At 36.8% G+C, this 72089-nt stretch overlaps 4 protein-coding genes, 1 long non-coding RNA gene and 1 pseudogene across 6 annotated transcripts; 3 read left to right on the top strand and 3 right to left on the bottom strand.

Annotated features, from left to right (window-relative positions):
* Positions 1-3768: 3768 nt before the first annotated feature.
* On the bottom strand, positions 3769-4191 carry LOC138897113 (uncharacterized). The gene has a single exon (XM_070183070.1). It carries the CDS (start codon positions 4189-4191, stop codon positions 3769-3771), a length of 423 nt encoding a protein of 140 aa, XP_070039171.1.
* Positions 4192-19965: 15774 nt separating this feature from the next.
* LOC104101538 (equilibrative nucleotide transporter 3-like) lies at positions 19966-24274 on the top strand. Of its 2 annotated transcripts, none has more exons than XM_070182122.1 (9): positions 19966-20359; positions 20468-20488; positions 21741-21896; positions 21984-22127; positions 22227-22332; positions 22442-22617; positions 22699-22902; positions 23586-23844; positions 23956-24274. In XM_070182122.1, exons 1-8 carry the CDS (start codon positions 20312-20314, stop codon positions 23739-23741), a joined length of 1011 nt encoding a protein of 336 aa, XP_070038223.1. In that variant the 5' UTR covers positions 19966-20311; the 3' UTR covers positions 23742-23844; positions 23956-24274. The 2 variants fall into 2 exon arrangements, with proteins under 2 accessions (XP_070038223.1, XP_070038222.1); XM_070182121.1 differs by having other exon boundaries at positions 19967-20359; positions 20468-20572.
* A 227-nt stretch (positions 24275-24501) lies between these two features.
* Positions 24502-39044, bottom strand: LOC104101539 (cytochrome P450 716A75-like; annotated as a pseudogene).
* Positions 39045-39411: 367 nt separating this feature from the next.
* LOC138897112 (B3 domain-containing protein At5g26805-like) lies at positions 39412-39891 on the top strand. The gene has a single exon (XM_070183069.1). The coding sequence runs from the start codon at positions 39412-39414 to the stop codon at positions 39889-39891; it is 480 nt and encodes a 159-aa protein (XP_070039170.1).
* Positions 39892-46398: 6507 nt separating this feature from the next.
* Positions 46399-48972, top strand: LOC104121601 (uncharacterized). The gene is made up of 3 exons (XR_691976.4): positions 46399-46616; positions 46724-46794; positions 48619-48972. It is a non-coding gene; the product is annotated as an uncharacterized lncRNA (long non-coding RNA).
* A 3701-nt stretch (positions 48973-52673) lies between these two features.
* Positions 52674-53975, bottom strand: LOC138897111 (uncharacterized). Its single transcript, XM_070183068.1, has 2 exons — positions 53214-53975; positions 52674-52724 (listed from the first exon to the last, which is right to left on the bottom strand). The coding sequence occupies exons 1-2, from the start codon at positions 53973-53975 to the stop codon at positions 52674-52676; spliced, it is 813 nt and encodes a 270-aa protein (XP_070039169.1).
* Positions 53976-72089: the final 18114 nt, after the last annotated feature.

Raw genomic sequence — 72089 nt, 5'->3', positions numbered from 1 at the left:
GAGCGCACAACTTTAATTTTTAGTAATTTTCTTAATGATTCCAGAGTTGTTTCAAAGGGGAGTGGGGAGGGATTTATATAGTGGAGAAATCGAACACATAAACATGGAAAAACATCAGCCCTACACTTAGAAAGGAAAGCAATCGAAATCAGTAAGGAAAAGAGAAAATTGCAAAACTCTAATTTTAGGTAAAGTACACAAAGCGGCAGAAATCTAAAATAAATAAAAGGTAAAAATCACATGTTGCATAGAATAAGATGAACATAGACAGAAATACCTTTTAAAATCAAAGAATCGAACCTGATTTGGTTCGATTTAAAAGAATCTGAAACCCTAATTTTAGGGTGAGTAGGAATCACAGAAATACACAGAGATTTATACCATAAAAGAACAAGAATGAACATAGACGGAAATAGCGCTTAAAATCAAAGAATCGAACCCGATTTGGTTCGATCTAAAAGAGATCTGAAACCCTAATTCTAGGGTAAATAAGAATCACAGAGGTTCATAGAGATTCATACCACAAAAGAACAAGCACGAACATAGACGGAAAAGGTCAAGGAACTGAACAAGGTTTGGTTCGAAGTTGATGAGATCCGCTTGCCATGTTTAGGCAAGCGATATATAGAAGGTTCCAGTACCAGGGGGAAGTAGAATATGGCAAGAAACAGCTATGTAATCCTATGTCCGGTGGGATTAGGAGAGAAAATTGGGGGAGACGGCTAGGGTTTGGGCAGAGAGATGAGAGAATCCAAAGGAGGCGGATGGTGGAGAAAAGTTTAGGGTTTAGGGAAGTTTGGTTAATTAAAAGGGTAGGAGTAATATGGGCCGTTGATCTCAAAGATCAACGGCCCCGATTAGTTGGGGGTTCTTGGTCGGGTTAGTTTAATTGGTTGGGCTGGGGGGTTATTTGGTTTGGGCTCAGGTGTTAATGGGCTGGGGCTGGGTAATTTAGGCCCGAAATTAAGGTGAATTTGGGGCCAGATTTTAAATACCCAATGTTTAACAAATAAATAATTTTATAAAAGTAATTAATAAATAAAAAAATATCATTTGTGCATAAAAATTATTAAAAATAATTACTTAACATTATAAAAATATAAAAAGTCATTTTCTGCATAAATAATGTAATTATATATGCATATGGGCTATTATTGAAAAAATATGCAATTTAGCCTTAAAAATACAAATGTAATTATAAGAAATGCACTAGAAATATTTAAAAACTTATATTGGTATAAATGGTAAATTTATATGATTAAATCATCACAAAAAATAATTTGTAGGGTAATTATTGGATATTTATATAATAAAAATACAAAAATAAATTGATTTAAAGTCTTTAAAAATTATGAAAAATACTCGTGTATGCTTGTAAATCAAATGATGATGCATATGCGCTATTTTGAAGGTATATATATATATATATATATATATATATATATATATATATATATATATATATATATATATATGTGGAAAATATGAGGAAACAATTGGGTATCAACAGATGCCCCTCTTTACTCGGGAAGGATGAAAGAGTTGTCGGGTAAAGAAATGATGATCAATTTTGACTGAACGGGGTGATTTTGAAAAATATAAGTTGGACCCTAGTTTCTGAACTGCCTACATATCCCTGGTTTTACAGGAATCAAGCCAAGTGTAGTTCTGGATCCAACAGTGGAATAAACCGATGGAGTTATTGTAAGAACAGACAAGATATTCTAGATATGACAATATCAGGATTGTAAATGGATGTATCTGGGAATGGTTATGGATATTTGAATGATTATCAGATGGAAATGGGTAACAGACGGTAGTTGGTTACGTTTGAAATAATTGTTGGACATGAACGTTGAATGGAAACCGGAGCGAAGATTGCTCCAGTTAAGAGAACTGTTACTTCTTGGATCACCTGCAAACTCAAAATACGATGCATACAAATACATATAGATTATTGCATAAGTTTAATCATGATGCAAATTTCCTCTGGACTATGGAGATCGTCTTTGGACGGTGAGGATGATGTCCTTAGACCGTGATGTCCCGGGCCATGAATTGTGAGATAGGGGATTCGCAGGCCATGAAATGATGTTCTCACGCTATGAAGATGGTGCCTCCGAACTATGATGCCTTTGAATAATGATGTGCAATATTGAGAGATCCTCAGGCCATGGTATGGTGTCTTCCAGCTAAGAGGATGATGCCTTCGGACTATGACGCCTTCGGAAAATTTGGCTATGCTTCAGCCCATGAGATGCAAAGACATAATGCTTGAGATGAAACAAGACAGAGCTTAGTCTTGTATAGAACCGGGGGCAGAGCTTAGCCCCGAGAGAAGAGAATAATGCAAGGTTTTGAACAGCGCAACATTTGTATTTATGCAAGGAGAGACAATGCTTAGTCTTGTGCAAGATTGGAGACAATGATTAGTCTTGTGCAAGGTTGGAAACAATGCTTAGTCTCATGTAGGATTCGAGACAATGCTTAGTCTCATGCATTGCGAAGGCAGAGCTTAGCTTTATGCAATTGAGGAGGCATGGCTTAGCATCATGCAAAATGGAGACAATGCATAGTCTCGTGCAATAGGAAAGGCAGGGCTTAGTCTTATGTAATTAAGGAGGTAGGGCTTAGCCTCATGCAAAATAGAGACAATGCTTAGTCTCGTGCATTGGGAAGGTAGAGCTTAGCTTTATGCAATTGAGGAGGCATGGCTTAGCCTCATGTAAAATGCAGACAATGCTTAGTCTCGTGCAATAAGAAAGGCAGAGCTTAGCCTTATGTAATTAAGGAGGCAGGGCTTAGCCTCATGTAAAATGGAGACAATGCTTAGTCTCGTGCAATAGGAAAGGCAGAGCTTAGACTTATGCAATTATGGAGGCAGGGCTTAGCCTCATGCAAGATGGGAAACAATGCTTAGTCTCATGCAATAGGAAAGGAAGAGCTTAGCCTTGTGCAATTGAGGAGGCATGGCTTAGCCTCATGCAAGATGGAGACAATGCTTAGTCTCGTGCAATAGGAAAGGCAGAGCTTAGCCTTATGCAATTAAGGAGGCAGGGCTTAGCCTCATGCAAGATGGGAGACAATGCTTAGTCTCATTCAATAGGAAAGGCAGAGCTTAGCCTTGTGCAATTAAGGAGGCAGAGCTTAGCATCATGCAAAATGGAGACAATGTTTAGTCTTATGCAATGAATAGATAATAAGTGATAGCAGAGTATTTCTTACCTGGAGATATGTTTGCGTTCGGTAGCTTTGTTATTATGATGATAGTGATTCTAAGGTGTGCACGTACTCACGGCTATTCCTTGTTCCTGTATCCAAAGGAAAATTATAAGTTTTACGGGGAGGTCGGTTTGTGCCTCCGCCTGCTTGCTTTGCTTTGCTTTGCATTGAAATCCTACTCGAGTTACCATGGGTAGCATCTGGCTAAAAATAAAGCTTTCCGAAAAATATGTGTGCATAGTTATTTAAAACACTGTAATATTAAATAAATTAGATGAACCAGTAACTGGGACAATATCAAAGACATTGCGACCTTTTTGCCCAGTTTCTGATTGTGGGGAAAATGAGAATTTTATTAAATTTTGACCGAACCCACAAGGCTGCCTACGTATCCCCTCTTAAGCGGGAATCAGGTCAAGCGTAGTTCAATTACATCAGATGAAGAAATGTGAACATTCTAAACATAATATCTTTTGACTGCATCTGAATTGATAGGCTTTGGCCAAACCTCTCCGTCCATTTATGCGAGTATGAGTGCTCCTCCTGTTAGTACTCGGTGAACCATGTAGGGCCCTTGCCAATTGGGTGAAATTTCCCTTTGGTTTCATCTTGATGCGGGAAGATCCGCTTCAGTACCAGCTGCCCCGGTGCAAACTGTCTAGGTTTGACCCTTTTGTTGAAAGCTTTGGACATCCTATTCTGATAGAGTTGACCATGACACACTGCATTCATTATTTTCCTGTCAATGAGAGCTAATTGTTCATAGCGGCTTATTATCCATTTTGCATCACTGAGTTCAGCTTCTTGTATAATTCTTAAAGAAGGAATTTCAACCTCATCAGGAATGAGAACTTTGGTATCGTAGACCAGCAAATAGGGAGTTGCCCCAATTGATGTGCGGACTGTAGTCTGGTACCCCAATAAGGCAAATGGTAACCTCTCGTGCCATTGCTTGTGGTTGTCTACCATCTTCCTCAGTATTTTCTTGATATTCTTGTTTGCGACCTCCACGACTCCATTCATTTGAGGCATGTATGCTGTGGAATTCTTGTGCTTGATTTTGAAGGTCTCGCACATAGATTTCATTAGGTCACTGTTGAGATTGGCGGCGTTGTCGGTGATAATGGACTCTGGAACCCCGAATCGGCAAACAATATGATCTCTAACATAATCTGCGATGACTTTCTTGGTTACAGCTTTGTAGGATGCAACTTCGACCCATTTTGTGATGTAGTCTATGGCCACTAAAATGAACATGTGCCCATTTAAAGCGACGGGCTCGATTGGTCCAATGACGTCCATTCCCCAAGCGGCAAAAGGCTAAGGTGCACTCGTTGCATTGAGTTCATTTGGCGGCACACATATCATATCAGCGTGTATTTGGAACTGATGACATTTTTGGACATACCTGATGCAGTCTGTTTCCATAGTCATCCAAAAATAACCTGCCCTCAGTATCTTTTTGGCTAAAACGAAACCATTCATGTGTGGTCCGCAAGTTCCAGAGTGTATCTCTTCGAGCAGTTTGGAAGCTTCCTTGGCGTCAACACACCGTAATAATCCTAAGTCTAGAGTCCTTCTGTACATGATTCCTCCACTTTGGAAGAAATGGTTGGACAATCTTCGGAGCGTGCATTTTTTAGTATGATTTGCATGCTCCGGGTACTCTCCTTTTGCCAAGTACTCCTTGATATCATGGAACCATGGATTCCCATCTTCTTCTTCTTCTTTAACATGAGTGCAGTAAGCTGGCTGATTATGAATCCTTACCGGAGCGGGGTCGATAAAATTCTTGTCCAGATGCTGTATCTTGGAGGACAAAGTGGCCAATGCATCTGTGAACTCATTCTGGATTCTCGGGACATGTCTAAACTCTATCTTCGTGAACCTCATCATTATCTCTTGCACATGATATAGATATGGTAATATCTTGGTATTCTTTGTAGCCCATTCTCCCTACACCTGATGTACCAGAAGATCTGAATCACCGATTACTAGTAATTCCTAGATATTCATGTCAATGGCCAAATTGAGCCCCCATATGCAAGCCTCATATTCTGCCATATTATTGGTGTACGAAAATTTGAGTTTTGCGGATACCGGATAATGTTGACCTATTTCTGACACCAAAATGGCTCCAATACCCACTCCTTTAAAGTTTGCGGCTCCATCGAAAAACATTCTCCATCCGTCGTAGGCTTCGGCGATATCTTCTCCTACGAATGATACTTCTTTATCAGGAAAATGCATTTTTAATGGTTTGTATTCTCCTCCTACAGGATTTTCCGCAAGATGATCCGCTAATGCTTGTCCCTTAACCGCCTTCTGAGTCGCATAGACGATGTCGAATTCACTCAACAATATCTGCCATTTTGCCAGCTTCCCGGTAGGCATGGGTTTCTGGAAGATGTACTTCAGAGGATCCATCCTTAATATGGGATATGTGGTATAGGCACAGATGTAGTACCTCAGTTTCTGGGCTATCCAGGTCAAAGCACAGCAGGTGCGTTCCAGCAATGAATACCATGCTTCGTAGGGTGTGAACTTTTACTCAGATAGTATATGGAATGTTCTTTCCTTCCCGTCTCGTCGTGTTGTCCCAAGACACAACCGAAAGCCCCATCTAATATGGAGAGATATAGTAGCAGTGGTCTACCAGGTTCTGGCGGGACCAGGACTGGCGGTGTGGATAAATATTCTTTGATTCTTTCAAAAGCGTTTTGGCAGTCTTTAGTCCAATTGGTTGTGACATCCTTCCTTAACATTTTGAAAATCGGCTTATATATCACGGTTGATTGTGCTATGAAGCGGCTGATGTAATTAAGACGTCCCAAGAAGCTCATCACGTCTTTCTTGTTCTTTGGAGGTGGAAAATCCTAGATAGCCTTGACCTTTGATGGGTCTAGCTCAATTCCTCGGTGGCTGACAATGAATCCTAATAATTTTCCTGCGGGGACCCCGAACGCACATTTTGAGGGATTTAATTTCAAATTGTACCTCCGAAGCCGATCAAAGAATTTCCTCAAGTCTGTTATGCGATCTGTACTTTTCTTGGATTTGATGATGATGTCATCCACATATACCTATATCTCCTTGTGTATCATGACGTGGAAAATAGTTGTCATGGCCCTCATATAAGTGGCCCCAACATTCTTCAGACCAAACGACGTCATTTTATAGCAGTACACCCCCCATGGTGTGATAAAAGCTGTCTTTTCGGCATCCTCTTCATCCATCCATATTTGATGATATCCCGCGAAGCAATCCAAAAAGGATTGGAGTTCATACTTGGTGCAGTTGTCGATCAGTATGTGTATGTTGGGTAACGGGAAATCATCTTTGGGACTTGCTTTGTTTAGGTCCCGATAATCTACGCATACTCTGACTTTCCCATCATTTTTCGGAACTGGCACGATGTTAGCCAACCAAGTTGGATATTCAACCACTCTGAGAACCTTAGTTTTGATCTGCTTGGTGACTTCTTCTTTGATTTTCAAACTCATATCTGGCTTGAACTTTCTGAGTTTCTCCTTTACCGGTGGACACATTGGGTTGGTAGGTAGTTTATGAGCCACTATAGACGTGCTCAAACCGGTCATATCATCATAGGACCATGCAAAGATATCCTCATATTCCTTTAGGAAACGAGTGTATTCTTCTTTCTCTGATGGTGACGGGCGAATGCTTACACGTGTTTCTTTGATTGTTTCGGAGTCTCCTAGATTAACTGTTTCAGTCTCATCCAAATTGAACTTAGGCTTATTTTTAAAGTTTTTCACTTCTCTGACAATTTCCTCGGGTATTATATCCTATTTTAGATCTTCTGAATCATTATCCTTATGTTGCGTTGTCTCATTACATGTCACAGTCGTAGGTTCATCGGGATAGGTAATAATAATGATGTAGAGAAAAAACGTAAAGAATAATAATAAATACTAAAAGAACAATGAACTTAGATAAATCTTGAAAATGTCAAACAGGTACGGCTCGATGACCCGAGCAATTATTTCAAAACAAAACATGCTTAAAATAAAATACTGAAAATGTCTTAAATGCTCATAAAAATTGCTTTTAAAATGAATGATGCTAATGGCTAGGCTACCCAGGAACTCGATGGGCCCTTGATGGTGCACCAGTCCAGTTCTTGAGAACAGATCCCTTCTTAAACGGTCAGAATAATGAGGCCTTCCTCCTTCTCCTCAACTATCGCATTGCAATCCATGTCTTCATCATCCAGAAACAGATTCCTTATACCGGCTAGAACTTCATCTTCTTCGGACTCCCACATCATGTCAGCTTGATGAAATAAGTGGCTCAAATGTGGTACTGGTTGCTCTAGAGGGTAATAAGGACCACGCTATGGTGTCGACTAATTCTGATACTCGTGCCAGGTGTATTCATACCCAAGCCCAAAAGTTGTGCCGTGACGCTTTAGCTGTATTGGTTTGGTGATCCCCTGGAGATTCTTACCAAGACCTTTTCCAGGCTCATACCATGTCCATGCCAATATGCATTCTTTCTTACTGCCCCACCATTTGTCTTTTTCAATTGCGTTGATGCGCTTGATGCGATGGTATATTTCTCCACCCAACTTCCTTCTATTCTCGATGACCGGAACAATTTGACTGGTGTAAATGGGATTACTTTTGTCCCCATGGATGATCACTTCCTGATGGTTCCACTCAAACTTCACAACCTGATGTAGAGTAGAAGCTACGGCCTCAGCGGCATGTATCCAAGGTCATCCCAACAATAGGTTGTAGGTAGCAGATATGTCCAACACTTGAAACTCAACATCAAACTAGGTTGGGCCCATCTGTAGGCTGAGGTTGGTTTCCCCAATTGTGGCCCTTTGAGACCCATCAAATGCTTTCACATTCATACTTCCTTCTCGTATCTCGTGCAGGCCTTTATCCAATCTTTTCAAAGTAGTTAGTGGACATATACTAAGACTCGAACCCCCATCTATCAGGACTCTGGCGAAGAACTTATCCTTAAACTGCACTGTGATATGCAGTGCCCTGTTGTGACTTAGTCCTTATGGTTGTAGCTCGTCTTCATGAAAAGTGATCTTGTGGCTTTTCAACACTTGTCCTATCATATTGGCCATCTCTCCACTGCTAATGTTATTGGATACATAAGCCTTATTCAACACTTTCATCAACGCATTCTTGTGTGCCTCAGAATTCTGCAGTAGTGATAGAATGGATATCTGAGCAGGGGTTTTGTTCAAATGATCAACCATATAATACTCCCTTGCTTGCACCTTTCTCCAAAGATCATCCGAGCCGATTTCAATGATGGTCTACCTGGAAGCGACTTCTTTACTTGTTCCCCCCAAATGCTCGGGCATGTAAACCCTACCAATTCTGGTCATACCTTGTGTTGCACCAGTTTCTTCCATTTTCCCCTTTCCTTTCCTTCTTGCTTCCGCAACATAATCCCATGGTATAGCATTAGACTTATAAGACGGTGTAGGTGTTACCATCACGGTGAAGGGTGTTGTTACTTCAACCTCAAATGGAGTTGGTGCAGCTACCTCAACTTCAATTGGTGACTGAGTTTGTACCATGATAGGTGTGAGAGTGAATGGAGATGTTTCAGGATTATCCCTTTCTCGAATGAGTCCAATTGTCCCCTCTGAGTCTCATTCTTCATCGGTCTCTATCATGTTTACCCCTCCGCCCCTATGATCCGGGAGATGATTGTTACAGACATTAGGTGAAACCTCCTTTGCCAGTATGACTTTGGTGTCAATTAGTGTCTAAATCATATCCTTCAAAGTACGACACTCATCAATAGTATGACCTTTCATGCCTGAGTTATAGGCACATGTCTTATTTGGATTGACCCATTGAGAGGAATTTTCCATGGAGACAACGAGAATGGGAGTGATATAACTAGCAACCTTCAATCTCTCGTATAGTTGGTCTATAGGTTCAACAATTAGGGTGTATTGTCTGGGTGGTCTGCGGTCGAAATTTGGTCTAGGTTTTTGGTAGTTTTGGCAGGCTGGTGGTGAGTGGTAGTATGTGGGTTGGGTGTTATAGGTATGGTAAGTGGCAGCAGGTTATTGGTATCTGGGAGGTGAAGGTTGATATGTGGGTGGAGGTGTTTGGTATGTGAGAGGATATTTCGGACCTTGGGCTACCATTACTGCACCTACTTCTTTCTTCTTGGAGATACCTCCTGACTGCAGGGCCTTATTTGTGGCATGGAGTGCTTCAAAATTTGTCACCATTCCGCTTTTGATCCCTTTTTCTATTCTCTCTCCCAACTTGATGATATCAGAAAATTTATGGTTTTCAATAATCATCAATCTTTCGTAGTATTGCGGATTCTAAGCTCTGACGAAGAACTTATTCATTTGTTCTTCTTCCAGCGCTGGCCTCCCTTTTGCAGCTTCGGACCTCCACCGAGTAGCATACTCGCGGAAAGTTTCTGTTGGCTTCTTCTTGAGATTTTGAATGTAGAAAACGTCTGGTGTGTTTTCTGTGTTAAACCTGAACCGATCCATGAAATCTGATGCTATGCTTACCCAATTAACCCATTTCTTTGGGTTCTGACTGATGTACCAAGACAGGGCATCTCCAGTGAGGCTTCTCATGAACAGCTTCATGCGAATTCTTTCATCCCTGCCAACTCCTACAAGCTTGTCACAATATATTCTCAAGTGCACCTTCGGATCACCAGTTCCGTCGAACATTTCGAATTTAGGAGGTTTGTAACCCTCTGGCAATTCTACATCTGGCTGAATACACAAATCTTCATAATTCAAACCCTCAATGCCTTTGCCCCCTTTGACATTTTGAATCCTGTCGGTAAGTTTCTTGAGTTCCTCTGTTATGTTCTTGATGAGCAGGTCCTTCTTAACAGATTTGGGTATGTATAGGGTCTGTTGTGGGGTGTGGGGTAAGGTTTCCACATATATGGGATTGCTTTGGTGGACTCCGGGAATCTGGGCGTAATGGTGGTCATTGGTTGAGTTTTGCGGGTCAGGGGTAGGCTGTGGTGCATTCTGATAAGTGTGGTATGTGGTAGTTTGTGGGTATTGGGTCGGATGATGATGATGCTGTGAAGGAGTTGGTGCTGGTGGAGGATTAGGATTTTGGGGAGGCATGGCGTATTGATGAGGTGTGGGAGGATTTTGCGGGTGTTGGTTTTGTGTGTTTTGAGGAGGTGTTGAGTTTTGGGCGTTTTGTTGGTTGATGTCGGGAACAGTCAGGGTAAGGGAAAGGTTTGCCAAGTTACAGACCTGCTCAAGTTCCCCTTGTACCTCCAGTATCTTTTTCTCTAATCGCAAAACCAAGTCGTTCTGTGCCGGAGTACTCCGACCATCCGAAGTCTCAACATTCTCTGCATGTGTAGCGTTGTCTTTCCTGATACCGCTCAGATCATCCATCTTAGCCTTTCCTTTGTTCTTAGGATCACTTGGAGGAGGAGGAGGTGGAGGACCTCTAGATCTGGTATGATATGCCGATGATGCTAGTATGCACAAACCAACCTTAGGGGATAGGAATAAACAAAGAAAAGAAGAAAAACAAAAGGTAAACAAGTCAATAAAGAGTATTAAAATGATATTTACGATATTTAAACACGTATTGCGGAATTCGCGTCCTAATTTGGGGACCTCATCGTGCCCGAGGTAGGCCTAGCAACATATATCTTTGGAGAAAACTCAATACTAATAACTGCATCATTTCATTAATATGATAAATAGACCAAATATCTACTAAAACGACAATAATTATAAAGAGTCACTAGTGGTATTTGCCTTACTACAATCAAATTCTAAAACAAATCTAGAAAACATCACCCATAATCTATTTGGTCCCAAAGGGACCTTCTCCAAGCTTGGCCTTCTTAGCCCCGTCAATCAGATTCCCCAGGTCGCGCATGCCCAATAGCAGATACGCCCTTGCTAGATGTCCTCCTTTATTGCCCTCTGCATTCTGACAATCCGAGACACTTTTCCTCATTTTTTCCTCAAGTTCCATCAAACTCTGTGCCAAATACTCCAACCTTTCTGTTGATTTAGTAGTGATTCCCCTCCATTCATTGATTGCTTCCATGTCCACTTTATGCTGTTCCAAATGCCTGGACTCAGATTCAAATACCCTTTTGTGCAACCTCATGTATTTGACTTGTGCTTCAGCAGCGTCGTCTATGACCCTATTTCTCAAATCAACCCATGTCTTGACCTCTCCTGTTGTGTCATCAACCAACCATGATGGGTAGAAGTACATATGGCCGGCATGATACCTGTCTGGCTCGATGGTATCTTTCTCCACAATAATCTTTTGATGCCACATGTGTTGTGCCTAGAAGTTGAATGGAATGACATTCCCTTGAAAATCTGCTTTGTAATGAACCATTTTGGAAACTCGTGGTATAACCTGTTTTCTCCCAACTTGCCTCATGACTCTGATAGGAGCATAAGGATAGATTCCCCTTAATCCGATTAGCACTAGATGAGGAACATCTCTCGACCTGATGATGAATTCACTGCTAGGGAACCACTCGAACATCCAATGTATCTTGTCATCACTCAAATTGCTAAAGAAATGTACCCACCTCACAGCGTTTCCCGGTTGTGCAAACCTGTCTGGGATACAAGTCATTCTCTTCGGATGGTGATAAGCTATGTGGTCATTCCATGGTCGTCGCGAAAATTCTTGACGGTATTGTCCTCTCTGAAGGTGTTCCAACAACCACATTTGCAGCAACATATTGCAACCCTCGAAATGCCTATATCCTTTTTTACAACGGTCTAGGGTTCGGTACATCTCAGCCACGATCATTGGGATAATAGTGTAAGTTTGCCCCTCAATTCCTTCCATTAGGGTCTTAGTGACCATAGCTAGGTGAGTGTGGATCTTTTATCCTTGTATCGGGAATATCTGCATCCCCAGAAAACAGACAATGAATACAAAAATCCGGCAGTGAGTCCAACCCAAAGAAGTGATGGCAAATTCATCATGGTAAAGGTGATATGACTTGCTGTGACCATAACGCTCGTAAAGGAAGTCGAATGGTATGTAAGATTTCTTCAGACAGACTAACTCATCATTTTTTCTGAAACCCATCATTTTTAGGAAACCTCGAGAAGCACGGTTTTTCGGTACCAACAAGCCAGGGCTATCCCATGGGAGCCCAGCGAAGCCTCCTATTTCCTCTAGAAGAGGAGTCATTTCTATATCACCAAAACGGAAGACGACCCTCTTCTCATCCCAGAATATGGTGGCAGCCTCAATTAACACATTGTTCGGCTGAATATCTAACAAAGAAGGTAAATTCCCGAGAACTCTTTTCACATGGTTTTTGTCGCTCGGCGAGAGATTTTCCCACCAATCTAGCAACAAAGGTGGGATACTTCGAACCATGCCGAACCTGGGGACTTCGTACTTCATTTCTGCAAAACAATTAAAGCTAGCCTTTTTCCCCTCCAGATTCGACTATTTACATATTAATGATTAGCATATCGGCACGTTTTCTCCAAATAATGCACATATCATGATTGTACCCATTGGGATTTAAGAAAATCCCGACGGGCTTTGGACAAGGCTTGCCTTAGAGAGTTATTACGCGAACAGCGTTCTAACCCATACTAGATTTAGACATGATGCATGCACAGTTAATATTAGAGTGGGGATTTCTAGAAGAGTCTAGACCAGTACCCTCAAGTGGACAACTTGAGAGGGGAAGGCACAGAACCGTCGATTGCACCGCTGATCGACTAGTTTTACCGCAAATAAGCCTTTCCAAATTTAAAAGGGTGATTTAGGAAGAGCGTGGAATCGATAAGGTTTGCCTACGTATCTCACATCCGTTGAGAATCAGACTCGCGTAGTTCGTTTAAATCAGGAATAAAGTAAATAAACTAACTCTTATTTTTTTACTCATATACAAATAATCCCATAAAAGCTCCTAACAAGGAAAATATTTTGGATTTGTTTTTTGTTTTTTGGAATCTTCGAAAGAAAGACTTTTTAAAGAAGAAAGAAAATATTTTGGATTTTCATTTTTTTGTAAATTTAAAAGGACGGAAAATATTTTTGAATTTTGATTTGTTTTTCTTTTTAATTTTGGGAGAAAGACTTTTTTTTTTAAAAAAGGAAGAAAATATTTTGGATTTGACGTCTCAAAGAAAGACTTCTAAATAAGGAATTAAAGAATTTGTTTTTTGGATTTTTAAAAATTGTGGGCCGGAACTGATGAGGTTTGCCTACATATCTCATATCCGGTGAGAATCAGACCCGCATAGTTCGCTATGATTAGGAATAAAGTAAATAAACTAACCCTTTCTTTTGAATTTTTTATTTTATTTTTTAATTTTCGAAAAAAAGACTTTTAAAAAAGAAAGAAAATATTTTTTATTTTCGATTTTCTTTCTTTTTAGAATTTTTGAAAAGAGAATCATTTTTTATATTTTTTTTGAATTTTGATTTTTTTGGAGAAAGACTTCTAAAAAAACACATTTTTGAATTTTGATATGATTTTCTTTTCAAATGAAAGACTTATAAAAAGAAAGAAAATATTTTGTTTTAATTTTTTTTTATTTGGGATTTTCTAAGGTAAGACTTCTAAAGAAGGAATTAAAAGACAATATTTTTGGATTTTTAAAAATTGGGGCCTACGTAGTTCGGTACAAAACTGGTGGCATGATTTTTTTTATTTTTTTTTCAATTCTGCTCAACTAATTTTCTAAATCCAGTCAACAATGCAAGCAAGCCTTCCAAATGATGCAACAAGTAGCACATAAGTGAATATGATGGTCTCAAAAAGAATACTTGTTTTATACGGACCCGGCCCTTGTATCGAGTTTCGCTACGTCAAATGCACATGATGTAACAAAGTGATCCTACTAGGGATAAACAGACATGCAGCTTGTTCTTCTAGGTTTAAAAAATCCTAAAGGAGATGATAGCTAGACCTGGCTTACCCGGGCGGACAACCCGAGCCGAGGAGCGTCAAGTGTCACCAGTAATAGAACAGCACTGGCTAGCTAACGGCTCTCCCGCCTAAACATGTGTGACTAAATCCTTCACCAGAAGCTGGTAGGCTAACTGGCTTTATCTCAAGACAGAATTTTGATGATGCTGGTAGGCAAACATAACATAACTAACTATCAGAAGACTCAAAGGGTGCGAGAGAGGCTACAATTTATATGTACAATTCAACAATATCAAAGCGGTAAAAACTGGACAAGTAGCACATTAGGCCCAAATAATCACAATATATACAAAAATTAATAAAGCCAAATAAAGTCAATGTACAAGCTCGAATTCTTGAGAGTTCCCCAGCAGAGTCGCCAGAGATGTCACACCCCTTTTTACCCCACAAAAGATAAGTATCATAGATTGTTGTGGGTTAAAGAGTTTTTCCAATTAAAGTGACTTTTTGAAGAAGAGATTATTTTATTATTCAGAGTCGCCACTTGGAATTTGATTTTTGGGTGTTCCATGTCACCTTTTATTTGAATCATTATTCAAAGGAAGATTTGACTCTTTTATTATTGGTCTGCGAAAATAAAGTTGGGGTAAGGAATTCTGTTGACCAGGGAGAAGGTGTAGGGCATTCCTCGAGTCCCGTGGTTCTAGCACGGTCGCTTTATTGACTACAACTTGGCTTGAATTAATTTTGGATAAATTATGATTTATTTTTTTCCATATTTTATCTATCCACTTTTAATTATTAAAATATTAAATTATCTTTTAAACGAATCACATGTGTGAATTTATTTTTTTATTGTACTAAAATCATATCACGCGTACGTATACACAATTAATAGTATTTTATTATATTAAGATTGTTTTGGCCAAAGTTGCGCGAACACATACTTCGATTTTAATTTTAAAAATTACAATTATGCCACGCAGACGTATATATAATCGTGACAAACTAATTAAAAGCACGCCTAAAACACTCTATCAGTGTTCATTATTCTTCCTAAACTTTGAGATTATTGTGAGGCCATTGATTATGGAAGTTATTGTGAAAGGGATAAAGTAGATTAATTATGGAAAGATAAACTAGCTTATTGAGGGATAAAAAGGCGTGCCTCATACTGTTAAAACTGGGCCAACAATGTTTATTGGCCCCGATTGGATTTTTTTGATGCCACCCCCACGACCCAAGACGTGAAAGAGATCGTTACCCACATAATCTCCAAAACCAAAAAACTTTTCCACCCAATTTCTCTCAATTCCAAACAAATAAAATACCACTGCTTGTTTCTTTCAGGTGTCTATACGCCTATTTTATACCAAGACATCAACTGATGTTTACCAACAATTCATTCTAATCACTTTGTTTAACAACCTAAATTCATGCATCAAGCAATTGATAATTAGTTTAAGAACAAAATATTTGCACCACTAACGCATTAATTATTCACATGAAGAGCTAAATGATCAAAATAAGTTTATACCTAATCTCAAGCCCCAACTATTTCCTTACTCGACCAAAATACCTTTTCAGTACATTAACTATTTAAATCAAGTGAAACCCAAAACTTTTGATTCTAGTTAAACACAAAACTCACTAGTGTGCTAGGTTCGAAACAAAATTAATTCACAAAGAAGCATTCAAAGGAAATTTCATCAAGGATCTTATACTCATGGCTTGACAGAAACCAAGTAAAACACATGGACATAAATTCATGAACAAACAAAATTTAAAAAATAAAAAGAAGAAAACGACTAAGAAACTTGAAGGCGAGAATGAACCTTTATACTCAAATAAGCTTCTTCAAAAGAGCAAATATGTAGCTCCATTATCATCATACAAGGAAAACTGGCGACTACAAACCGAATAAAGAAACTCGAACGAGACCCACGGCAGGAGTACTCAAATGACGACCTTCACGATTTTGATAAAAGAAAGGAAACATGGTTCTATTCAGGTGATTTCTTGTTGTAACTAGTGATTGAGAAGTGAAATAATCATAAAAACACTCTTAAAAACTCACCTTAAGTGTGTATTAGAAGCCTTAGCCGGATGGGTGATGGAGAGAAAAGCCCTAGTCTTGAAATCATTTTCTTCTTCTTTCTCCCCGCTTATGTATTAATATGCCCATGTACAGTATTTTTTCACTAGTGATATCCCTGTACTATAAGGCTTTAGCTCACTGGTTTGATAAAATCGGGTATAATATTTTTTCACTGATGCTATCCCTGTGCTATAAGGTTTTAGCTCACTAATTTGCTAAAATCGGGTACAGTATTTTTTCACTGGTGCTATCCCTGTGCTATAAGGCTTTAGCTCACTGGTTTGCTAAAATCGGATACAATATTTTTCCATTGGTACTATCCCTGTGCTATAAGGCTTTAGCTCGCTAGTTTGCTAAAGTTTTCAGCTTCCCTCTTGTACTATAGCTGCGCTTTGGGGAGATAGCTCACTGTATTTTCTTTAGTCTTATTGCTTTGAAATTAACATCCAAGGGAGAAAGTTCTATAACCTTTGTACTAATTGATCTACCTCGGCACCACAAAACCTTAATTTCCTTAGCAAAAATTCTCCGGGGTCGTTACACATAATTCAACATCTGGTCAACCTTTTCAATTTAAGTTCTAAACCTTGGAACTAAGTATTCCAAATCAATCCAAAACCTCACCGGACCCAAACTAATCACCCTGGAGAGTCACATAACATGCGTAAAGCATAAATCAAGCAGTAAGTGTGGAAAGATGGTTGTAATACTCAAAACGAACGGTCGGGTCATTACAAATTACTTTTATGTATCTTATATGTCTGGCATGACATAAAAACTTGATGTAAATTTTAAGTCTATTTATATGGATTATTTGACTATACTTATATGACAATCCACGAACGATTTAAAATGTTGATAGCATATATAATTCTTGGAGAATTTCTTTGTCCTAAATTACCACATCCTAAGTGTAATTTGTGCACATATGTATCTTTCTATAATTATAAGCATGATAATACGATAGTAAGGGTCTTTACCCCTATGTGAAGATATTGAAATGACGATTCCAACAAGATCATATGAGGGCAACACATCTCTATCAGGAATGATGATTTCAAGGTGCAACATATTCGTTCAAGTTAATATGGCTGATTTATTTGTCAAATCTATACCAATAATGTTTTGAAGATGGTGCACAAAATTGGAATGCAAAGACTCAAATATTTGAATTGATGTTCTCATTAGGGGGAGTTTATACGCATTATACTCTTTTTTTCTTACAAGTTTTTGTCCCAGTGAGTTTTTCTTGCAATGTTTTTAACGAGGCAACTAAAGGGCATATTTCTAATATGTGTACTCTTTTTTCTTCTCTAGAATTTTTTCCCGCTGGATTTTATTTTAGTCAAGGTTTTAACGAGTCACATTATCTGTTGACATTCAAGGGGGAGTGTTATAAATAAAATTGTATTTAAGGTGAATGTCTATATTATAGAGATTTTAGGATTTGTTACTTGATGACTAAGTCATTTTTCCCCTTTAAATAGAGGGGTTCTATTTCATTGTAATTCATCCCAAATCAACAAGAATTCTCTTTCTACTTTTCTCTGCAATACTCTTTTTCTTCTTTTATTGTTTTATAACAACTCTTTATTGAATCAACAAATAAATTGATTGATAAATACGTTTTTAGTAATAAAATAAATCAAGAAAAATTAATAATCAACAAAAAGGGCATGAATAGTGTGGGAAGGGAGCGAGCCGAACTACTAGTAGAATAAGCCCTTCCTACGTGTCAAGTTGAATATGAATAAAAAATATTTATTTATTAGATTCTTACTCAGTATCTGATACACATATTAGGGGCGGACTAAATTCGGATTCATAAAAAAATTATTTTTATGTCCAACACTTACGTAATCTAAAGCAAGTTATAGATTGTGCGGGTATAAATCATTTCATAAAGGTAAAATAAGAAGTCTTAATTTAAGTTGTTAGGAGATATAGAAAGATATTATTCTTTTGTGAATTGAGACTAATTAAAAAGGAAAGAGTATGGCACAAATTGAAGCAAATGAAATATATTTAACTTATATGCATTAGTAGTGTAAAATTAATTCTAATTTTTATTTAACTTAATATGTTATTACAAAATTCTTTTGTTAATACAAACTACTAATTTTACTTATTGCGAATGATGATTTTTTATTATCTTTAAATGTTAAACTCGTACGACTAAAGCTGTGCTCCATTGGATCCAATTTGAATTCATAAGAGCCACGATGGCAATAAATATTACTTAGCTGATATCACATTTTTTAATATTTAAATCAACCAAATATAAAAAAAAATTAAAGTAAAAGTTAATTTAAAAAAAATATTACTCCCTCCGTTTCAATTTAGATGAAGTGGTTTGACTTGGCACGAAATTTAAGAAAAAGGAAGAAGACTTTTGAAATTTATGGTATTAAAAATTTAAGGGATAAAAGTTTTGTAGGACCATGATATTTGTAAGGTTATAAAAATTTCTCATTAAAGGTAAAATGAGTAAAATAAAGAGTTTAAAGTTAAATTATTTTTAAATTTAAAAATATATTATTTATTTTAGAAGAAACTAAAAAATAAAAGTATCTCCTCTAATTTTACAGAGAGGACACGACATCACATCGTCTAATATTTGTCTCATTGGATCCTCTGGTCAAAAGCTTTACACTAATGATTAAGATCTTTAACCAACTCATGTACTATGTCGCTATCTGATTTACAAATAAGGAAAGTTGGCTTCTTTTCCCTTTAAAAGTTAAAACCACCTTTTACTATTAAATTCTATATTTGTCCTTTATTTCAAGTAAGATACTGATCACTTTCTTGCCCTCTCTATATCAATAGTTGAAATTATTAACGGTTTTGACTTTCATGAAAATAAATTATTACTAACACTCTTGGTATAACATCCACCGTAGCCTCCTAATTTAGTCTTTTCTGTAATAAAAGAAATTAAAATTACAAATAGTTTCATCTCATATTCTAAAATTAGTACTTCTAAAGTACTAATCTAAAATGTTAAAATAACCCTTTAATATTTTTGTCCAGATTAAGAGGAAGTCCTAACTGTCAACTGATAGCCATTTAACTATTAACACTTTTAAGTAATTTGACAATTTGACTCGACGAAAGGAGTTTTTGTTTTTTTAAAAAAAGAAGTACACTCAGTAATCTGAACATAACACCATGAATTAAGAGAGATGAGCTTCTAATTGTGTAGAAAAATTTTAATAATCAATATGCAATGTGATTTAAAAAAAAGAAATTATATACATGTTAGCCTCAACTATCTTCATATATTATATTAAATCTATTATACTGACATTTTCAAAATAATGCCACACATTATGCATACTCTGTCCTTTTGATTGTTTGACTTTTTATTGTTTGTCTGGACATAATTGTTTTTAAAAAAAAAGAGACAGTCCATTAAAACTTGTGCATTTACACAAATTATGGCTATAAATCATATATATATATATATATATATGATATTAAGGATAAAATTAAATATCTAAAATTTATTTTAAATATAAAAAAAATGATTTTTTAATAGATTAGAAAAATAAAAAGTGTCTGGGACCAACCACTTTTGCCGTTTTATAAGGTTTTGATATCTCCGCTATAATCATTAATGATTGACCCAAAAAAAACATTAAGAAAATTCACAAAAGATTACTAACTAAACTGCACTTCGCATTCTTTTAATACTTAGCTGTCAACACCAGTGTTCACACTCTCCTAATCTTTCTTAAATCCTGGCAGTTGATAAGTCCACTGTACAATAATAATGCAATCTCATAGTTTTTCACATTAGATTCTTTATTGTATATTCACATATTTTACAACTCCAACCTCCTCCTCCTCTTCCTCCTTATTCTTCTGAATTTCAGTTTAATGCCTTTTACATTCCCATTTGTATTGAGAAAATATCTTTTGGATATAAACAAGAGTATCTTTTTAGTTTCATTCCCATTAAGCTGTAGATGATTTCTTGATATTTTGTGTATAACAGTTCTAGTAATTCTGCTCACCAAAGCTTAGACGGAAAGAAATAAATTAGTGGTTTTTTGTCTTTGTTGGAATTGTTGTTATAAAATACTTTGTTCAGCCATGACTATTGCTGATTCAAGCAGAATTTCAAGTCCAACAAGGCTAGAGGTTTATTTCAGACTCTCAATTTCTGTTACTCTTATTACTTTTAATCCCATTAATGGAATTGCAATTTAAATTGCTGTTATTGACTGAGATATGTATCTGAATTTTCAGGGGAAATATAGTGGAATGGTGGTATGTTGGATTCTTGGACTTAGATCACTTGTTGCTTGGAATAGTATGCTAACAATTGGAGATTACTATTATACACTGTTTCCAGTGAGTGTCCCTTTAATCATCTTTTCCTTTTATCTATTCCTCCAATAGAGTTTTAATTTGTACACATTTGGGTCTATCAGAAACATATCTCTACCTTTAAGAGTAAGGTCTGCGTACACATTAACCTTCCATATCCCACTTGTGGAATTATATTGGGTTTGTTGTTGTTTTTGTAACTTGAATATGTACAAAGAAGAGAGAAGGGCAAAAATCTTCGTTGAATCCTTCAATACATTTTTAAAAAAAATCTTTTATTACATTTAGGGTCAAGAATTAAGGTAGTAGGCTAGGTAACTGAGCAGTTTCTTTGCTTGTTCCAGTAGTTTTAATGCATCCCTTAGTGTTAGTTTTGTATCTTCTTATTTTTAGATTTCTGTTATTGCTTACTGTTTCCCTTGCTTCGGTTTTTATTTTTGGTTTGTTGGTGTTGCTGCTTGGTGTTACTCTTTCCTCTCTACCTTTATGAGCAGAGTGTCTTCCGAAAGCAACCTCTCTACCTTCTTCGGGTAGGAGTAAGGTCTACGTACATCCTATCTTCCCCAAACTACACTAGTGGGATTACACTTGGTTGTTATTGTTTTATTATATTTAGGGAAGGGGGAAGAAGGACAATGAGAATTGAACACACACCTATTGTATGAGAGACTACCACCATCTTAGGTGGAGCTAGGTTATGGACAAGGGATTCGATTATTCGCGAAATATGATGCTGCATAATATGGCTAAAAACAATTTTTTTTGGTTATATATACACTATTAAGGGAAGATTCTATAGGGTGGCAAAAGGGTTACTTTTGCGTTGCGGGTTCATATCCTAAATGTTTTAGTATATTTTTGAATTACGTTGTATAAACTCCTGGCTCTGCCACTGCCCACCGGTACCACTTGACTGTAAGCTGTTGGAATTGATTCTGTTAATTGACTTTCATTGGGAGAGTTAGGCCCTTTTTGTATGAATAAAAGTTGAGACCAGGGTTTCTGCGAGCCTATGACCTGCAAAGAGTGAAATTTTTGTAGTTAGATGGGTTAGTAATATCTACTTTACAGTATAATAATCATAGAAAAGTTGAAATGATGCAATCCCAAATGGCTTCTTAGTTCTTCAAAGAAAACGGGCTCAAATTTCAGCTATCTGCTAACTAGTTTTATTTTGTCATGTACAATGAAGAAATACCATCCTTCAAGGGTTCTTACCCTCGTTTATCAGCCGTTTGCGCTGGCAACAATGGCAATTCTTGCATATAATGAGGCAAGAATTGATACAAGAAAGCGCAACCTAGCCGGATTTACTCTTTTCTTCTTAACCACATTCGCGCTCCTAGTGGTATGTTCTAATGATTTTCCTAGTCACTTCTTTTCTTTTCTAATTTTTGTTTATCCAGGCTTGACTTTACTTTTCACATCTTGCAAGTTGGATTTGGCCACATCAGGAAAGGGTGGTCTTGGAAATTATATCGGTATATGTGCTATAATCGCTGCTTTTGGAGTTGCAGATGCTTTTGTTGAAGGTGGGATGGTAGGAGATTTATCCTTCATGTGCCCTGAATTTATCCAAGTAAGATTCAAAGTTCTATTTTTTTTTCTAGTAAGTTACTATTATACTTCTTGAATCACATTTGCGAAATGTTGTATTGCGATTGTTATGAATTTGCAGTCGTACTTAGCTGGTTTGGTTGCCTCTGGGGCTCTCACCTCTGCTTTAAGGCTAGTGACTAAAGCAGCTTTTGAAAAGTCTAGTAACGGTCTTCACAAAGGAGTTAGTACGTGATTTGAAATCCTGTTGTTAGATGGAAAAAAAAGAACACTATGTAGTTTCTATTTGATAATCTTTTTTTCTAAGTCAGAATCTTGTGGTTGTTGATTTTCCAGTGTTATTCCTGGCTATCTCCACATTCTTTGAATTTCTATGCATTCTTCTGTATGCATTCATCTTTCCTAAGCTACCAATCGTTAAGTACTACCGCACAAAGGCAGCAGCAGAGGGATCAAAAACGGTTGCAGCGGACCTAGCTGCAGCAGGCATCCAGACTGAAGCAACCAAAAGAGTACATAACTTATCCTTAACTAAAAACTTTGTTACTGATTTCTTGACCTTAATGTTCGATATGCTCTTGTCAACTGAACAGGCTGTTAATAGTGCTATACAATTGGAGCGCCTGAGCAACAAACAATTGTTCTTTCAGAACATTGATTACTTATTGGATTTGTTCTTGATTTATGTCCTGACTTTGTCAATCTTCCCTGGATTTGTTCTTGATTTATGTCCTGACTTTGTCAATCTTCCCTGGATTCTTGTACGAGAATACTGGTACCCACAAATTAGGCTCATGGTAAGTTTGCTTGTCTCTTCTCAGCTGGCGAGTTTGCTATGTCCTGCATTCAGTTCTTGCTAAATTTTTTGCTACACTTTTCAGTTTCTCGCTCGAACTGTTTCCTTTCATAAAAGAGTAGGCTTTTTAAGCTAATGTACAGAGAGAGTACAAAAAACACATACACACAACTATTTCGATCTGAAGTAGTATTCTTGTGTAAGTACATTGGAATAACATGCTTTAAACTTGAAATCTTATATAGCACACCATTTCATGCAGGGGCGGAGCCAAAGTTTGACGTACGGGTTCAGAAGAACCCTATAGCTTTTGTTTAGACCCTCTATTTGTATTAGAAAATCCATTAAATATGTAAAAATATTTAATTGCGAACCCATTAACTAAGAAGAGCTTTGTGTTAGGCTGTAAATTCAGAATCCATAAATTTTGAACACGTGCAGAGTCAACTAGGTTCCTTGGAGTCTCACCAAAAATAGAAAATACCGGTGTTCGAGTTAAACTTAAGTTGGTTTAACTACAACTTGAGTAACAAAAGGAGTACTAGAAGACGACGCTTTAAGGAAACTACTATTACTTTGTATAGAACTCATGCATGCAAGAAACATTCAATTACATAGAGTATATGAACGGGTTGATCTGCTAAATGAATAATGTTAGTAAAAGGAAAGGTTTTTTTGTTTCAGGTATGCTTTAGTCCTAATAGCAGTTTACAACATGTTAGATCTGATAGCAAGATACATTCCACTGATCGAGAAAATCAAGCTAAAATCACGAAAGGGCCTAATGATCGCAACACTATCTCGTTTCTTGTTCATTCCTTGTTTTTACTTCACTGCTAAGTATGGTGATCAGGGATGGATGATAATTCTCGTATCCGTCCTAGGATTGACCAACGGTTATCTCACTGTTTGTGTCCTCACAGTTGCTCCTCAGGGATACAAGGTTGGTAAAATTTACTTCGAAAGTCTATACAAAACACAAACAAAAACATTAATTTCTTCATTAGTTAGTCTTTGCTTAAAGTTTTGAACTTACTGGATTCTGTTTCAACAGGGGCCTGAGCAAAATGCATTGGGCAACTTGCTGGTGTTATGCCTACTGGCTGGAATATTGTGTGGTGTTGCACTGGATTAGTTATGGATTATTGGTAATGGGACATTTTAAAAGACCAGTTTTTTTAAAATTTGATAGAATCATATGGCAAGCTGCATAGTGGTATGTATATATATAGATATTGATAACAACGTCATACACAGTAGGTGTGCGTCCCCTTACCTAATCCCCTATATAATAGATTTTATTTTCAAGAAAAAAGAATATGAGGTCATCTCTGATAAGTTAAACCACACAAGGGATCGTGAACGTTATCTCACATGTTGTTAGTGTCCTTGTGGGTGCGACACGTGTTTGAGCTGAGGATTGATGATATCTGCCTAAGTTTCAACTGGCGTGACACGCATAGGCAATCACCATACTGTCTTGCAACAACACACTCAAGACCAACACGCGAAGCATCATAATAAACTGCATACAATCCCGATCCTGAAGGCAATACCAAAACTGGAAGTCTTGAGCCTAACAATCAACTGGTTGGCTGTATAAGAAAAACTAATTCATGCATAATTTTATTCAGTGTTTGGTTGTCAGCGTTAACTAGGATACATCCTTTTGCATAATTTTAAAAAAAAACTCACACAGTAGAAAGGGTAACAGGATATCCAGCTGTGGGGATGGTTACTAGGAAATAAGGCCACAATATCTTTTCTGAAGGATCCTTAGCTTCCCACTGAAAGTTTTTCAGTACATTATGAAGGAAAACAAGAATTAATATTCTTGCAAATTCTCTTCCTGGACATATTTTGTGTCCTCCACCAAATGGAGCTGATGTATAAGGAACTAACTGTCCATTTCCTTCAAATCTACAAGGATCAAACTTTGTAGGGTTTGGAAAATATTCACCATTTTTCTGTGTAGCTCCAAAACTCAAATATATCTGCAAATTTTGATAGCATACTTAGAAGCAAAGAATGCTAAGAAAGTCAATAGCAAAAAAAGAAGAGTTACTGAAATGGGATTATTAAAACTTTAAGGTGTTGTTTGTTACGATGATAAGCAAAAATAATCATGGGATAAAAAGTTAGTACCGCCTTATCCCTTGTTTGGTTACTAATCTTGGAATAAGTAATAATAGTACCGGGATAACTTATACATGTCAGAGGGTGGAATAATAATCCAGGATAAATTATCCCAAGATATAACAGTAAAATTGACAATCTAAGGATCAATACGACATACCAAACAGTTAATAAGAAATAATACCAATATAACTAATTCAAGTATAATTAATCTCAGCATAACTTTTCTTCAAACCAAATGACCCCTTAGTTATATACACTGAAAGTGTAAAGAATACCATGATTTAACCTGCAGGTTACTTACCATTTAATTTAGGTTATTAAACAATGCCTATTTTATGTATTACTTATATATTAAATGACCTTGTTAGTACATAGAATTAAAATCCTAGTAGTATATTATACTCATCACAATGAGTGTAATGACTAATTTGTCAATTAGGAATCAAGTTAAAGGTTACAAGATTAATGGTAGAGTTTAAGTTCTTTAAATTATTAATGCAGAAATTATTTTCCAAGTGGTTAACAATTTATTGTTTCTGTATTGATTGAGGGAATGAAGTGTAGTATATTCATTTGATTTTGGATAATTTTCACCCCGTAAAGCTAATTTTTGAAGTTAAATTAGATACAATATCCATTATTCTTAAGATTTTGGGACGATGGAGCAATATATAAAAAGAACAAAAATTTAATCGAAACAATAACAACAATAACAAAAAGCCCAATATAATATCACAAGCGTGGTTTGGGGAGGCTAGTGAGTGCACACACTTTATCCCTACCTTGAGAAGGTAGAGAGACTGTTTCTGATATACCTTCGGCTCAAGGAAAGATGAAAAGAAAGCAGTAGCAACAAGCAGTAACAACAACAAAATAATAAGAAAACGAAGCGAAAGAAACAACATTTAGTAATAGAAATCTAAGAATAATAGAATACAACTACAACAACAACAAACCTAATGTAATCTCACAAGTGGGGTCTGGGTTGTGAAGCTAGAGAGGCTGTTTCCAATAGACCCTCGGCTCAAGTAATAGCGAAAAAGAAATAATAGAATACAAGACTAACACTAATATTGATGGTATGGAAAAAGAAAAACACTCGACTACCTACTAACCATCTACCCTAATTCTCTGCTTCTACGGCCTCAGAATTTCCACTTAATTACTTTCAGACTTCTTAAAAGGTCGAGGAGTACGTACCTTCCATCCTTTTGGTATGAGGAAGTCATTATAAGTGATGTCCTCTATGGCTTCTCTGAAAAGGCCTTGAACAACTGGTGTGTCTCTTAATACTTCATTCACAAAGCTCCAAGTTTTCCTCATTTTCTGAATGTCATCCCAACATAGCACTATCCTTGGCATCATATTCCTTGAAATCTCATTTTGCTCTGTCATTTTAGATCCGAATTTGCAAAAAAGTCAGAAAATTTTAAGAATATTCATGCAAAGAATCCCCATTTCATGCTGTGATAAAGAGCAGTGGCGGATCTAGAGTACAATATATGGGTTCCCGGAAACCCAGTAACTTTATTTTTATTAAAAAAAATCTACTAAATATCTATAAATATCTAATTGTGAACTCAGTTATTATTGTATTTTAATTTGAGATTGTGACATGAACATATAAACTTCAAATCCTAGTTCTGCATCTAATAAAGAGAACCAATCGTTTCGGTAAAATTTAGATAATGTTTTGTAGAACTTCATTTCTAGAACACAAACACTTAGAGACGTTTGGATAAAAAAGGTCAATGTTTTTATTTTGGCTACATTGTTGGGATTTTTACCCTAATAACCGTTTGGCTTCCCCGTTTATTTTTCCTAATCATTAAACATATATTATAAACAATTATACACATATTATACATAAATTATATATATATTATGCATTCACCGCCTAAATTTAATTTAAGCAATAGGATTGACGGCTATTTAGGCTAATTCCTCAATATTTTTTGTGAGGGATTGAATTTAGTTTTGGCAGAATTAAGATTGGAGTTTAACTTATGTACTAGAGATTTTTATATTATCAGGCTATTTAGAAGATAATTAATTGTAGGTAATTATCCATAATACATAAGTGGAAGAGCTTAACTTGTATATATACACGGACAATGTATAAAAAAATTTACACTATCAGTTTCATAAAAAAAAATAACTACTAAAAATAATCATCTAAAAGTAAGATTGTGATATTAAAAGTAAGGCAGGTTGTATGCTATAACAAACTACTATGCATAAATTCTTTACACCATTTGGTTAGTTAGTTGACTTACAACAACACATAAATTTTCATGACAAACTTTATATGATAGATTGAAAATAAAATAATGACATGTAATAGGCCCGGTATTTTTGTTTTAGCTCAAAAATCTTGTATTTTTGCTTAACTAAAAAATGGCAGCCTCATACACAAAGTATCTCGTATTCACGCAGGGTTTGGGGAAGGGTCACACCCTAAGGAATGTTATATAGACATCCTATCATAATGCAAGCATTAATAGCTAATTCCACGACTCAAATCCGTAACATATATATCGTGCAATTTAATTTGAAGAGAAAGAAATACCTTCCATTATTTCATTGAAGAACTCAGGCTTCTCTTTAAGATACTTCATGACCAAAGTTATAGTTGTAGCAGTAGTATCGTAACCACCAACTATAAAGCCAAATAATTTATCAGCCATTTCAACTTCTGTCAAGTACTTGCCATCTTCGTCTTATTCAGTGATCACTTGTGTTAACACATCAACCTTTGGAAGATCTGGATTTTCTTGTAACTCTACTCTTCTTGTTGCCATTGTTGAATATGAATTTATTGGCTTCTTGACCTGAAAATATAGCTACATTTTGGCCAAGTAATGAGGTTTTGAAGACATTGGATTTGTATCTTTTGGTTCTTTTTTGAACAAATTCATGGACCAAACCATAACGAAGACAAGGAACTCTATCGTTTCTCCAATAATTGGCCAACCATAAGTCCCTGGAGCTAAAGGGAGTTTTTCTTTAGGCTTAGCAAGGGAATATTTGAACAAAACATTGATGATTATAGCAAGTGTGATTGCAATAGAGAGGAGGAAGAGGTCCATTTTTGACTAAGTGTGGTGTTCAAGTATACCATACAAGTAACCTGCAAGATTATAAATAGGAAAAATCTTTCTGCCATATATATAGTAAAATTGTAATATTGGTTGCTTTTTTTTTTTTTTTTTAAGAATTAACCCAAATAGCCGTCCACCTAATCTCATAAATTAAAAATAGCTTGCAGATATATAATATATGTATAATTCATGTATATTATATGTATAACTATATAATCAATATATAATCTATGCATATCTTAAACTAAAAAGTCGACATATATATATATATATATATATATATATATATATATATATATATATATATATATATATATATATATATATATATATATATATACGGATTAAAAAAAGTAAATATTAAATGTGACCAATTATTTGCGTAACAATCCCGTTTCTTTCTTGCTCTAGATACATAACTTGGGAATTCGACTATGATCTTGTGGAAGCTAACTTCTTGTCTCCAATCAACTATGCATGTGTATATTTACATGTTGCATGCATTAGATAAATTATCTTATTAGTTTATTTTTATTTTATTAAATATTATTATATATATGGACGATTGGATGTAATTATATTTTAATTAGGTGGCCTAACAATATTTTTTTAATATGTTAGTATATATAAGTTAAACTCTTATTTTTATATTACTTTAATACAAATTATACAACCTTTTTTCACCTATGTTTCCGAATATATAAATTCTTCCATTAATCAGCACTATTGATGGTTCGAGCATGTGAAGAGCAGAAGTCCAGATGCTACAGTACGCAGGTGTGAGCGGTTGACTTTGGTGGATATGAGAAGAGCTGGAGGGAGGCCAATGAAATATTAGGGGGAGGTGTGAGGCAGGACATGACGCAGTTTCAGCTTGTCGAGGACATGATACTTGACAGGAGGGTGTGAAGGTCAATAATAAGGAAAGAAGGTTAGTAGGTAGTCGAACGCAACTTCTAGATCCATACATGGGAATTAGGGTAGTTTGATAGTGTTTTCTTACTCTTAGATTGCTAATTTTATATGTTTTTCCATTACCATTTGCGTTGGTTTGTTAGTTTCTCGATGTGGTTGATGCTCGATGCTACTGCCCTCTTCCATCTATTTTTTGGCTCGTAGTTTGTTGTGATTATCTTTCTGGCACTTGGTGTTGGTAATACCTGTTTTTTTTTTTTTCTTCCCTCCTTAGCTGATGGTCTATCGGAAACAACCTATCTACCCTCTCAAGGTAGAGATAAGGTATGCGTACACACTATCCTTTCCAAATCCTCTTATGGGACACCACTGGGCTGTTGTTGCCGTCATTAATCAACACTATTAAGTAGAGTTACAAGTCTAAATAACAAGAGAGCATGTGACATTTCCCAAAAGTTACTTCGACTCTTAAATCTCCAACCCATTTCAACCAAAACTTGAGACATATAGCTGTCCAGCTAATAAGATTATTTGTCCCCTTTAAATTTGGATCAAATATCGATTTTCTCAAACACTCGAGTATAAAGCAATTCTCATCTCATCCCAGAAAAAGTAAAATAAAAATAAAAATATATAGCCTAGCTAGTTTTTGTTGGAATTCATATATTGATCTTAAATATCGTGTTGATGAGCACAAAAATTAAATGTACGTCGATTTGTTGTGATACGTACGTCAAGTCGTAGAGTTGAGAGTTGAACACCTCTTTAATTAATCTTTGTCCTACGTGCTATATTAATTATCTCTTGCTTTTATTAAAAGAATAAAATCATACAAATTGTCCTTCAGCTTTTTATTTTTTTTAGTTCCCCATCCGGTATTCGGTACCAACATTGAAGTCCAATTATATCTGGATTCACGCCGGGTAGGATCCCATTCGGGGGGGAGGCGCTTCCTACCAAAGATTTTTTCATACCCAGGGTTTGAACCTGAGACCTCTGGTTAAGAAAGGAGCAGCCACATCCGCTGCACCACATCCTTTGGTGGTAAGCTTTGCATTTAAGTACTTCACACGTTTACATGTATTGAAGCCCGATTATATTAGAATTCGCGCCGGGTAGGGCCCCATTCGGGGGAAAGTGTTCCGTACAGGGACGGATCTACCTTATAGCGTAGAGGTGGTACGCCACCCGCATAGTTCGGCAAAAATTCTTAGCAAGTATGTTGATATCTGTGCAAAAGCGGTTATATTGATAAAGTGGCACTCGGATTACACAAACATTGTGTGGGTGGCATAGTTCAGCATTGCCTCTGAGGTTTCTCATTTGCCTCTGCAACTCGATATCGATTTCCGACAGCGTCATCTTTCCCTTCCTTTTATCTTTTTCCTACTTTTAATCCCTATTTCGTTGGGCCTTGGGCCTCACCTCTTCTTCCTTTTCTTTTCTTTTTCCCCTCTTTTTTCTTCCTGTTATTTGTTGCTAAATCTCTTTATCTTCTTTCTTTTTAAATTTTTCTTAATATTAGCCTTCATTTTGCTTTGTATAATTACAACTTATTTCACGAACAATTTTTTTTGATGCATAATTTTTAATGATTCTAGGTAATATGTAATTTTTCTCATCTTAATGATACAACATTAATTTATATATTGGAGTATAATTTGAGCAGTATCATTTAATGACTTTTGAAAAAAAACAAACTCATAGAATGAAAATTGAAACTTTTGCTTTGAAAATATTTTTCATATAACTCGACAATTAAATTGAGAAAACTAACCCAAGAACGATGACCAATTAATCAAATCAAACAAAGAATATATAGTAATTAAGAAATTTTTATATTTGGAGGCATGCTTTCATATATATATATATATATAGTAATTTTATTCTAAATAGAATTAAATCAAGCATTAAAAAATTGAACTAAAATCAAACTTATTTGCCTATTTGTGAATAAAAGACCTAATTGAATTAACCAAAAACTAACTGAATTGATCTATCCTTCCTATTCGGTCTTTGTGGCTAGTGGTAGGTATATTATGTATGTATAGTGGCACCCGCAACCTTCAAATTCTGGATCCGCCTCTGATTCCCTAGCAAGGATTTTTTTATATTCAAAGCTCGAAATCGAAATATCTAATTATGGGAGGAGCAGCCCCATCCGCACCATATACTTTGGTGGTAAGCTTTGCATTTAAGTACTTCACACGTTTACATGTATCTTTCCACAAGCCTAGATGATACGGAAGTATATTTTTAATCAAAATGGTCAAATTTGCTTATGTACGTTCACACGTTTACAGTTCACGCGGGAACTCTGTTAATAATAAAGAAAAATATCCAGTAATTTGTAACTGTGAGATATAAATGAACCCAAAGTGTAACGAAGGACAAAAATATTAAGCAATATCAGATAGTACAAAAGTATATTTGGACATTTTATCCGTTTCATTTGAAATTTACTAATCCCCGAGAGCAAGGTGGAGAATTCTTGGAGGGAAGGATGCCAAGGGTCTATTGGAAACAGCCTCTCTACCTCATAGTAGGAGTAAGGTCTGCGTACACACTACCCTCTCCAGACCCCACTAGTGAGACTATACTGGGTTGTTGTTGTTGTAGTAATATTCTTACCCCCCCCCCCTCCCCCCTTTTTTTCCCCCCTCTAGTTTAACCTTTTTAGAAGAATCCAGCTTCAAACCTGAGGGGTTTGGTATAGTTATAGCTGTTGATGAAAAGAAAGGCAAGTACATGAAAAAGGAACATAGTACAAGTTAACATCTTCAATTCCTCGGAATCCCTTTTTTCCCCCCTTATATTTCTGAGGGGAGGAAGGAGAGAGAGGAATCGCGAACGGGCAACGATGAAGAAGAAAAAGAAAGAGGGTAAAAATTTATTTACATCAATCAAATCATATATATTACCCTTAATTTATCACTTAATTATATGAACTAATGAAAGTAATATGATTTGGTGTAAATATCGAATGTCAGATAAATTTTTACCAAAAAGAGATGCATCATTGAGATAAAAATAAATCTCCAGTATTGAATAAACACTCAGTTCTCATCTTACTTCACCAGTAAACTTAACTATTAGGAAATAGGGAGATGGAATAAATATTATAGTTGAGAGAAATTACACCCACAATGGAGCAAAAATGACTTTTTACTTATATTTTTTAACAAATAGCCACCTTAAGATAACAGGGAGTTTGGCTTAGATCCTATCTTATATATTAAACAGAAAAGGGGGCAGATAGTCCCTTCAACTTTGCGAAATTGGGCAGATATGGCTATCGTTAATAGGTCATCTCATATATGCCCTTACCGTGCGTAGGTGATTCAAACATTTACCTGACTTAATAGAACCAACTAATTAATATAAGAACCTCATTAAAATACTAATTAGTACCAAATTCTTGAAGTTGTTAGTTCTCTTCTTCGATTTCCAACAGCTTTGTTCTTTTACTCTGTATTAACTTATAATATGACTAGATAGGTGGCGCCCGTGCACATATATGCCCGACTTGTTGTGTCAATTAGGCCTTTTAAAAGGTGTTTCAACATAATAACTTAGACGGCAAAGACGGTCGCATTCTTTGAGATATAGGTACTTCTCAAACTATTTCCTGAACGCATGGTATATGTGAAAAATGAACAAATCTCAAAAGATCAGTCAATTTCTGAGAAATTTATTGAAGAATGATGGAGAATGTTTTACCTTCAAAATTCGGATAAGAAATGTATACTCCTCGCAGAAAAAGAAGCAAAAAGTTTAGACACAAAAGAGGTAGTCTAGACGCACAACTTGCAACCAATTACAACATCTGAAGGTAAAAAACATAATTATGTTATTACGCAGAGTATCGAGTCATACAAAAATAATTGATGGTATTAGTTGAACGCTTACCGTATAGCTAACACATAAAAGGTACATATCTCAATTTAACCAAGTATTTCATCAAGCATAACTTTCAATTTTTCGAAGTCAAGATACTGCACATATCCAATCACTCTAAATCTGTGCATTTAAGGAAAGAAAATATGAATCTGTATGATTGTAATTATGTGTTTTTCTTCAAATTAAACTATGCTTTTGTTTCTCCCATATAAGTTACCACTTTATTGATGCAAAGTAATATTCAAACATGAGGTTTGAGGCAGTGTAACGCTTCAAAAGATTGTTGGTACATGTAAAGATGTTAACATGGAAAAGGTAAGAATCATCCTTAAATTTAACACTATAAAAATAACTCTTTCTAGTTAAACTTTTGTTAATACTTTTCAATAGGTCAAACTTTTCTTCAAACATGAACAACCAATCCAAAACAACCATTCATCATAAGCCACAAGATCCATCCACGGGAGATAAAGGGAACAAATGCAAACATTTTTTAACCAACCATTTATCATAAACCTAATTACTTGTGTAACGACACATATTTTATATGAAAAGCTTCACTCTGAAAAGTTTTATGGAAAAAAACAACCACAACCAGTAATTGACTCTATTTACCGTAAAAGAAGATCGAAAACTGAAAAGCTTATGCATCATTAATAACTGAATACCAAGATTTTTAGTCTTACCTTTTCAGGAGTGAGAAAATACGACAGTAAGTAACTTTTTGCACTCAAAAAAGAGGTTCACGTATCTTCTCTGAATAATTCTTGACTAAACTCAGCACAAGCCTTAAAGACGGATTCAAATTCGTCATACCCTAGGAATAGAATCTAATTGCCGGATTGACTTGCTTAACTCCAGCATCTGTAGATTTACGTATCAAAAGATAACGAAAGAACATATGAGTAACGAAATAAACAATCTAGATTTTACATACGGGGATCCAATACCTTGGAAGTCCAAAAGGTAGAATTCCTCACTTACCTAAGTGATTTGATCGTCAATTATCTTTCTATTTATCACTAAGGATCTTGAACATATCCTAATACCAGACATCAAATAGAGAATTTAAGAGAAGAACAAGCAATAATCCACAGATATTTTGCTAATGCATCATTACTCTTCCATTTGGATTACTAAAGCATAACTTATTTTTTCTTTTAACTCCCAAGATTAATCTGTCGTAAAGTATGCACACAACATAATTGAAAATTTTCGAATTTTACTTTAGGTAGCAAGTTGGAGCTAGAAATGGTACCTGAACACTGTAATATACCTCCTTGAGAAAACTGAAGAGATAAAGCTTCATCAATATTTTGGGTGCCACTGTTAGCAAAAGGTAAAAAAGGAAGAAAAAAATTCATGAGATCTGATAAACAGAACTATTACACTATTTTTTGAAATGGAACTAAAGTATCATACTAAGATATAGCAATTTGAAATAACAAACTGCTATTGATTACTTAAGATCAATATCAATTTGTAATTTAGTATATGGTTAGACATCCAATGAGTATTTGTAGACATTATGCTTCAATTAAGAATGAGAAATTATGAATACCCAATGACAACTATAGAGTTCAAAGTGCAATTATAATTATAGTACAAAGGTGTAAGATTATAGAAAGAAATGCAATAAGAAGTGAAAACTTTTGGACTATTAATAAGGTTCAAATGCCACACATCAGAATTACCAAGTGCTTGTTAGTGTTTACCACTTGAATTTTACACTCATTTATTAAATGTTAAAGTACACTTCTGTTGAAAAACGATTTGCTCCTAGTGTGAAAGAAGAAAAATGTCACGACCCAAAATCCAACTAGTTGTGATGGCACCTATCCCAACCCGCTAGGTAAGCCAACTTTCAACTATCCAATTCCAATAACAATTATTAAAGAAATTTAAGTAAATAATTATCTTAACCTTATACATTCCCCAAGAACTGGTAGTACAAATCATGAGCTTCTAAGAATAGAGTATACAAAGCGGAAATGAAATAAATACATAGTCTGTTTGAATAGTACATAAACAGAGCTTTTATAAATTTAAGGTTACCATGAACAAGAGGCAGCTATAACAGGAATGCAGGTACATCTTCAAATCTCGCAACCATCGAGCACAGCAACAACATCAGTCAACTTCTGCAAAAATGTGCAGAAGTGTAGTATCAGTACAACCGACCTCATGTACTGAGTAAGTAACAAACCTAGCCTTAGGTTGAAAGTAGTGACGAGCTTCTACCAAGGTCGGGTCCAAATCCACTAATCCACAACAGTTAATAACGACATAAAGCAAATAATACCATAAGTAACTCAGAGATAAAATGCCCAGTCACATCATGATTTCAGCAATAATAGTTCTTCCTTCCAAGTACATCAGTGAAAACCCAAATCTTTTGCCAAAGTTACCAAAAATATGAATAAGTTTGAAAACAGAAATTTTTCCAAAATCCTTTCAATAATAAATAAATTATCTCATTTTCTTTTCAGATAACCATTGTAAAACAAATGCATCACTATACCCATCTGTCAACATGTGTGAGAAATCATGAATAATGTGATACCGTACAGCATGAGCAAAACACATCTCTATGCATATATGTCATGTGTGTATGTCAATGCAATGTATCTCAGAGATTGTACTCACACTCTCAGAGTTCTAATCTCACTGTCTCGCATTCTCTCTCACTGTGCTCAGCACACTCAATCACTCAGCGCTATACAATACCTGCTGCGGCGTGCAGCCCGATTCCTGTTTATAGTCGACTGCGCTCACTGGGGGTGTGTCAGACTCATGAGGAGCTCCTACAGCCCAAGCGCTATAAGCACGGACAACTCACGTGCTGCACGGACAACTCACGTGCCATAATATAAATGTCTGGATCCGCACGGCCAACTCACGTGCAATAGTATAATATATATAAAGCCAACATGGCCTGCTGCGGCGTGCAGCACGATCCCAAAAATATCCTCACAATCAGGCCTTCGGCCTCCCTCAGTCATCAATCTCTCTAGTCTCTTTCTCATGGGCTCACAATGTCATGAGAACAGCCCAAAATGATGATATGATGTATCAATAAATAATAACAGAGACTGAGATATGATATGTAATGACATGAATATGACTGAGTATAAATTTTCAATTTAAAATAAATAATTCACAACAATATGACCTCTGTGGGTCCCAATAATACTAGCACATAGCCTCAACATGATTTTTAATATGCTTTTCAGCTCAATTTCTTTAACTCATAAAACCGCATGAAAAATGCCAAGATCATTTAACTACAAAATTCTACAGAAACAATTATGTCACAATTTCTATAGTGCACGCCCGTCACCTAGCATGTGTGTCACCTCCCAACAATTCACGAAATACATATATTCAGGGTTCATACCCTCAACTCCAAGATTAGAAGAGTTACTTACCTCGAACAAGCCAAAATGCTCCAGAAATTCCATTCTGCGCGTATCAACTTCCAAACGGCTCGAATCTAGTCACAATTAATTTGATTCAGCCCACAAAAATTATAGAAATTAATTCCATATCAAAATACTAATATTTTCCAAGAATCCGAAATTACACTCAAAAATGTCCGTGGGGCCCACGTCTTGGAACCCGACAAAAGTTATAAAATATTAACGCCCATCCAACCATGAGTCCAACCATACAAATTTCACCAAATTCCGACATCAACTCGACCCTCAAATCTTCAATTGAAGTCTTTGAAGATTTCTACCATTTTCAACCCAATCTTTACCCATTTGAACTCAATACTCTTTCCATAAACCTTATTGATACGTATAAATAATACTATTACACCCAAGAATCATACTCTTAGTCACCATCATTACCCAAACTCGAAATTGAAGATTAGAGGTTAGAACCTTACCTCTTTGATGAAGAACTTGAGGGATTTCTTGTTGGATTTCAAGGCTTGGACAAGAATTTGATGAACAAGACACTTCATCTACTTCTTCTCTCTAGAACACTCTCACTTCTCTCTAAAATCATCAGATAATTGCCCAAAATAAGCCCCAAAGCCTATTTATCAAAATGGGATCGGGTTATGAAAATAGAAAAATTAACCCTCCGAAAGCAGGTCTGCGGTCGCATAATGGACCGCAGAATGGGTATGCGGGCCGCAAAATTGATCGCAAAATCGGCGCCCAAAACTGGGCTCTTCTGGTCCATTCTGCGACCAGTTTTGCGGTCGCAGAAGCAGTTTTGCGATTGCATAACTGTTTTGCGATCGCATAATTGGTCGCAGAATTGCATTTTTCCAGCCTTTGGTAATTTGGTCATAACTTTTTGTATGAATGTCCAAATGACGAACGGCTTAAAGCGTTAGAAACTAGACTCAAAGATCTTTTATTTGATAGGTAATACACCATATAACACTTTGTATTGTGAGAGTTATACTCATTTTAAGTTAGGTCTTGTGCGAACTCACTTGAAACTTTAGTCTTATAAAATTTCCAACTTCTACATTCGATGCCGAAACCTATCGAATCAAGTCCGATTGACCTCAAATTTTGCACACAAGTCATAAATGACATAATGAAGCTATTCCAATTTTCATAATCGGATTCCGACCTCGATATCAAAAAGTCAACCCCCGGTCAAACTTCCCAAAAATTCAACTTTCGGCATTTCAAGCCTAATTCCACTACAGACCTCCAAATAATTTTCCGGACACGCTCCTAAGTCCAAAATCACCACACGGAGCTATTGGAATCATCAGAATTAAATTCCGAGGTCGTTTACACATAAGTGAATATCCTGTCAACTTTTCCAACTTAAGTTTTCAATTATGAGACTAAGTATCTCATTTCACTCCGAAATCCTTCCGGACCGAACCAACTAACCCGATAAGTCATAAATCAACTGAGAGGCATAAATTGAGCAGTAAATGGGGGAACGGAGTTGTGATACTCAAAACGACATGTCGGGTCGTTACAAAAAAATTGCTGCATAATTGAACAAGGGCAGAGCATAATTCCAGAGTACCTGTGTTCCAAATTATGCAATGGAGGAACTTATATTCCTAAAAGCTTTTTAATTTTTCCTGAAGGCAAGCCACTGCCTGCAATAGAGATTAGAAATAAGCAAATGCAATTAATCTTTGTTAGTCATGGATGGAATCAATGAACGCATTGCAACCATAACTTATCACAAATTAGAATTGCAAAAGAACAATTTTTACATATCGTATGCCGTTGTGGTAGATTTCAACAAAATCCTCCACCAGTCCGACATCACTTTCAGCCAATTTGTAGGGGAAAGCACCCTTTACTCCAATCTTTTCTAGACGCCTACCCCATAAGATGCGGCGGTGCAGAGTAAAGCATAACTCAAATAAGAGGAAACGAAAAGGTAGTCAGTATCACATTAAATAGAATCGAAAAAGATAAATACAGAAATCGCTACATCGACAAACCTAAATTCACAAAAAAATAGCCACATGCATGTTATGTTTAAGCCAGGAGAAGTTTTAGGAAAATATATCTCGTCGATTGATGCATTTCCCCCACAAAGAAAAGGACTTCCCCTCCCTTTTCTTGACTGTAATATTTGAGTTTATAAGTTATGCTTCTGTAAATCAAAAAAAATCCGAAAAGACGCTGCTAACTTTACAAAATAACACAAAGCTAAGAATCAAACGGACAACCACCCACCACAAGAGAAAGAAAGAGAAGAAAAATGCTTTCAGATTACAAGGGAGAAGAAGAGCAAGTTGGGTGTTGTTTATTAATGGACACGTTTAAAATGAAAAAGGACAAAGGAAAATACAAAACACAAAATACTCACCAGAATACTATAAAACTCAATGGAAAATACAAAAAGGGATATAAAGTGAGAGGACACTAAAATTTGAAGAGAAAAAGAGATAGGTAGGAGGAAAATGAAGATAAAAGAAAGTGAAGAAACTTCTAGAGTTACAGATGGCCGTTTATTTGCACCTAAAAATTACAGAACCCAAAGACAACAATAGAAGCAGGCGATGAGATGAGTGAAGAGACCAGGAAGGAACTGAGAATGAAAAAGAGTAAAGAATGACGAAGAAGAAGATATGCCCAAATCGAATGAGTCCACCAATGGGAAATAAAAGGGTTGAAACACAAGTACCAAAATACCTATAAGAAATAATGTTATTACGAAACTAGCCTTCGTCGTACCAAAAAGATCACTTATTATATAGTTAATATGGTAGTAAAATGGTAATAATACAAGGCAAAGTTTCATAAACCGACATAAGTTGTTTATTCTATATTCCTATACAGAGTAAAAATAGGAAACCCAATTTTACTAGGAAAACATTCCCTAGTACCTTAAATTTCCAAAATCAATACAAAATCATCCCTATAAAATCCTAAACACCTTTGCTCTCAACGTTGTACCACAATTTCTTTGTATGTGAATTCAATCAATTCATCAAATACTTCCATATTATAATGAAGAAGACATTCTTTTACAATTTCATCCCATCAAAAGCAGAAGAAGAAGCATGCAAAGCTAGCAACACGCCGTGGGTAGTAACTCGTCAGCTAATAGAAATAAGAGACATATACCCTCCTCCAGTTCTTGATTTAAAAAATCCATGGCAAATCAAGAAAATCGTCACGTACGACGAGGCGGTCGTCGGAAAGCTAGTGCTGCCTTTTATTGACGTTTTCGAGTATATTTTTCGATATTGGACGTTGGATATGGCTAACCTTGTAGTGTCAGGGCACAAGGTTAATGTTAGTTTATGGGATGTTACAGAAGAGAATAACCCTAAGAAGTATGATAATTATTTTGAGATGTTGCCTAATGATGATTATGCACTTGTGTGCTTGGATTTGTATAAAGATCGAGGATTAAGTGTTGATGATGAGATTGGATTATATTGGGATCCTAGGTCTTCTACGTTCGTGTTTAAGGAAATATTTTGATGATTCAGGAACTAGATCATAATGATTAATTGTAGATTTTTTTTTCTTCTTATTAGTTTTCAAACTATATGGAGATTGAAAGATACTCTTATTAAATAAAAGAGTAGTGATGATATAGTGATAATGAAACTATTAACTTCTTGTCAGTATTTTGGTTTGGATCTTATTTTTAATTTACTTAATTTCTGTTCCTATACTTTGCTGCAAGTGGATTTTCGAGAATTAATTTACTAATCTTCAAAGCTAAATTGGATTAGATCGATCACTCAATATTTTAAATAAAATTTAAATATTCAAAAATTATATGAAAAGTACTATAAGTTGCAATTCTTTTCGTGTCAATATGATAATATATATTTTAAAAAGTTGATCAAAGTTCACATAATTTAAATTTCGAAACGCAAAAATATTCATATAAATTGTGACCGAGAAAGTATTATATTATCTGCTTTCTTTCCAATACAAAAAGAAAAAAGACAACTTGCTAAGACAACTTATCTCACATTGTAATATATTCATAATTTTGAATTGAAAAAAGTACAAAGAACCTCTTCAATGTTATAAAATAAAGAATGTAAAGTAAATAAACTGAAGACAAATATGGAGAGAAATTGATATATTATTCAATTTCAAACTGATGTACATAATTAACTGAAAACTTCTCTATTTATAGAAGAAAGGAAGCAGTTGCGAGACTTTTCAGGAAGCAGCTGCAAGTCTTTTTAGGAAGCAGTTGCGAGCCTTTTCTTGAGCTACTTGTAAGTTGTTTGCATGAGCTGCTCGCAACCTGTCTGTTTAATAAGAAACTGATGCAAATCATTTCATTGAGTTACTTGCAACCTGCCTGCATCAGCTGCTTGTAGATAAACTTCAATAGAGTACTAAACGGATAATCTTCTTTAAGAAGATTATCTATAGCGGTGTAATAAATGAACATCCACAATATAATATTTTTATAACACTTCCCCTTGGATGATTATTAAAAGATAATGTGCCTCATTAAAACCTTACTAGGAAAAATCTAGTGGAAAAAATTCTAGTGAAGGAAAAAGAGTATACATATTTAGTAATACGCATTTCTAGCTGCCTTATTAAAAACCTTACAAGAAAAACCTTATGGAAAAAAATCTTAGTAAGGGAAAAAGAATACAGCGCGTATTTTACTCCCCTTGATGAAAAACCTTATTTAAAATATTCAAGTCTCGCATTTCAATCTTGTATATCATCTTCTTGAAGGTTGCAGTTGGCAAAGACTCGGTGAACAAATCTGCCTGATTTTTACTTGAACGGATTTGTTGCACACTAATGTCACCGTTTTTCTAAAGATCATGTGCTTTTATAAATCCTCCTTTCAATTGGGCTATGCATGCAACATTGTCTTCATATAAAATTGTGGGTCTTCTATCACATTCCAGACCACATTTTTCTCGAATAAAATGAATCACTGATCTCAATCATACGCATTCCCTACTTACTCCATGAATAGTTATTATCTCAGCATTAATTGAAGAAGTATCAACAATAGATTGCTTTTGGAGTGCCATTATATGTACAGTATCTCCATATGTGAACACGTATCCGGTTTGAGATCGAGTTTTATGGGGATCAAATAAATAACCTGCATCTGCATAACCAACAAGATCTGCACTACCTTTGTTAGCATAAAACAAACTAATATCAAGAGTTCCCTTTAAATATCACAATATATGCTTAATCTCATTCCAATGTCTTTGTGTATGAGAAAAGCTATATATTTCTAGTAAATTAACAGAAAATACTATGTCAGGACTTGTGGCATTAGCAAGATACATTAAGTGTACCAACTACACAGAGATACGGCATTTCAGGACCAAGGAGTTCCTCATCCTCTTTTGGAGGTCGGGACGGATTCTTATTCACTACAAGTAAGCGAACAGCCATTGGTGTACTCAATGGGTGCACTTTGTCCACGTAAAAGCGTTTTAAGACCCTTTCTGTATAGGTTGGTTGATAGCTAAAGATTTCGTCTGCAAAATATTCATTTTGCAAACCAAGACAAAGTTTTATCTTTCTAAGATCTTTCATCTCAAATTCTTTCTTAAGATATTCAATTGTCTTTTTGAGCTCTTCTGGAGTTCCAACAAGATTTATGTCATCAACATAAATAACAAATATAACAAATTCTGAAGATATTTTTTTTTATAAAAATACATGGACAGATAACATCTTTTATGTAACCTTCTTTCAGTAAATATTCACTGAGGCGATCAAACCAGATGCGCCCGGATTTCTTTAAATCGTACACATAATTTTTTATGGTTTAATCGAGTACATTTCTCAATAATTTGAATTATATGCTTCAAGCATTTTAAATCCTTCAGGGATCTTCATATAAATTTGATCAAATGAGTCATATATGTTATGACCTGCAGTTAAATGGCATGACATCTTCAGGTGTATGAACTACATGTCCGATCTTCACAATCTTTTACAATATTGTGCACTATATTGTATCAAATATATCATTAACGATTATTTTGTATCAATTCCTAAGCGACATAACTTGTTGAGATCTCATCATGTTCTTTATTTTTGGGTACCTGAACTTCTTCTGGAGTTTCATCAAATGTTATGCCGTGGGCTCTTCTAGAGCTCATTTGCTCCTCATTATGATCATTTGCTCCTATGATTTTTCTAAGATTGTTACCTATGGAACCGACCGGTTTACTACGCTTCATGCTTGTAGTAAAGTTTATCCTTTAGGGACTTTAATTTTAATAGGAGCATTTACAGCTGAAATATGATATTTAATTTTGGATCAGCAAATGCTTCTGCATTTGACTTGAATTATCTTCTGAATGAGGATCATATTAATGATAATTCAATTCATATAGCATATTCTCTAGCTGCTTATTTCATCCCCCAAATATTAGAAAAACTAACATATATCCCCAATCTTCTTTGGGAAACCTATCTTTGTGCATTATGGTAGAGAAATTAATCATATACAACACATCAAAAGTTACTAGATAGTAAAAATATTTGGTTTCCGATGCTAAACCAATTGTGAGGGGAGGACTTATCATATATTATTGGTCTGATGCATACAAGTGATGATGTATGTAATTTAGAAAATCTTAGACCAACACATAAAGCTTTCATCTCATAAGCAATAGTTTAGCCATTAATATGAGGTATTCAATGCTAAACCGGCTTGGATATAAACCAGCATTATCAAGATGAACTGACTTGATTTCATAATCTGAAAATTATGCTCTTATTTGAGAAAAGCAATTTCAAATGCCAAACTACAGGTTGACAATAATCACCCATGTAACCATCTCATATATGCATTTATAAGTGGTTCACATGATAGGTGAATGGACCCATATTCACCTTTTACATATTTTAGAATCAGGGGTCTTAGTCCCAACTTTAGCTGGTATAATCAATTTATTATGAGCTCAAGCAACACAAGAGAATTCTTGAAGAATCTTCTAGTTCTTCAATATATGCTTATTAGAATTCTCAATTAGCTCATCATATTTAAACCAGATGGCAAATAAAAACTTCTAGTTTATAATGGCATGTGCTATCTTTTAGTAAACTTCTGGTTTACTATGGAATAAACTTTTATATCAGTAAACTTCTAATTTACTGTGGCTACCTTTGTATCGGTAAATTTCTGATTTACTGTAGCTACTTTTGCCTCAGTAAAAACTTCTAATTTACTGTGACATGTGATGTAGTACAAATTGAAGAATAAGGCGGGTAGCTTCTCACATACATATTTACCCCTTATGATTGTTGAAACAAGAAGATTTTCAATCTTTCAATCATTTGTAATCTCAGTATGATAGTTATTTGTATTAGTAAACTTTGGGTTTATCATAACATATGTTTTGACCACAATAATGACAAATAAGCTCTTTAGGAGCCTTCAATTTATTATCCACAATCAAATATTATTCAGACACTACTTGTGTAATGTGTCTTCTAGACAAACAATTAGCTATTCTATGAGCTTTTGATAAATTTTGTACTACCAGATATTGCTCAGACACTTCTGGTGTCATGAGAGAAAATCATAATCAAATGAACAATATAAAGACAATTCTAAATTTATAAATGACAAAAATTAAGAATTTTAATATTTTTACCACTACATAATATTTTTCTTCTTCAGGAGAAAATTTTAATTATTTACTACTTCAGGAGAAATTTGAAATATGAAATATTGAGAATATATTCTCTCAATCGTATTACCTCTTCTGGAGGTGAATTGTGATATCATCACACTTAAGTGTGTGTGTTCATATTTACAAGCTTCGAACCTCTTTTAAGATATTTTCTACTTCGGGAGCAAATTGAGGTATGCATATAATATAGAGAATTTTCTCTAACTTATCTTCATTGTAACCATAGCAAGCCTAAATTACTAATTCTGGTGGTCCTAGGTATATACCACTTATGATGGTTAATAAATTTAGTTACAATAAAATATATGAGATCTACCCTTTTATAGTGATCGTATTTTACTTTCAAACTCTACCAGAGTTGCAAGTAAACTTATTGTCTTTGATTTCCTTTAGAATCAAGTTATAGGACTTCAATTTAAGGTAAAAACCTTACCTGATAAGCATGAAATGCTTTTAAAGTGGTGGTTGAGTTTTAGGCATGATAGACGATGATGCTCATGAAATCATCGTAACCAAGAGAGTGACTTTAGTTGGAACACTTTCAAACAATATAGCCAAGAAAAATATAATTGGAATTAAACGGTTATGAGCATAATACCACACAAGATAACCATGTCATGCAAAGCTAACATATCTTTAACTGGGAAGGACGTTACTGCCAGCATCTCAACACCTCAGCTGGTCAGAACTTAAACTTAATTTTAAAGCTCTACTATTCACCACCTTAAGGATGTAATCTGCCTTATGATGCTCGGAATGAAGAAGATCTAACCACGGACGTAAGAGCATCGCCTTACATCGGAGATGAACACTAAAATAGAAAGTAAATTCGAAGTAAGTGCTCAAAATGACAGAGTCTCGTACTGATAACGTGTTATAAAATAAAGACTGTAAAGTAAATAAACTGAAGACAAGTATAGATAGAGATTGATATATTATTCAACTTCAAACTGATGTACATAATGAACTGAAAACTCCTCTATTTATAGAAGAAAGAAAGCAGCTGCGAGGTTTTTCAGGAAGCAACTGCAAGTCTTTTTAGGAAGCAGTCTGCATTAGCTGCTCGCAACCTACTTGTTTAATAAGAAGCTGTTGCAAATCATTTCATTGAGTTGCTTGCAACCTACCTGCATCAGCTATTTATAGATAAACTTCAATAGAGTACTAAACGGATAATATTCTTTAGAAAGATTATCTATAGCGGTGTAATAAATGGACATTCACAATATAATATTTTCATAACATTCATAAGCTTATTGTATCATTGCTACAAATATTTTTGCAATATATTGTGCTAGTGACCTTTTAGACTGCAGTCTAAAGATATTTTTGGCAAATAATTTTTTTTATGAGAAATGGTTAAATCAAAATCAATTTTTTATATAAATTATTACAAACATCAAATCACAATTTAATATTTTGTGAGCAAACTAAAAATCGTATTAGCAAACACTAGACTCAAGTCTCACATTGCTCAAACACGATAATCTTATATTTACACAACTTTTTAAAAGAGAGGCAAAATTTAAACAATAACCTAAAAAGGATATATTTGCATAAATCCAAACCTTTCTTTTCAGGTAAAATACACAAATAGCCTTCAAAATGGATGGTCTTGAATTTTTTTTCTACTTGCCCCATGGGCAGAACTTCAAGACAAGTGTTGCTCCTCAATAACTTCATGGGCAACTGTCATGACCCAAAACTCAACCTGTCGTGATGGCGCCTATCATGGTATTAGGAAAGCTGATCACTCGGACAATTCCAACATCTTCAAATTTAAGATATGCTAAAACAGGTTTAAATAAATAAAAATCTCATAAAACTGATAAAACTGTCGCAACTCAATACAGAAGTTCCCAAAACCAGGGTGTCACTGAGTACATGAGTATCTATACAACACAAGTATGAAATACTGTCTAAGAAAACTGAAACTGAATAAATAAGACTGAGAGATAGGGGATGAGAGTCAAGGTCTGCAGACGCTAGGGCAGCTATCTCGAATCACTACAAGAAATCTGTCTTTTAGTGGCGATATTTAGTAGCGACTTTATTTATTGCTACAAATGGTATATAAATATTGGCGACCTGATAAGTGGCTACAAAATAAAAATCTTTAGCGGCGACTTTTGCAGGTCGCCTCTAATATGTGCCACTAAATCCTGAATTATGTGTTCCCGCTATGACCAAAAATTTGGCTTCAAATATTTAGTAGCGACTAATAGAGAGTCGCCGCTGAAGGTATTTTGGGGCGACAGGGTCGCCTCTAATAGTGTAAATATCTGACATTTAACAATAAAAAACTAAGTACCTAAGTTAAATCTTCTCATTTAATAAAAGAAGGCCGAACGACGGTCCCTTTCTTCTTTCCTCTTCTCGTTTTCTCTCTGCAAAAGCCAGGTTGAAACCTAATTTATGAAACCCAAATTCTTCTTTCAAATTCTCAAATTAAATCTTTCACTTTTGTTTAATCACAAGATGTGAATCTAATTTATGAAACCCAAAAGCCCTAACACCATTTGTATTTTAAGATTGTACTCAAATCGGGTAATGTGTTCAAACCCCAAATTCTTTTGGGTGTTAAATGCAGTTAGCAAGAGTGACTATTTCATCATATTTACCTCTAATTTTTTTAACCCATTTAAAATCTACAGGAGTAGAAAGTAATTTTTCCAACAATATCATCGTGTAAAGCCCTTCTCGGTGTTGACAATCTCTTCGCTGGGTATTTTTTTTTTTTTTTTGGAAATTCTGAACTTTTTGGTGATTGTATGTTTGGTATTCCTCTCAAAATGCTGAAATGAGATGTGTGTGTGGTATGGGTCTGTTATTTTTCCTGATATTTCTCGACAAAATTCTAAATAGCAGTTTTCAACTGATTCTTTTATTTTTTACGCGATTCTTTGTTTTTTGCGCGATATTGTTTTTTTCCTTTTTGTTTATTTGGTTGGTTTATTTATTTTTCTAGTCTTTTTTAACTGTGCTTGTTAAGGTTGTAGCTTTCGATTTGCTATATTTTTTTACTGAACGTTATTTGGAGTACATTAGCAATTAACCATACCTCCAGAAGCCTGCAAAAGCTCTGAGGCTCACGTAGATGGTTAGAGCAACCCGAATTCGGACAAATTTATAACTTGATGAAAGAATGAACAAGCATACAATGATTGGCCTTTTCGCAGACTTAAAAATTATCTAGGATGGCAACACAGATGATAATTGCTCAGCTCTAATTATATTATGCCTACAAAATTGCCAACACATTGCTGAAAAATTCTAAGGTACACCTCATCGGTTGAGTGACAAACAGTAATCCTCTGCCCCCGTTTCACTAATGAAGTGAAGCTTCTTGAATTCTAGCTTCTACGACTGCTAAAGTCTATAATGGAGCTGTAATATTTTAATTTCATTTGGAGGAAATTTGATCATCTTAAAAATGACAGAACTTTCTTCATATCTATTTTGGGATCTCCCCTCCTTTTTAACTGTGGCACTACTTACTGTACTAATGAACTACTTATCAGTAGCCTTTGCTTTCAGTCTGTGCCAAATCTTCCACATGTATTTGTTTAAGAAGATACAATTCATCATTCTCAAAAGAAAAAGATGAAAACGAAATTTGATAATTGTCTAAAAAGTGTGAACTTATAGATTAAGGAAGCTGTTTGATGTATAGTGTGTTACAGTACCTTTTTTTTTTCTTACTCTTTTATTTTGTGATAACAAGGCACTTGGATAGAATATCCGACTTTTATTCACATGGTGTCCTTCCTTTTCTTTTAAGTTCCTGATAATGAGTCATCAGCAAGAACTGACCCAAAACTCAATGGAAATATTTCTGTTGTTTTAAAAAGGAACAACAAATAGGACTGGTGAAAGGACACTAGTACACATTCACTTTTGAACAAAATAGGAATATTTTGAAGGTTATAACACTTATACAATCACTGGTCCTTTAAATTATTATTTTAAACTTGGAATGGTTTAACATGGGAATGTCTTCTCTGCTTGCAGTAGTTGTGACTGAACAGATACTCTTAAGATAATGGCAAGCTACAAAATCCTTTTCTCAAATTGTTTTTACATGTGAAATGCTTTGTTTTTGTGTTTATATTTGTTTTGCTTGATAAGTAGATTTCAGAGATTAATCATCTAATAAAAGATAAATTTACTTTCTACACCAAAGTAGTTTGGATCCAAATATTCCTACAGTTGGATAGTTGTAGATAAATTTACTTTCTACACCAAAGTAGTTGCATATAGCTTTTTCTGTTCGATGTAGTACCCTTGTGCAAATGTTTAGTTATTGGATTGGTGGCATTTCTGTGGAATCTCTCCGTCTTGGTATCATACTGATTTATCAATGCTTTGAAGTAAAATGAAGCTTGGTTATTGTCTTAGAAATAAATTATCAATGCTTTGCGCATGGATTTTCTGTTTATTATGACTCTCGAGCTTAAGTCGCTTCTTCGGCCTAATGTTCTTATCTGTATCTTTGATGTTATCTTCAAGCTCTAACAATATGATCTTGTATTTGTTTCTTTAATAATAGGGACAAGGTTCTTAAATAGTGGTGACAATGAAGGAGGAGCTTGAAGCTAAGGCACTCAATATTTTTCTTTTTAGTTATATGTAAATGCGTACAATGACAATGAAGTATTACCTAGTATATATGCGGAGGAACTTGAAGCTAAGGCACTCAATATTTTACTTTTTGGTTATATGTATATGCGTACAATGATAATAATGTATCACGTAGTGTATATGCCGAGGAGCTTGAAGCTAAGGCACTCAATATTTTGCATTTTGGTTATATGTATGTGTGTACAATGATAATGAAGTATTGCATAGTATATATGTAACTGAACTTTTAGTAATGGAAATATTTAGTATTTGGTTTAGGAAATTATTTTTGTGTTTATTAAATACTATTGGATGATCTTAAACTTATATATTAATGTAAACTCTAGTATTCAGTTGCTACTAGAGTAATATTAATGGCGAGTTTCAGTTGCCACAAAAAATTACTATTCAATAGCGTTATTAGAGTTGCCACTGATGGCAAATTATTTTTGTGGCAACTAAGTCGCTACTAAATGTCAATCTACAGTAGCGCTATTAGAGTTGCCACTAATGGAAAATCATTTTTGTGGCAACTAAGTAGCCACTAAATGTGACTCTTCAATAGCGGTATCAGAGTTGCCACGAATGGCTAATCATTTTTGTGGCAACTAAGTCGCTACTAAACATCACTCTACAGTAGCGCTATTTAGAGTTGCCACTGATGATTAATTATTTTTGTGGCGACTAAGTCGCCACTAAATGTTACTCTTCAGTAGCGGCTTCAATAAAACCAGTCTGGTGGAACTTTTTCTTATGGCGAGTACATTTAGTTTTTGTAGAGACAATGTCGTCACAACATGTATACATTCTGTGGCGACCTCATGTTGTCTCCACTAGTAACATTCAGTAATGGAAGTACTTGCAGCAGTTCCATAGTCGCTACTGTAAACATTTAGTGGCTACAATCAATGATTTTGTGGAGACTTTGGTCGCTACTAAAAGATAGATTTATTGTAGTGAATATATCCGAACGACAGTAAACTCTGAGAACCAACTCAGTGCAGGGTTGGATCTGCACACGAAGTGCAAGGTGTAACGTGAGTACAACCAACTCAATAAGTAATAAGTCTAACTATTGGGCTGAAAGAAGTGACGGACTTCACAATTACAGTTCAATTACAAAATTACAGTACATAAATAATGTATGCATACTTCTAAGTTAAAAAGTTAAAGCCCAAACACGTAAATTATGTCAAGTTCAATTGAAACAAGATATGGTACATCTTGATATCTACATGTCATTTATGTATGCCAACTGAAGTATAGACAGTGATGAAATCATATGCATACTCTTAGAGTATCAATCACCCAGTCCTCCCATTCACTCCATCCTTACAGTCACCCAGTGTAACGATTCGACTGATCGTTTTAAGCTCTAGCGCGTCGTTCAGAGGTTTGAGTCCTTGAGTAGCTTTATTTTAGGTATTATGACTTATACGTATGGTCGAAATTAAATATCGGGAAGTTCGGAATTGATTCGGATGGAAAATTCTAAATTCGAAAGCTTTAAGTTGGAAGAGTTGACTAAGGTTTGACTTTTGAGTAAATGACATCGGAATCAGAATTTGAAGGTTCCAATAGCTTCATATGATGATTTCGGACTTGGGCGTCTATTCGGGTTGAGTATCGGGTCGCCCGAGAGCATTTCGATGCTTATTATGGAAAGTTGACATTTTGAAAGTTTTAGAATTTTCTAAGTTTGGTTTTGAGGTGTACTTTAGTGTTATCGATGTCCGTTTGGGATTTCGACCTTGGAATAAGTTCGTATCGTGATTTATGACTTGTGCATAAAGTTTGGCATCATTCTAGAATGTTTAAGTATGATTCGGACGCGTTCGTCGAAGTTTGAAAGTTTAAACAAAGATTTCGATCGTCGATTCATAGTTTTGATATTGTTTGGTGTGATTTGAGGCCTTGAGCGGGTTTGTGTCATGTATTGGACTTGTTGGTGTGATTGGACCAAATCTTGTAAAGATATTCTTTTTCAAAAATGCCATCACACTTCGAGCTTCATTGTTGGGTAGAGCAACGGCCTCAACCCACTTTGACATATACTCCACAGCTACCAAAATGTATGTGTTCCCACAAGATCTTACGAACGGTCCCATGAAATCAATGCCCCACACATCAAAAATGTCAATTTCCAAGATGGTGGTGAGTGGAATCTCGTTTTTCTTAGAAATCCCACCGGCCCTTTGACATTCATCACAATGCTTGACTAGATCACTAATGTCCTTATAGGGGGTAGGCCAATAGAATCCACAACTCAACACTTTTATCGTCATTCTCGCTCCACCATGGTGACCACCATATGGTGAAGAGTGGCAAGCCTCAAGAATTTTCACTTATTCTTCCTCCGGCACACCTCATCAAATCACAACATCGGTACAAATCCGGAAGAGATACGGTTCATCCTAATAATAATCAAGGCAATCCCGTTTGAGCTTTTTCCTTTGGTTTGAAGAGAACTAATTCGGTACAATACCACTCACAAGATAATTTGCTAAGTCGGCGAACCATGGCATCTCGGTCATTGAAATGGCTAGAAGTTGCTCGTCGGGGAAGGAGTCATTAATCTCAAGGCCGTCATGTGGCCTCTCCTCCTCCTCCAAACGAGACAAGTGGTCCGCCACTTAGTTTTCACTGCCTTTGCGGTCTTGGATTTCGAGATCGAACTCTTGCAATAAAAGCACCCACCGCATTAACCTCGCCTTTGAATCCTTTTTGCTCATTAAGTACCGAAGCACCGCATGATCGGTGTGGATAATCACCTTTGTACCCATCAAGTACGGGCGAAACTTCTCCATAGCAAAGACAGTAGCAAGGAGCTCTTTTTCGGTCACCGTGTAATTGGCTTGGCATCGTTCATGGTCTTACTAGCATAGTAGACCAAATGGAAGATTTTGTTGATACGTTGCCCCAAAACTGCTCCGACCGCCACATCACTTGCGTCACACATGAGCTCAAAAGGCAAGCTCCAATCCAGTGCGGTGATAATAGGAGTAGTAGTCAATTTGAACTTGAGAAAATTGAATGCCTTCATGCAATCCTCGTTGAAATGGAATTTGGCATCCTTCTCTAAAAGCTTACACAAGGGGTACACCACTTTGGAAAAATTCTTGATGAAGCGGCGATAGAACCCCGCATGACCCAAGAACCTCCTCACTCCCTTCACGGATGTAGGGGGTGGGAGATTAGAAATCACCTCTATTTTTGCCTTGTTGACCTCAATACCATTCTTTGAAATTTTGTGGCCAAGGACAATGCCTTCCTCGACCATAAAGTGACACTTCTCCCAATTGAGCACCAAGTTTGTCTCCTCACATCTTGCCAAGACCTTATCCAAGTTTTTCAAGAAATCATCAAAGGATTTCCCAACCACAGAAAAATCATCCATGAAGACCTCAAGAAAATCCTCCACCATGTCAGTGAAGATAGCCATCATACACCGTTGAAAAGTCATCGGTGCATTGCATAACCCAAATGGCATCCGTAAGAATGCGAAAGTACCATAGGGATATGTGAAAGTGGTCTTCTCTTGGTCCTCCAAGGCAATAAGAATTTGATTGTAGCCGGAATATCCATCAAGGAAACAATAGAAAGCACGACCGGCCAATCTATCAAGTATTTGATCAAGGAATGGAAATGGAAAATGATCTTTCCTTGTGACTTTGTTGAGCTTACGATAGTCCATACACACTCTCCACCCGGTCACCGTTTTGTAGGAATCAACTCGTTCTTGTCATTGGTGACCACAATCATGCCCCCTTTCTTTGGGACACATTGCACCGGAGAGGTCCACGAGCTATCGAAAATGGGGTAAACAACCCCGACATCCAACCACTTTATGATCTCCTTCTTCACCACCTCTTGCATTGCTTCATTTAGTCTTCTTTGATGTTCAACGGAGGGTTTGGCATCCTCCTCCAAAATAATCTTGTGCATGCAAAAGGCAGAGGTTATACCCCGAATATCCACCAATGTTCATCTGATAGCTTTCTTCCTCTTTTGTAGCACCGCCAAAGTAGAGTCTACCTGTACATTAGTCAAACAAGAGGAAAGAATAACAGGTAAAGTAGACCACGTGCCAAGGAATTTATACCTGCGATGTGGAGGCAATGGCTTTAACTCCAAAGTGGGAGGTTCCTCGATTGAGGGCTTTGTTGGAGGAGTCTTCCGGTTTTCAAGATCTAAGGACAATTTGCGGGGTTCATAAGTGTACGATCCCATTCCTTGCAATGCATTCATACATTCCACATAGCCATCCTTCTCATCATCATCATGATTAAGCAATACAACCTCCAAAGTATTATCAACATTCATCATGGCACTAGTATCATCATCAATCACGTCGGTCACTAAATCCACAAACGAACAAACTTCATTGCTATTCGGTTGCCTTATAGATTTGCACACATGGAAAAATACCTTTTCATCACCCACCCGGAAGGTGAGCTCGTCGGCTTCCACATCAACAAGTGCCTTCCCCATAGCAAGAAAAGGTCTACCCAAAATAATAGGCACCTCATAGTCCACTTCACAATCAAGAATCACAAAGTCCGCAGGGAGGATGGACTTATCAACTCGAACCAACACATCATCAATAATACCCAATGGTCTCTTTATAGTACGATCCGCCATTTGTAGCCTTATAGAAGTGGGTCTTGGTTGCCCAAACCCTAACGTTTTGAAAACCGAGTAGGGCATCAAGTTGATACTCGCCCCTAGATCACAAAGAGCTTTGGAAAAGTCGGCGCTTCCAATGGTGCAAGGGATTGTGAAAGCACCGGGATCTTTCAATTTAGGAGCCATTGAGTGCCCAATTACTCTCACTTGATATGTCATCTTTATAGTCTCACAATTTATCGACCTCTTCTTTGTCACCAAATCCTTCATGAGCTTTGCATATTCGTGCATTTGCTCCAAAGCCTCAACCAATGGCACATTAATAGATAAGCTCTTCATCATGTCAATGAACTTTTTGAATTGGTTCTCACCATTTTTATTGGCAAGCCTTTGAAGGTATGGAGGAGGAGGCCTTGGCATTGGTGCCTTAACCTTTGGCACTACCGGTTCCGATATGTCAACAATGTGTTCCCTAGACGGGTTCACTTCTTCTTGAGTCTCCTCCACATTTTCATCAATATCAATTTTCACTTTGTCATTTGCTTGCACCACATTGTTTGGAATCTCATCTTCTTGAATCACTTGTTCATCATCCACAATTTTTCTTTGACTTGAGGTGGTTAAAACCCCACCTTTTCCACTCCTTGTAGTCACAACCATGGCATGTCCTGTGTTGTTTTCACCCTTTGGGTTCACCACCGTGTCACTTGGTAGTGCCCCCTTAGGACGAGTGTTCAAAGCTTGCGAGATTTGCCCAAATTGAACTTCCAAATTGCGAATTGAAGTGTTGTGCGAGGCTAGTTGAGCATCAGAGTCGACATTCTTCTCCATCATTTGTTTAAACATATTCTCAACTCGCCCTATCTCATTGTTGGAAGACTTGGACCTTGGGAAGGATAAGGAGGTGGGTTGCTCGGTTGTTGATACATCGGGGGCCTTTGAAAGCCCGACCCCTGATTTCCTTGGTTATTGTTCCATCCCCCTTAGTTGTTGCCTCCCCAATATCCTTGACTATTTCCACTCCAATTGCCTTGGTTATTTTGACCATTCCAATTTTCTTGATTATTTTGATTGTTCCAATTCCCTTTATTACCATGAGGTCGCCATTGTTGTTGATTCGGGCGCCATTGTTGTTGATTCGGGCCTTGAGAGTTGTTTCTTTGCCCTTGGAAGTTGTTCACATATTGTACTTCTTCCTCTTGGTCATTGTAAGATTCATCGTGATCGAACCCACTATCTTCTTGCACATAATGTTCCGCATGGTTTTGCACTTGAGGACCTTTTTGCCTTCTCTTGTTTACCATCATATTGATACCCTCCATTGTATTTACTTGCTTAGGACCTTGAACTTGTTGAAGTTGAGCTTTGTCTAATTGATTCATTGTAGTGGTCAACTCGGCAATTGCTTGCCCATGATCATGTAATTCTTTATGTAGGTGAATCATATTTGGATCACCTTGAGGAACATTTGCTCTACTTTGTCATGCCGATGAAGTATCATCCATTTCATCTAAGATCTCACAAGCTTCGGCATATAGTGTTGTCATGAAATTTCCACAGGCAAGTTGGTTGACCATGCATTGATTGGTAGTATTAATCCCCCTATAGAAAGTTTGTTGAATCATAACCTCCATCATATCATTGTTCGGGCACTCTTTCACCATAGTTCGGTACCTCTCCCATATCTCATGCAAAGGCTCATTGAGTTCTTGTTTGAATGCTAGAATCTCGACTCTAAGAGTAGACATATGCCCGGGAGAAAAGAACTTGGCAATGAATTTCTCCGCCAATTCATCCAATGTATGGATGGAATGATTTGGCAACTTTTCTAACCAATCCAAGGCTTTCCCCCCGTAGTGAAAAGGGAAATAGCCTCAACTTTAAAGCATCCTCGGAGACGTTTGTCTGTTTACTCCCCCAGCAAGTGTCCACAAATCCTTTTAAGTGTTTTTACGCATTTTGAGTTGGAGCCCCGATGAAGAATCCTCATTGCTCGAGCAATGTGAGCATAACATTTGTGATTTGAAAGTTTCCTGCCCTAATGTGGGGCGGGACTATGATACTTGCTTACCCTTCATTCGGCAACACCCGGTGTGGAGCCGCTCTTGGTGGAGGTGGGGGTGGAACGGGAATGTTGTCTTGAGACGGTCGACCTCGTCCATTTGCTTGAGGTTCAGGTGGAACCTCTTCAACTTGGTCATCTTCCACGTCTACATCCCCCAAAGGCATGTTTCCGATAGGATCATTGTTGTTGAGGGCCATTATTTCACCTACAATTGTTTCACCAAAAAGATTAGTTATATGGAAGGAAAAGAAGATAATTCATACACAAAACCAAATATATAGCTAAATTCGTTTTTTACACTCCCCGACAACGACGCCAAAAATTAATCTCGCCCAAGTCACACCACAAATTGGGGTTGTGAAGCGGTCGATTATAATAATAATACTCAACTAGGAGTCGGGATCGAATCCACATAGAGCATAGATGGGATTAGTGGTATGTATTTGATCTAAGCCCGTGAATTATCTAAGTTGCACTTTCACAAACTTTGTTTTGATTTTACTTCTAAAATTATACTAAGGATTGCAATTGAAAAATATGAAACTAGAGAAGAATATTTTTGTTGTTGTTTATCAAATGTGTAAAAGGTCTAGGGTTGTGTCTTCCACCTAGGTGTTTGCCTAACGGTTTGTGGGCTTTAGAGCGAGTTTCGTTGGTCGGGGTTTATTATAGCAATCAACACTCAAATACCCACTCAATACCTCTCGGTGAGAGAGTGGTTTTGCCCAATTTGGCCTTTTCAAGTCCAAATGGGTATTAAACTAAACAAGTGACAAATTGCTCAAGTCGGGTTTTACTATCTCTAGGTTCAACCCTTTAATTGGGACTATCAATCTCTTGATTTCATCCCAAACTCTTGTTAGCCAAGTTTTTCTAGACTAAGTCTCTCTTTCTCAAGTAGAGACCAAATCAAATAGGCTTAAACCCATGTTTGCAACTATTAATTCTACAATTATAGCAAGAACTAGGCTAAATAATACACACCCAACCATAAACAAGCCCTAAATCAAACACCCATTAGGTTTCCACACTAGGGTTGGGTCACAACCCTAGCTAGAAATTTAGCTACTCATAGTGGGTAATGAAGAAAATAAAGAAGAAAAGATGATAAAACTCATATTGAAAGATAAATAGATGAAAATCCAATGATAAAACTAAAGTTGCCTAAAAGAGTAAAGAAAAACGACTACAGGCTTTCTGGTATTCAAAACTTGCCTTAATTTCGTGAAAGTAGTCTATTTATACAAAGCTGAAATTTTCTAATAAAATTGCCCTTTCGAAGGTTCTGCGGCCGTTATATGTGCGGTCCGCACTTTGCTTCAGTTCTTGATAGGAGTTGGATCTACGGTAGCACAATTTTGCACTACGGCCGCACTTCTTGAGTTTTGCAGACCGCACAATTCTGGGTGCAGCCGCACATTTGATTTCTGCGGCCGCATAATTATAGTGCGGTCCACAAATCTTGATTGTCTTGAATTCCCAACTCTCTGAATCTTGACTTTTGCGGCCGCACAATTATTGTGCGGTCCGCACTTTGCATTGCAGCACTGACAAATTTTCTTCTTGTTCTGCAGCCGCAGACAGAATTCTGCAGTCCGCACTTTAGCCTTTTTGCTTGATTTTTGTCCTTGTTCAAAATCACTCCTCTTGAGTTGAATTTCATCACTTTTAAGTTTCCATGATTTTAAACAATTGATTTCTTCATCTAATAAAATGCATGATTTCGAAAATAATAAAATGTGTAATCAAGTTGGTAGTTCCCCGTTAGCTTCCCTAACGGCGACGTTGGACGCCATCACGGCCTATAGTGAGTTTTGGGTTGTGACACCCAGTCTTCTTAATCACTCGGGACTCGCACTTGCACTTAGTAGGTACCTACGCTCACTGTAGATGTGCAGACTCCGGAGGGGCAATTCCAGCCCAAGTGCTATAATAAGCCAATCATGGCATGAATCAAATAAACATGATGTAGCGTGCAGCCCAATTCCATAAATTAATAGTTGTGACTGAGTATCAATAATAGCCCAATCCCATAAATATCCTCACAATCAGGCCCTCGGCCTCACTCAGTCATCAATCTCTCCAGTCTCTCAGGCTCACAAAAATCATGATAATCAGCCCAAACAATGATGATATAATATATCAATAAAGGACAACAAAGACTGAGATATAATATGCAAATAATAGTTGTGAATGAGTATAAAATAGAAAATTAAACAAATAATTCAACATGCAACATGACCTCTTAAAGTTCCAACAGTACCAACACGTAGCCTAAGCATGATTTCTAATATGGCTGGCAGCTCAACTTCCCTAACACATGGTGAAAATACGGGTAACGACAAGATTATTCAACTATACAGTTCCATGGAGTTAACCAAGTCACAATTTCTATGGTGCACGCCTACACTCCCGTCACCTAGCATGTGTGGCACCTCAACACCAATCATATAACACGTAATTCGGGGTTTCGTACCCTCATAACTAAGTTTAGAAGTGTTACTTAACTCAAACCGTGCAAATTGTCACTCCAATAAGCCCTTGTCTCGCGAATCGGCCTCTAAATGCCTTAAATCTAGCCACAAATAATTCAATACAATCAACACGAGCTAAAGGAATCAATTCAATAAGAAAATACTAAATTCTTAATAAAAAGTCAAAAAGTCATCTCAAAGTCGACCCTCGGGCCCACGTCTCGGAATCCAATAAAAGTTACAAAACTCGGAAGCATGTTCAACCACGAGTCTAACCATACCAAATCACCACTCATATCCCCAAATTAAACTCTCCAAATCCCTAGCCTCAAACTCCCAATTTCCACATAAAAAAACACACAAACTAGATGGAAACTTCAATGGGGAAAAAAAATATTGAATAAAAATGATCACAAGTGACTTACCTCAAGAAACCCCTCGAAATCCCTCTCAAAAATCGCCTTAACCCGGGCTTGAAATGTCGAAAAAGGATAAAATCACAAACCCTCGAATTAATATAATTTGCCCAGTGCTTTCGCTTCTGCGGATCACTTGACTGCATCTGCGGTCTCGCTTCAGCGGATTATTTATTGCTTCTGTGATCTAGGACCTCCAGCCCTCTTCCGCATCTGCGGTCTCTCATGCGCAGATGCGCATCCGCATCTGCGGATATACTTCCGCACCTGCGCCCCCAGGCTTCCTTTCCTAATCTTGCACCTGTGAGACCTCTCTACATCTGCGACCTCGCAGGTGGGACAACCCTTCGCACCTGCGATCACTACCCAGCTTCGTCAAAACTGCACCTGCGACCATTCCCTCGCTTCTGCGGTCACGCACCTGCGACCAGAACCACGCAGGTGCAATGACACCAGACACCAACAACCCAAATTTCCTCTCAAGTTCAAATTTCAACACGATTCTCATCTGAATCATTCCCGAGGCCCCCGGGACTTCAACCAAATATACCAACAAGTCCTAAAACCTGATACGAAATTAGCCGAGTTCTCAAATCACATCAAAAATACGAATCACACCCCAATTCAAGCCTAATAAAAATTAAGGAATTCCAACTTCTATCATCGATGCTGAAATCTATCAAATTACGTCCTATTGACCTTAAATTTCACATACATTCATAAATGACACAATGGACCTATTCCAACTCCCGGAACCAAAATCTGAGCCTGGTAACCACAAAGTCAACTCTCGGGCAAACTTCTCAATTTCCAAAACTTCTAGTTTTCTAACTTTTGCCATTTCAAGCTTAAATCAACTACGGACCTCCAAATCATTATCCGGACACATTCCTAAGTCCAAAATATCCAACGGAGCTATCAGAACCATCAAAACTCTATTCTGGAGCCATTTACATATAAGTCAACATCCGATCAACTTTTTCAACTTAAGCTTCCAAGCTTGAGACTAAGTATTTCAACTTATTCCGAAACATCCCTAGAACTGAACCAACTACCCCAGCAACTCATATAGCAACTAATAAGCATACAATGAGCAGTAGATGGGGAAACAAGGCTACAACACTCAAAACGACTGGCCGGGTCGTTACAGAAACACTTTTAACCTTTGACTTTAAAATTCTGTCCATGGGACAAGTGAGGTTAAAAGTTAAAGATCATCCCCAAAAAATGTTATGGTTTTGAAATCTTTTATTTCTTTTTCTCCTTTCGTTTCACGAAAAATGGCTAACCAGCTAATTTAGCCCATATGTTTTGGACTGAGACTTGATTGGCTATCTGCTTCCTCTTTAAATAAGAGTGTTGTATCCGTTAAAATTAAGGAATCTTTTACCATATATGTAAAATGATAAACGTAGTTACCGTTATTATGTATGTTCTCATTTAATTACTTAACTTAATTATCTTTACTAATTGCACGCAAAGTAATATATTAAGCTCCAATTATTTTCTCCCTTTCTCTCTTTGATACCAACTTGTCACGACCCCAATTTCCCTCTGTAGGATGTCGTTACGGCACCTAGTCCCTAAGACTAGGTAAGCCAATAATAATTCGAACGATGCTCCTCTATAACAATTCGAACCCATACCTGTACGACATTATCTGGTGTAGCAGCCTCGGCCCTACTGTAGAAAACACATCAACGGGTCGGACCTCCCCTCTTGGGCGCCCTCTACTCGCCTGACCTGCACCCGAAGCTGGCGGAGCAGGGATATCAGTAACTGAAGCAAAACTCATATCCTGAATACACCACTACGACACACATGTCCAGATTCTGGGGCAATCTCTCAACATGTGGCTAGTTTCTCCGCACTCAAACAACCTCTTCACTGATATGGCTGTAAAAGTTGTCCAGTACGGGTACCCTGAGACCTATGGGTATCTGTACCACTATGCGAAGCCTGAAGTGCAAACAAAACTGGCTGACCCACAAAACCTCTACAATGTCGTACCCTGCCTCCAAAATTAGGACCAATAGATCTTTCCGGTCTACGAGGCCTCTTAGCCTCCCTTCCCTCTCTCTCCTGACCAAGAATGACCTCTCCCTCATGGTCCTTCATGCCCTCAATGAATCTACAGACCCAACTTCAACTCCGGAGCCATGTTGAACCGGATATCATAACTGAGCCTCTTAATGAACTTGCAGACTCGCTCTCTAACTGTAGAAACTAAAGTATGCGCATGCCTGGACAAATTACTAAATATAACAGCATACTCTGGCACTGACATAGTGCCCTAGTGCAGCTGCTCAAACTCTATGTGACGTGCATCCCGAAGGGTTTGGGAAACAAACTCTCTCAAGAACATCCCTGAAAACTGAACCCATAAAAGTGAAGTTGCATCGGCCGGACTACCCAACTCATACGCTCGCCACCACTGATACCTATAGTGCGGAGGATATGGTAGTACTCCCCTAGGAACCCATGCGCATCCGTAGGAGAGTAATACTTCTTGAACCTCGCAAACCTGAGTTGTTCTTCCTCAGATGATGATGCTCTAACCACGGGTGGAACTGGGATAACAGGTTGTGTCGGCATGACACCTGGAACCTGACCAACATGGACTCGTTGCTCTGGAGTACGGGGGCGGGAGTCTGAGCTTATCCCCCGATTTGTGAAGTAGCTGGTGTAACCAGAATCAACCCCGCCTGAGCCGATATACCAAACATTCTCAAGAACTATGCCAAAATCTCTTGAAGTCCCGGGGTAGCAACAGGCGCCTTCAGTGCCTGTCCCCCAACCGGAGCTACTGGCGACACCTTAACTGCAGCTCTAACAAGTGTTCTACTTGCGGTACGTGCTCCTCCTCGACCTCTGCCTCTACCTATGCCCTGGACCCTAACAATACCGGCTCTGGGTGCAGCATCGTCGGTAACTGCAGCTCGTGTCCTCATCGTTTGTGAGAGAATAGAATGACAAAGGTTCAAACCCTGAGATCAATAAACTCCCATATGGAAGAAGTGAAACTGTTCTAGTAGTTTTGTAGCCTCTCGAAGATAAGTACAGACATCTCCGTACTGATCCACAAGACTTTACTAAACTCGCTTATGAATCGTAGCACCTATGAACCTAGAGCTCTGATACTAACTTGTCACGGCCCCAATTTCCCTCTGTAGGATGTCGTGACAGTACCTAGTCCCTAAGACTAGGTAAGCCTGACACTTACTACATTAATAAAGAATTCAACCATCAACTGATAAATATGAAATAGAATTCTTTATACACAACTTACAATCCCAAAACCGGTAGTACAAGTCATATGCTCTACTGAGTTTTCTACAAAGTCCCTAAATACAACTGTTTGGATTAGAATTAAACAGTACAAGTACAATAATAGAAGGTGACTCTGAGGCCCGCGAACACGATATCAGGTTTACCTTGAGTCTCCACAGCAGTGCTCGACCAGCTAGCTAATAATTAACAATAATCGAGGCACCTGGATCTGCACAAAAATGTGCAGAATTGTAGTATGAGTATACTACAGCGGTACCCAGTAAGTATCAAAACTAACCTTGGTGGAGTAGTGACAAGGGACAGTCAAGATACCTATCGGACTAAACAACCTGAACAAGTTGAAGGTGAACTAATAGAGAAACAATATTAATATAAAGCTAAGCAGGATAAGGAATACAGAACAATACTTGCAATGATACACTAGTAACAACAATGTTCAACAGGAAGCAATCATGTAATAATAATGTAGACTACGCTGATCACAGTCTAAGTACGGTGAAACCAAATAAAGGAACACACCAGATATGTTCAGGAATTCCCACGAGAACCTCATAATCATAGCACATGGGTCCGAATTCATGAACCCTAATCACTTGGATGCCCACATTACAACTCATAATCGCACGGACGACTCACGTGCCAATAAAACAATCATCACACAGAAGGCAAGTAGACAAGAGTATGTATAATGGTCAATAACATCAGGATTCATCTTCTATAACTGATATGGGTGATTTAATTACGTGTATGCTTGTGCAAGTGTTCTAATACAATTCAAGTCAACCAATAAGAGTAGAGACAATGAATGTCACATAAGAAATGATCACCACGAAATGTACAATATAATAAGGGCAGCAATGAAGTTGAAGCAACGACTAGCACAACAAGATTAGCTACATAGAACTAAGCAAATAGTGCAACATGGAGGAAGACAATTAATAGTATTCTAAGAAGACAATAATTAAATACGAGTACAAAAGATGGGTAAATACACCAAGAGCCCTACCGAGGTACCGCCTCGTAGTTTCAAATCATAAAATGAATCACAAACTTTTCTTATATCATCGCGGGAGCCTTTACATTTAGTTTTTGAAAATCATTTTTCCCGAAATAGCATCTCGTGTTTTAGCCCACCTTATCACATTGCATGGCTTCTAGTAGTTCCCCTACTAGCCATATGTTTCAAGCCCACCTTATCTCACCACATGCGTTTCAACACCCATACCTTATACCACCACATGCGTATAAATAATAACAACAATACGGTAGAAACCTCATGCAACACGATAACAACAACACGACAGAAACCTCGTGCAAACACAATGACAATATCACGACAAAAACCTCATGCAAATAACATAAAAATTATCTCAACAATAACACGTATGCCAAAACATAACAAACTCAACAAAATGACTTTCACAATATGTGCCCATATGCCATAACATATTCTCAAAACAATTTCAATATCACAACCACGCATAGCCCTCGGCTCAATAACAATAAATATAATAGCAACAACGACAATAATACGAGAATACGGCAAGTAAATCAACTCAGGAACTTCAAAACATAAAGAAACGGAAGAACGAGCTCAACAAGGAAGAGATAATGTGTAGCAATGATACCACAAAAGTACAATTCAACGATAGGAGGGATAACATGAATCAATGATTCCAAATAATGATGAGGGATAAAAAACTTCATTTAGGGCTGAGCAATTGCGGAAAGATACAACAAATTCAATTAGGGATAAGCAATTTATGGGTGAGATAATAATAACTTCAACTAATGATCGGCAATTACGGAAAGATAATGATAACTTCAATCAAGGATAAACAATTACGAAGAGCATAGCATGGCAATAAAAAAGGCAACAACTTCATTTAAGGCGCATAAGATTTTAATCGGCAATAAGGGTAGAACATGAAACAATTAATTCCAAATAAGACACGTAAGGGTATATTCAGTAAATAGGAAAATTAACATGACAAAACAACTTCATATTTAATGAACATAAGAACCTAAGAGCCCTAAAGGTCAAGCTTCCACAAATAAGCCTGGGCACGTACTTGTCACCTCGTGTACACGACCTTCACATGACACAATTAGCGCAAATGACTTGAATCCTAAGGGGTAGTTCCCCCACACAAAGTTAGGCAAGGTACTTACTTCAAGGAAGCTAGATCGATACTCTAAAATGACCTTCTCGAGTGAAACAACCTATGGACAGCTCAAATCTAGCCAAAATAACTTCAATTCATAAATAAAACTCATAGAAAATAATTCCAAATAATAAAGCTTCAATCTTTAACAAAAACTAAAGAGTCAACCCAAACGTAAACCCCTGGGACCGCACCTCAAAACTCGATAAAATTTGCAAAACCTGAACATTCATTCGATGACGAGTTGAACCATACAAGAATTATCAAATTCCGATATCGAATCACCCTTCAAATCCTCGTTTTACATTTTGAAAGATTTCTTCAAAAGTTTCCATTTGTCCTCAACTCAAAACACTAATTTAATGATAAAAATAAAGATGAAATCATGAAGTATAATCAATTACAAGTGAAGAACACTTACCCCAATAATTTTCTTGAAAAACCCACGAAACATCGCTCAAATCCGAGGTCTCTAGCTCAAAAGATGAAAAATGGACAAAACCCACGATTTTGAAAAATATATTCTGTTTCCCAGGTAACATGCATAGCGATCGCAGAAATTCGTATGCGATCGCGAAGAAGGAATCATCACCTGCCAATAGAAACACTACATGATCGCGAAGGTGAAATATCACTGCCCAAAGAAAAGCAATTCGCGATCGCAGAAAGAAGAGTGTGAACGCGGACATCTGACTGCATAATCTTGCGAACGCGTGACCACAATCGCATTCGCAATGAACAAAATCCCTGAGCTCCAAGAAACCTTACGCGATCGTTCTTCATCTTCGCGATCGCGAAGAGCAACAGCGACACCAGAAACCAGCAACTCAAAAGACTAGAAAAAATGGCCCGTAGCCCATCCGAAACACACCCGAGGCCCTCAAGACTCCGTCGAAACATGACAACAAGTTCCATAACATAACACGGACTTGTTCAAGATCTCAAATCACATCAAACAATGTCAAAATTACAAATCACACCACAGATCGAACTTATAAATTTCTAAATCTTCTAACTTCTAAAACTCGTGCCGAAACATATCAAATCATCCCGGAATGATGCCAAATATTACATGCAAGTTTCAAATAACATAACGGAGCTAATCCAACTCTCGGTGTCGTATTCTGACCCCGATATCACCAAAGTCAACTCTTGGTCAATCCTCTCAACCTTTCAAAAATTTTAACTTTCCAATTTTTGCCAAAATACTTCAAATTATCCTACGGATCTCCAAATTCAAATCCAAATCCGAACGCACGCCTAAGTCCAAAATCACCATAGAAGCTATTGGAATCATCAAAACACCATTTCGAAGTAGTCTACATAAAAGTCAAATTTTGGTCAACTCTTACCGCTTAAGCTTCTAAAACAAGAGTCCTTCTTCCAAATTGATCCCGAATTATCCGAAAACCGAACTTGACCACACACGCAAGTGATAACACATAATACGAAGCTGCTCGAGATCTTAAGCCGCCGAATGAGATGCAAATTCTCAAAACGATCGATCGGATCTTTACACAAGCACACCCAAGCCAAGAATATATATTAATGATGAATTATTGACAAATGATTCAAAGCATGACTTGGTCAAATTTGAGTTTGTTAGTAGTGTCCTATATTCTTGGATTTGTTTGCAGTAGTTATTGTATAGTTTTATGGTTTACTGGTAATGGATAGTTGTTGCTTTATCAGTCGTAGTAGTGGTCAGTTTAGTGGCTTAATGGTCTGTTTATTTGTAAGCCTATATAAAGACAATGTTTGCTTCAGTTTATTAATTAATGAAGTTAAAAAGATTTCAGCACAAATCTTGCACTCCATAGATTTTCTCCTCAGATTTTCAATCTATTGCTTACGTTACTCAACATCTTCGGCATCAGAGCCAGGTTATGGAGAGTGGGTAGCGGAAAACACAAACTTGAGTGATACATTTGAGACAGAGAACAATGGCAAGTAACAGCAGTGCATTGAGTGCAGCACAACCACTCATTCTTGTCTTCAAGGGAGAAGGCTACTAGTTCTGGAGCATCCGTATGAAAACTGTACTCAACTCTCAGGAGCTTTTGGAACTTGGTAGAACAAGGTATGTAGATCCTGATGAAGAAAACAAACTGCGAGCTAACAAGAAGAAAGACACTAAGGCATTTTCCCGGATTATTTTAAATCTATTTTCCCACAATATTTCAAACAACCCTGTTCCAACAGCCATGACTGTTTCTGAAAGGTTGCAAACCTTTTCAGAAACAATGCCAGCAACTCTATAAATAGAGTTTGAATCCCAGAATCTTTCCTTACAAAATTTTCTGATCTTTTTCTTCTTCTGCACAAAAATTCCAGTGTGTTTTTACAGTCTTCGAGTGGCTCGTTGTTCACCGGCGTTTTGGTACCAACCCTTCGGTGAGTTAAATCGTTCTATCTTGGGAGAATATATTCCAGCACCTCGGGTACTTGAGGGGAATAATTTCCTTAAGAACACACTGTATATTCAGTGGGCTCGATTTATTCCTATACTGTTTTTTCAGAATTTATTTCTTTAAACAAGTATTACTAACTTTCTGTTTTGTTTATATATTTTAGAAAGTTTAATTATTTATTACAGCAATACAGAACAATAACAATCTTAAGGAAATTATTTTATTCTGTATTTTTGTTTGTGGAGATTAAAACCTATGTGGTTTTCTACTCCTTCTGAATTTTACTATTCTGATTTGAAGATATAAAAACTTCATCAGAGTATTGAAATTCAGAAAATGATTTGAAGAAAATAAAAACTTCATCGTTTTCTGTGAAATAGTATATAAAAAACTTTGATTTTATTTCTTATACATACTGTTTTTTTTGTTAATAACAGTATTGTTTACTGTTCTGGTTTTGCCATTAATTGAATTCTTCAGTTGTTTACAGTGAAAAAATGGCAATTGATAACGGAAATTCTTCTGCAACTGTTGCGGCATCGATGATAGCCTTGTCAAGCCGGACTGCTATTCCACCGGCAGAGAAACCGGGGAAATTTTTCGGAGCCAACTTCAAAGGATGGAAGCAAAGGGTGTTCTTCTGGCTTACCACACTTGGTGTGCAAAAATTCACTAGTGAAGTACCTCCAGTGTCTGCTGCGGACATGCTGGACAACGAGAAATTGATGATTGTTGAGGCGTGGAAGCAGGCAGATTTTCTTTGCAAAGGCTCTATCTTAAGCGCTTTAGAGGATGACTTGTACAATGTGTACAGTGCGATGAATACTTCGAAAGAATTATGGGACGCACTTGAGAAGAAGTACAAGACTGAAGATGCATGCTTGAAGAAGTTCGTGGTTGCCAAGTTTCTAGACTATAAAATGATAGACAACAAAACTATTGGAACCCAAGTTCAGGAGCTTCAACTTATTTTTCATGACCTTATTGCTGAAGGTATGGTCGTGAATGAAGCATTTCAAGTGGCTGCAATGATTGAAAAATTACCTCATTCGTGGAGAGATTTCAAGAACTATCTTAAGCACAAGCGCAAAGAAATGAAGTTGGAAGATCTTGTAATTCATCTCAAGATTGAGGAAGACAACAAAACAGCCGAGAAGAAGTCTCGTGGAAATTCAACGATAATGGGAGCTAATATCGTTGAGGAGACTGCTCCAAAAAGTAAGAAGAGAAAGAGGTCTTCTGGACAGACTAAGGAGCAGAACAAAAAGAAATTCAAGGGCAGCTGCTACAATTGTGAAAAAACCAGTCACAAATCCCCTAATTTTCGTCTCCCGAAAAAGTATAAGAAGAAGGGACAGGCCAACATAGTGGAGAAGAATGATGACATTGATGATCTGTGTGCAATGCTTTCGGAATGCAACTTAGTTGGAAATCCGAAAGAGTGGTGGATTGACTCTGGAGCCACTCGACATGTTTGTATTATCAAGGAAGTATTTGCGACTTACTCTACTGCTGGTCCCGAAAAAGAGCTTTCCATGGGAAATACTGCAACAACCCAGATTGAAGGTTATGGGAAGATATTCCTGAAGATGACTTCCGGCAAGGTGTTAATGCTCAACAACATTTTTCATGTTCCTACTATTAGGAAGAATTTAGTTTCTACTTCTTTGCTTGTTAAGAATGGATTCAAATGTGTATTTGTTTCTGATAAAGTTGTTGTAATAAAGAATGAAATGTATGTTGAAAAGGGCTACCTCACAGAGGGCCTCTTCAAACTAAATGTAATGGTTGTTAAGAGTATGAATAAAATTTCAGCTTCTTCTTATTTATTGGAGTCAAATGATTTATGGCATATTCGTGTAATAAATAAAAATGTCAAATATGTGTTGAGTCTAAGTTTGTAAAACATCCTTATAAGTCTATTGAAAGGAATTTAAATCCTTTAGACTTAATTCATACTGACATTTGTGATATGAAGTCGACACCATCACGAGGTGGGAAAAAGTATTTTATTACTTTTATTGACGATTGCACTCGATATTGTTATTTTTATTTGCTTAATAGTAAGGATGAAGTAATTGAAGCATTTAAGCAATACAAGAATGAAGTGGAGAATTAATTGAATAAAAAGATCAAAATGATTAGAAGTGGTAGGGGTGGAGAATATGAATTTCCATTTGCAGAAATATGTTTGGAATATGGAATTATCCATTAGACTACTGCACCTTACACACCTCAATCCAATGGAGTTGCGGAAAGGAAAAATCGGACATTAAAGGAAATGATGAATTCTTTATTAATAAGTTCCGGATTACCGCAGAGTTTGTGGGGCGAATCTATCCTTATAGCTAACCGAATACTTAACAGAGTACCCCACAACAAAACGCAATCTATTCTATATGAAAAATGGAAAGGAATAAAACCCAACTTGAAATATTTCAAAGTGTGGGGGTGTCTAGCAAAGGTACAAGTTCCTTTACCTAAAAGGGTTAAAATCGGACCAAAAGCTATTGATTGCATTTTCATTGGATATGCTACAAACAGTAAAGCATGTCGGTTTTTGGTTCATAAATCCGATAATCCCGAAATTCACGTTAATACGGTAATGGAATCAGATAATGCTGAATTCTTTGAAAGTATTTATCCGTATAAAACTGAATGTGAGTCGTTAAGTGAAAGACCTAAACGACCTCGGGAAGAACCAAAGGAAAATACTCCAAGTATAGAAGATCCAAGGGGTAGCAAACGTCAAAGAACATCTACTTCCTTTGGACCAGATTTTGTGACATTCTTGCTTGAAAATGAGCCTCAAACTTTTAAAGCAACTATGTCATCTTCTGATTCAGCATTTTGGAAAGAGGCAGTCAATAGTGAGATTCAATCAATTTTGGATAACTATACATGGGAATTGGTAGATCTTCCTCCGGGAAATAAGCCTTTAGGTTCGAAATGGATCTTTAAACGGAAAGTAAAAGCTGATGGCACTATTGACAAATATAAGGCAAGACTTGTTGTCAAGGGTTATAGACAAAAGGAAGGCCTTGATTACTTTGACACTTACTCGCCAGTAACGAGGATAACATCTATTAGGGTGTTAGTGGCACTAGCGGCCGTGTATGGTCTTGAAATCCATCAAATGGATGTTAAAACAGCTTTCTTAAATGGAGAATTAGAGGAAGAGATTTACATGGAACAACCTGAGGGTTTTGTTGTTCCTAGTAAAGAAAAGAAAGTGTGCAAACTTGTTAAGTCGCTTTATGGACTTAAACAAGCACCCAAACAATGGCATGCCAAATTTAACCAAACAATGTTGGCAAGTGGGTTTAAAATCAACGAGTGTGACAAATGTGTTTACATTAAAAACACTCCAGGTCATGAAGTCATTGTTTGTTTATATGTTGATGACATATTGATAATGAGCAAAAACATGGCAGATATAAATGCTACTAAGCACATGTTGGCTAGAAAATTCGATATGAAAGACTTAGGAGTTGCTGATGTGATCTTAGGAATCAGAATTCACAAGACTCCACAAGGTCTAGCATTATCACAGTCTCACTACATTGAAAAGGTACTTGACAAGTTCAAGTATTTGGATTTCAAAATTTCCAAGACTCCAATTGACGTGAGTTATGCACTTCAAAAGAATGAAGGTGAAACTGACTCACAACTGGACTATGCAAGAGTATTGGGAAGTTTGATGTATATAATGAATTGTACGCGACCAGATATAACATGTGCTATTAGTAAAATGAGTCGGTTTACAAGTAATCCCAATCACATACATTGTATGGCAATGAAACGAGTATTGGGGTATCTCAAACATACCCAAAATTACGCTTTGCATTATAACAAATATCCCTCTGTGATCGAGGGATATAGTGATGCAAATTGGATCACTGGATCATCTGAAGTTAAATCCACGAGTGGATATATTGTCACAATTGGGGGTGGAGCAGTGTCTTGGAAATCATCCAACTAAACATGCATCGCCCGTTCTACAATGGAATCTGAATTCATAGCTTTAGATAAGGCCGGTGAAGAAGCTGAATGGCTCCAGAATTTCTTGGAAGATATTCCATTTTGGCCCAAACCTTTGGCACCTATTTGTATACATTGTGATAGTCAAGCAGCAATAGGCAGGGCAGAGAGCTTTATGTATAACGGAAAATCTCGTCATATACGATAGAGACACAATACCGTTAGACAACTACTCTCTAGTGGTGTTATCACAATTGACTACGTAAAGTCAAGAGATAACGTGTCAGATCCACTTACAAAAGGCCTATCTAAAGAGGCAGTTGAAAGATCATCAAAGGGAATGGGGTTAAGGTCTAGGACAAGTCATCATGGCGGTAACTCTACCTAGCAGACTGGAGATCCCACAAGCTAGGTTCAAAGAGATCAAACAAAGTTATGAATGACGGTTCAACATTGTCAAATAACTCAACCCATTCTCGTGATGAAGACAATGTTCATAAATCGAGATAAAACATTAAGGCTTTTTGATGAGTCAACAAAGCTTAAAGGTTTTTTAATGATTTGCTACGTCTGGCAGGATATGACCAGATAGTGTGTCTATAGGATTACACGTTTAGAAATCACCTATGTGAGTGTGAAGTGTAAGCCACTTCAAGGGGAATGAAAGTAAAGGCCCATTCTCTAAGCACTCATGAAACTAGGCAGTGTTCATGGCTGAAACGAACACAACCGTGAGAACCATAGATGGTTAAGGATTGATTGTGTGACTTATGTTGTCTAGGTATACAACAAAGCTCGACGGTTCAAAGATATCAAATCTACCGATTGATCGAGTATATCCGATATAAGTTCACTACGAAAAGTTCAAAGGAAAACCTACTTATCCAGATGCAATTAATCCTTGCATGTAAAACATACACGCGTCCGTGCATTCCTTTATTTTATAGACATTCCCCATTTATGTGGGGGATTGTTGGGATTTTAAGCTTGTGTAACTTAAAGAGGGTGAATGAGAAATTGAGGGAAAATGAAATATCTGAGTTTCCCTCCTTGGCAAAGGGACATTATCCCATATTGGAGGAAGAAAAGGCTTTTGATGGGTATATATATAATTGCTCTTCTTCTAGCTCTTAAAGAGTTAAGAAGAAGGCAAGCCTCGCGTCGTCGTCGTCGCTCGCTCGGCTCGGCTTCGGCTTCGGATTCAGATTTGGTCAATGATTGATTGATTAATATTTTTGGACAAATTTTTTTTTAATTATTTAATTAATTAATTAAATAATTAACAAAAAATTCAATCCGGAATAACCCATGACCCGCGACCCGGTCTGGTCAGGCCCATTTTCTTTTTCGAATTATTTTAAATCCATTTTCCCACAATATTTTAAATAACCCTGTTCCAACAGCCATGGCTATTTCTGAAAGGTTGCAAACCTTTTCAGAAACAATGCCAGCAACTCTATAAATAGAGTGTGAATCCCAGAATCTTTTCTTACGAAATTTTCTGATCTTCTTCTGCACAAAAATTTCAGTGGGTTTTTACAGCCTTCGAGTGGCTCGTTGTTCACCGGCGTTTTGGTAAAAACCCTCCGGTGAGTTAAATCGTACTATTCTGGGAGGATATATTCCAGCACCTCGAGTACTTGAGCGGAATAATTTTCTTAAGGACACACTGTGTATTTAGTGGGCTCGATTTATTCCTATACTATTTTTTCAGAATTTATTTCGTTAAACAAGTATTACTAACTTTCTGTTTTGCTTATATATTTCAGAAAGTTTAATTGTTTATTACAGCAATACAGAACAATAACACTTGATATAAGTGCAATGGATGACTCAAAGTTGTGGCATTTGAGGTACGTGCATCTCAACATAAAAGGCCTGAAACTACTAAGTGATAAAGGTATAATTCTTGGACTACCTAAAATTAACTCTATTGAATTGTATGAAGGGTGCATTTATGGAAAACAAACT

The sequence above is a fragment of the Nicotiana tomentosiformis genome, chromosome 8, assembly GCF_000390325.3.
Source record: "Nicotiana tomentosiformis chromosome 8, ASM39032v3, whole genome shotgun sequence".
NCBI classification, from domain to species: domain Eukaryota; kingdom Viridiplantae; phylum Streptophyta; class Magnoliopsida; order Solanales; family Solanaceae; genus Nicotiana; species Nicotiana tomentosiformis.
This window is presented reverse-complemented; position numbering and strand designations above follow the sequence as displayed.

Excerpts from the sequence above, each read along its gene's own strand:
- LOC138897111 (XM_070183068.1), bottom strand. The coding sequence starts at position 53,975 with ATGGTTGTGACTACAAGGAGTGGAAAAGGTGGGGTTTTAACCACCTCA. Across the intron at positions 52,725-53,213 it reads ATTGTGAAGTGGACTATGAG|GTAGACTCTACTTTGGCGGT; the intron begins GTGCCTATTATT and ends ACTAATGTACAG.
- LOC138897113 (XM_070183070.1), bottom strand. The coding sequence starts at position 4,191 with ATGGTAGACAACCACAAGCAATGGCACGAGAGGTTACCATTTGCCTTA.
- LOC138897112 (XM_070183069.1), top strand. The coding sequence starts at position 39,412 with ATGAAGAAGACATTCTTTTACAATTTCATCCCATCAAAAGCAGAAGAA.
- LOC104101538 (XM_070182121.1), top strand. The coding sequence starts at position 20,312 with ATGACTATTGCTGATTCAAGCAGAATTTCAAGTCCAACAAGGCTAGAG. Across the intron at positions 21,897-21,983 it reads CCACATTCGCGCTCCTAGTG|TTGGATTTGGCCACATCAGG; the intron begins GTATGTTCTAAT and ends ACATCTTGCAAG. Across the intron at positions 22,618-22,698 it reads AGACTGAAGCAACCAAAAGA|GCTGTTAATAGTGCTATACA; the intron begins GTACATAACTTA and ends TCAACTGAACAG.